Source organism: Saccopteryx leptura, chromosome 8 (genome assembly GCF_036850995.1).
Source record: "Saccopteryx leptura isolate mSacLep1 chromosome 8, mSacLep1_pri_phased_curated, whole genome shotgun sequence".
NCBI lineage: Eukaryota > Metazoa > Chordata > Mammalia > Chiroptera > Emballonuridae > Saccopteryx > Saccopteryx leptura.
The window spans coordinates 21356192-21428280 of record NC_089510.1 but is presented as its reverse complement, the minus strand read 5'-3'; the positions used below and the strand labels follow the sequence as shown (position 1 = coordinate 21428280).

The window sequence follows — 72089 nt, the reverse complement described above, 5'->3', positions numbered from 1 at the left end:
CAGCTTGAGCGCGGGCTCATTTGGACTGAGCAAAAGCTAACCAGCTTGGACCCAAAGTTGCTGGCTCAAGCAAGGGGTTACTTGGTCTGCTGAAGGCCCACGGTCAAGGCACATATGAGAAAGCAATCGATGAACAATTAAGGTCTCGCAACGAAAAACTGATGATTGATGCCTCTCATCTCTCTTCGTTCCTGTCTGTCCCTGTCTATCCCTCTCTCTGACTCTCTCTGTCTCTGTAAAACAAACAAACAAACAAACAAAAACAACAAAAAAAACATACAGTATCTTACAATGTCTCTGTCAAAAAGCTAAGATGCTGCAAGATTTGATTTTAATCTTCTTAGCCCCAACTTGTCCGTTGTATAACATGGGTAAAATTACTCTTCCTGATTAGTAAGAAAATATATGGTGATACTTATATTATAGAGGAGATATGTGCATTAAATACTATTTATGTACAAAAGCCTGCTAAATGCTGGACTTCTTAGGAAGTTGAGGATTTTAATGTATCAATTACTTTTGGCCCCAGCTTTTTAGACACCCATGAGAAAAAGCTTTATAAAAGTCTTTTCATTGAATCTTCAATACAAGTTTCCAAGGTGGATTTTTTTTATCTTCCTTTACAATTAAATTTGAATTTACTGATAATATTATATCGATCAACATTTTGAAAAATAGAGAATAAGGTACTTTTTCTTTTTTTGCTTAATCTCTTACGTTTTTCACCCATCCCCCATAACTCCCTCCAAACTGACAGCTGTCAGTCTGTTCCCTGTATCTATAAGGCTGTTCCTATTTTGTTTGTTAGCTTATTTTGTTCATGTTAGATGCCACATACGACTGAAATCATATGGTACTTGTCTTTCTCTGACTGGCTTACCAAGGTGGGTTTTCTTATTCCCACATTACAGATGAGGTAACTGAGTTGCAGAGACTTTAAATAACTTGTCCAAATCCTAATTAGGTGTGAATGCTCAGTTGGTATAATTTCAAAGCTCGTATTTTCTTTCCACTGTGCCAAGTTGCCTCTCAATTTACTAAACAATGAATATTATCTGCTGTTGCTCAAATTCCCATATAAAATATAAGTAAGCAAGAGTCTAAGGACCCTACTCTAGGTGATTAGACACCTGACATCAAAATTTCATATATCACATATCACAAATGAGCTGTGCTTCCTGAACTAAATTAATGGTCAGCTAATTTCATGACTGAGATATCATGATAAGTAATTGGATAATCTAGTCCAACTTCAGCATTAAAAAATAAGATTATTATAGGCCCTGCCATTAGCTCAGTGGCAGAGCATTCTTCCCAGTGTATGGAAGTCCTGGGTTTGATTCCCAGTCAGGGCACACAGGGGAAGCACCCATCTGCTTCTCCATCCTTCCCCCTGTCCTTTCTCTCTATCTCTCTTCTCCTCCCACAGCCAAGGCTCCATTGGAGCAAAGTTGGCCTGGGCACTGAGGATGGCTCCGTGGCCTCCACCTCAGGTGCTAGAATAACTCCGGTTGCAACAGAGCAATGCCCTAGAGGGGCAGAGCATCGCTCCCTGGTGGGCATGCTGGGTGGATCCCAGTAGGGCAATGAGGGAGTCTGTCTGACTGCCTCCCCACCTATAACTTTGGAAAAATATGGGGAAAAAATCAGATTACTATAAATTTGTAGGAGAGAGAAACCCCATTTTTTTTTCTTTCTTTAAGTTCCATGAATAGAAAGCAGGAGAAATCTCCCTGCTCTTAGAAACCCAGGACTGTGTGTGTGTGTGTGTGTGTGTGTGTGTGTGTGTGTGTGTAACAGTTTTTACTATCGTTTTTGTTAGGGTCAACTACATATCCTGATTGTACTAATATAAATAAAATAATGTAGTGATTTCAATCCCTAAAAGTTGTGCTCTTGAAGTCGTATGGATATTAAATCTTTTCCCTTAATAATTGACCGTGGTTATAGTGTCAGTACGAATGAATTGAAATAAGCTAAACTACCCTCCTGTTAAACAGTGTATATATCATATAATAACAAGTCTTAGAAATGTCAGCTCTTTTCACAGAAATATTCTGTGAGGCTTCTACACTTGCCTTCTCTCTGGCCCCATGATGATTCCTTTAGACTTGTCCACAGAATCCAAATTCTCTGATGTTGATGCTTTTATCGCACTTCCCAGAAGAGGTTTTTACCTGTTTTGACTTCTTTGGTTGCTCGTAACAGGCCTTTTCTGTCCCCGTCCTGCTGTGCTCTGGTCCTGAAAGCTGGAAGGATTAACTTTGAAAAGTTAATCACTCAGGAGATGGTCGATCTAGGGTTTGTTTGGGCCTAAACCTTATAAAAGTTGGGAGGAGGAGACCTTTTAAGAAAAAATAATAATAATACAAAATTGAATCCTAAATTAAGTATGATACTGCATCTTTATTTAGAATGAGAAATCAGAGCTAACAATTTGAAAAAGCTGATGGATACCATGAACATGAAATTCAAAAAACCATGTAAATTTGTATTGAGTACCTGCTTCAGACACATGTATAATATAATATAGTACTCTTCCAACAACTAGCTTTTTATCTTCGCAGTTCAAATGTGTTTCTTTTTCACTCTCCTCTTCTGTTTGGTGGTAGAACACTCAGAGGACCTATTCAGAGAGTAACTAATATGCTGTAGGCCCCTTTTGAATCAGTACAGTGAGGGGTCAGAATACTACCAGATGCTTGTCAGGCACTAGGATGTGATGACTATTTAACTCTATCTGATAGCGTTTGAGAATGTTACGAGTCAGTCTAGATGTATCTACCAACTCAGTTTTCCTTTAGCTTGATCCCCACCACTGCACACGGGTTAAGTGTGATGGAGAGGACATCTGAGTGAAAGAGAATGTTCTCACGTGATTAGAGTTAAAATGGGTTATTTTTGAATAATTTGCTGAAACATATGAATACAGGGCTTCATCTCAAGGCTTTGGGGGGGGGGACTGTGGAAATGAGGGGCCCTGAAGCTTTAATCGCATTAGCTCAGTGCAGAACTGCTAATGTACATGCCACTTACACATGGCCCCCATGGCAGAAAAGGAAGCCCTCCCTACAAGAGCATTGGTGTGTAGCCTCACATTCTTAATTTTCTGGTTCCTATCTGTTGCAGTTCAGTCCCTCAGACTATACGTTTGAAGAGGACAAGAGAGTTCCATTCTGAATAGCCAAGAATTGAAAAAAAAGGCTTGGCCTGACCTGTGGTGGCACAGTGGATAAAGCGTCAACCTGGAAATGCTGAGGTTGCCGGTTCGAAACCCTGGGCTTGCCTGGTCAAGGCACATAGGGGAGTTGATGCTTCCAGCTCCTCCCCCCTGTCTCTCTCTCTCCTCTCTCTCTGTTTCTCTCTCTCTCTCTCTCCTCTCTAAAATGAATAAATTTAAAAAAATTAAAAAAAAAAAAAAAAAAAAAAAAAGGCTTTAGGTTGACAGAGGGAGGCAATAGGAAAAGCTAAGATAATTTAGAAGGAATTCAATACAGACCAATAAGGAAAAAGGTTTGTAAGATGACTCTGAACTGAAGAATTTATGGACAAATAACCTGAAGCTGAGAACAGTGAGGGATGAGTTACAAAGCTGAGAGAAACGAAGTGGTGGTGTTTCTTTTAAATATATATATAAAGGACTAACGATGTTTGCAACTATTTATCATTACAAACAGGACTAAATCATGTGAATGAAGTCTTGCGATGTGACTGAAGCATTTCTGAAAGAATGCTTTCTTCATTATCTGAAAAAAAAAACACCTAGATTCTTAACCTAATTCATTCATTAACAACCTATGTGCTACTGGAAAAAAATTACTAAATTTGTTTGGTGTGTTTTCTCATCTAAAAACTTGGGACAGTAAAACTAGACAATGTCTAAGGCTTCTCCTAGTTCTAAATGTTCAGTGATTCTACATGTGCTTTTTTTTAATATCATACTCTAAACTATTTAAACATCAGAATTAATATTTTCCTGGAGCTACAGCACTTTGGAAAGACTAACATAGTTGGAAAAGACTATTGACAACTTCAGATGGGAATGGAAGTCCAAGCTCTAAAAATTAAATAATGATAATGTTGTACACAATGGAACAAAGAAAAATTCCAAAGAATTTCTTTGCAACAAATGTGATGGCATTTATGTAATCTGAAGAGAGAAAAAAAAGAGAGACACATGATTTCCTTAGGAATTTGAAACCCTGGAATTTGTATTTTTAACACAGTTTATCCCTCAAGGAGCCAATATTCAAACCTGTGTATAATTTAGACTTTTTGTTCATCCCATGTGTTCCACGTGCTGGTTTGAATTACTCAGTGGTGGAAAATAGAAATGTAGAATATAAAAACACACACACACACAGCATTCCTATTACTAATTGTGTCCAACACTGTAGACAGAGTAACAAGCATGTATCATTAAAGGCTTAACAGCCTTGCCCTCTACTCATTTAACTCTACATGGTTTTAAAAACAAAATCCTTAGAATCTGTCTTCTTTTTTTTTTTTTTTTAAGTTTTATTTAGTGATTTTTAGAGAGAGGAGAAAGAGAGAGAGAAATGGGAGGTGGAAGAGCAGGAAGCATTAACTCATTGTAGTTGCTTCTCCTGTGTACCTTGACCCAGCAATCCCAGGCTTTCAAATCAGCATCCTCAGCATTCCAGGTTGACATTTTATCCACTGCGCCACCACAGGTCAGGCAGGATTTGTCCTTCTTTCTTTTTTTTTTTTTTTCTTTTTTTTTTTTTTTGTATTTTTCTGAAGCTGGAAACGGGGATAGACAGTCAGACAGACTCCCGCATGCGCCCGACTGGGATCCACCCAGCACGCCCACCAGGGGGCGATGCTCTGCCCCTCCTGGACGTCGCTCTGTCGCGACCAGAGCCACTCTAGCACCTGGGGCAGAGGCCAAGGAGCCATCCCCAGCGCCTGGGCCATCTTTGCTCCAATGGAGCCTTGCTGCGGGAGGGGAAGAGAGAGACAGAGAGGAAGGAGAGAGGGAGGGGTGGAGAAGCAGATGGGCGCTTCTCTTGTGTGCCCTGGCCGGTAATCGAACCCGGGACTTCTGCACACCAGGCCGACACTCTACCACTGAGCCAACCGGCCAGGGCCAGGATTTGTCTTTCTTAATTTTAACAATTCATGTTTGCTTCTATGACATCCACTGGAAAACTAATAATTAAATAAAATTTAATAACAGTGAATATTTATTACTACATAATTTCTGTGTGTCTAAATTTTATGTAATCATTTACTGTCATTTGCATTTTCATCAGGTATCAGGAAGAACAATTGTCACAATAACCAAAAAACGTTTGCCTGCCTCCTTATGATGCCATCTCACATGTTGCATAAAGCAAGTTAACAGACACAGTTCTTGTGCTTGAAAAGCATCCTCAGTCTCCTTGGTCTGCATGTACCATATGTTTGGACCTCTATTAGGTTGTCTTCTGTCAATAGTTTTGCCAAATTAGTCTGACTTCCTTCATTTCTCACAAACAAATGTCTGTGTTGCCTCTATTTCTTCCTCTTACTATATGTCCTAATGCGTTCTTTGTTCTTACCCTTCCAACAGCTTCAGTATAGGTCTATTGGCACCTGGAAGCCGACGTCCCCCTCGCTGGGCAGTGATAGTTGCCTGACGCAGCCAAAGCAGTCGACCTCAAGGTGGAGGGGGTAGACCTATCTGCTCTGGAAAAGGCAACTACATTTGTTTATCTACAACTCCGGGGACTGTTGGCTATCAGAACTCTTCCAGTGTTATACTCAGTATAATAGAAAGATTAACCCCCGGCACTGGAAGGAGAATGACATGTGAGACCACGAGGTAGGGAGGAGCCAAGGTATTTCTCCTACCCTAACTCTGCTTTGAACATTTCTCATAGCAGCTGTGTCTCCAGCAGTGACCACAGTTCCTCTCTGGCCTCAGCTCCTGCTGCGTGCCGCACCCCCAGATCCTGCCAGGTACTCTTCTTGGCCTCTCGCTCCTTTAACATACCTCCTCATTTTTTGCTTCTATGCTTGGAATTGGCTCCCGGATGAGGCTAATCTCTGGCTCATTTCACCATCCCCTCCACTCTTCCATCATGGTTGATCCAGTCTCCTGCACTGAGCTTGCCATTTTAGGTACTGAGCATGCTTTCCGTTCACCTGGTTGGAATGTGGCACATACACTTCTATCTATAAGGAATGTTCTCAAGAAACAAATCCTCAACAATGGATTGTGGCATAGATTTATTCACATGTTAGAGCCTGAGTATAGGAATGACCTCCTTGCAGGCAAAAAGGGGAATTTTAGTAATCTGTGGTATGCAGTGGCTTCACAGACACCTGAAGTATTAGGGCTCTGAGAAACTAAGTAATTTGTCAAACTTGGCCACTATGGCGGTGACAATAGTCACAGGTATTGTAGAGGCTAGAATGTGTTTGAGGGAGAACTGAAGGGTTTACGAAAAAAACAAAACATCAACTCAAGGTTTGGAATTTTTAGCTCAAAATACAGGTAGAAAAACATAGAACTTTATGAAACATTCAAATTTAAAAAATGTAATTCATTATAGAGACAAGGTAGACATGGTTTAAGATCAGGACTAAAATCTTGTAATACATTTTGAAGAATTATAAAGCAGATTGGTCAGACAACTTTGCCAAGTTTCTTTGTGAAGAAGGAATGATTTGTTTAGATATGGGAAGAGACATTTGGGTGTTCTTAGATTAAGCTGGAGATCCTGGATTCCCATAATTAATTACATTCCATAATAGAATTCCAAAATTAGTTTTCCTGTTGAAACAATTCCTTTTTTTTCTGAGAAAACTAGCTTTCTTCTTTAATGGTCTACCTATTTCACAATTCATTGCCTCTAGACACAAAACTAGTGTCAGATTCCACTAAGACCCAGGGTAGAATCACTAGTTATTTTGGAAGAATATATCCTACACATTACAGGAACTGCATAAACTTGCTCATGTGTATCACTTGGAACTTGAGAAGCATACACATGTTAGAATAAAAAGATGAAATAGAAAATTAGGTTGGCTGTATGTTGAAAACAGGACTTAATATACTAAGTTGATCAGCTAGAAATGGTTCTAGCCATTGACGGACTAAAGCACGGATTCTACAAAGGGCCAAGTTTAATAAGGTCGAGATGTCAAAACTTCCCTGTAATTGTTTAGAGGAAAGAATCAACAGACTTACAAATTTGGTAATGTTAGACTAAAATGATATGTGCAACTTGCTCTCTCTTCCTATGACAATGTTGCCTGAAAGTTACGAAAGACACTCCCAACCCCTGGGGCATTGAGAAATGCGTTATGAGGGAAATAGAGGAACATTTGAAAACTGGTGTTGGCTGTACTTGTAGAATAGGGATTATGGTGGGAGTTGCCATGCTTGAGTAGTATACATGATTTTAATGGAAATTGTTGGATTCCAGAGAGACAAAGGCCAGATGTCAGCACTGAACCATCAGTAATAAAGAGAGCTCCTAAGTTATGATAACCATAATTGGCCGTAAGGGTGAACGGCCATTTGGAGTGTTTTAGCCTTTAGGATTCTGGAGCAAGGATAATTGGTTACAAGGCCCTAGAACAAAATAACAATAAAATATTACTTGGTTTGTAGTACAGAAAATAAATTTGAGTCATTGCCATGCCTAAGAAGTCATGGCCTCTCACCACATTCCTTCATCCAAGCTTGTCCATAAATGTGAGCCCCTTAACTGAAGGGGCAACGAGGCCCCTTTAAGGGAAACTCTACAACACTGTCATGTGCGCAAGACTGAAAATCTTCCTCCAAGCATCCCTTGAAAAGGGATGTACCCTGACTGCACTGGAGAAGGAGAATAATCCCAGACACAGTTGACACTGATCACTGTGGATATAAAATGCCATTTTGTCCGATTAAAGCTTATAAAAGGTCTCTGGTGAATGAAACTTTGGCCCAAGCCTATCACAAATTGGGTCTATTGGATCCATGGATCCATCCTTCAGTTATTTTTTCGATCCCTGATTACATAGTTAAGTTATGAAACTGATGGAACTCCTGCATTGACCATTATGATAAAGAAGGTCCTAAATTACTGTATTACCCCGTGTATAAGACGCACCCTCTTTCAAAAAAATTTGGCGTCTATAAACTGGGTGTGTCCTATACAGGGGTTGTGGCATTTCAAATGCCATAGATGGAACTGAGGATGAGGCAATATAAGAAGACAGTGATTTGTCATCAGACACAGCTGAGGACAAGCTAATAGATGGGAGTTTTGACAGTGATGAGGAGTTGTATGAATTTTATGATGAATAAAACTTGAGTTCAATAACTTTATGTAATACATTCTTTTTTTTTAAATTTCAGGCCCCAAAATTAAGGTGCGTCTTATACATGGGGAAATACAGTAGCTCTTGATTTAACTAAACAGTAAACCAAAAGAAAACCTCAGCTCTGGGAAAACTGCATGCTGATTCGCCTTTCCCTGAGAAGGTTTAAGGATGAAGGAATAGCACTTCCTACTTCCTCCACATTTAACTTCCCTGCGAAAAGCAAGATGATCTTAGAGATTGACTACAGACTATTCTAAACTTAATTAGGTAATGACTGCAATTGTAACTCCTGTTCCAACTGCATCCTGAGTCCAAGAAATCAAAGCAACCTTTGAAACTTAGCACTCGGTTAATGATGTAGCTGTTAAAGTGTTGTTGTTTTTTTTCTTTTTCTTCTCCCTAACAAATTTGAGAGAATGAAACGAAATAACTCATTTTCACTGGTTAGGGACATTTGTATTTTTTATGCATATTGTATAAGTATGAGCACTGCCATATCTTAGGGCTATTTCAGCTTTCCTGTTTTCTGTCATAATGAGGTCCATAGGACCTTGATCAGGAGAACATCCCACTGGTCCATGACACTGATGCTGACTGAATCTGGTGAGGAGGGAGTAGCAGGAATAACCCAGGTGCTTAGGAAGTCATTTGTGTGTAGGGAGTAGGAGATAAATTGATTAAATATCCTGCCTTCTGCCCTGTCAGTGAGGTTTTTAAGATTATGTTGGCATATTCTCTCTAATATAAAAGCTAAGTTGCTGCAACTTATCCCTCAGAAGGAGTAACAACTCTAAGGAAACAAAATTTAGAAAAACAAGTTTTTAGAAATGGATGTATGTTTCAGAAGTGGATCTGCCTTAACTGTTACCCTTGTTTCTTCTTCAAGCACCACCACCCAGGCAATCACAGAGTGCCTCCCTCATTGTCATGGTATCCCACACCCCACTGCTCATTTCACAGCCGGAGAAGATGGCAAAGAGTCCACAGCCATCGATCTACTTTCCTCGTGGACCGGCTGATCTGGTGCCACGGTGGAATGGGTGAAAATTCAGTTTTGAAGGCAGCTGGGAGAAAGCATCCTCCAATGGTGGTTTGTTGGTCTTACAAGTTTTGCTCAGCTTGTTTGAAAACAGTGACAAATGTGTGGTACTCTTTTCCATAGTGAGAATGCATGGGTCCAGGAATGAAGTCAGAGCAGTGGGAGGGACCCTTCTTTTTACTATACTGACAAACTTAATACCCACAAGTCTAGATGGCCCTAGAGGCTCATTTTCCCCCCCTCCCCCCTTTTGGTGTCTTAGCAGAAAGATGACCTGGTTGCACTGAGATCCTACAGAGAGATATGAAGACCTTTAACGACGCCTGCATTCCTGGCATGCAGACTTCTCAAGGACATTCAGCATACAGGCCAGGGTGTTTTTTTATTAATGCTTTCTCTGTAATGGTAGTTGGGCCCAAGAAAACTTTTATATGTTTGTGAATTTTTATTGAGAGTAGATGTTTACTCTCCCTTCTGAGGCTAAATGACAAACCTATAATGCAGTGTGGGCTTGTCTTTATTCAATGTCTTGGAGTGCTCTCTGTCACTCTTCCATTTCTCTAGTCCTCGCATGACCCCTTTGGTGGCCCGGGTGCATCCAGACCGTCTCTACTCAGCCCAAGCTGTGGAATAATGAAAGTCCAGGAGAATGTGTGTGTTATACTCTACTTCTCTATCATGAGTTATTCACCAGTAAATGCAACATGTCTATGTTTCTTTGATCGAGCCCTCTGTATACATCATAAACAGATATTGCTCATGATGTGTGTTTGAGACTCCCTTGCAACAAACAACCTACTTTACAAGTTTTTATGTTTAGATACCTGCAAATCTGATCACTGCTGTTTTTAGAGATCTTAGTTTCTAATGGAGGAATGGTTTAACCAGAGGATATAATTGTTTCATTAAATAGGGAGTAAGGACTAATATCTGGCTATTTTGAGCTCATCCTGCCCTTAACCATCAGGGATGGAGGCAGGTTACAAAATCAGGAGGAAATTAGATTGCTAGTAATTTATGGCAAAAAGAAATATGTGTGGAATTGAAGAGAATCTTAGTGTATCCCTAATTACTTCCATATTTCATGGTAAAGATCAATGGACAATAATATAAAACCTATAAAGTCATAGCTTTGGCATTTAGACTCTTTGGAAATATAAATTTGATCACCCCAGTAGGTAATCAATATGACCTTCTGAGCTACAGGCTGAGGGCAAGAGTAACATTGTGTAAGGGATAATAAACATAGCTCTTGAGTGCCTACAACTTTGTACCATTAATGCATGTTCTATGTTGCATGTGGGGGTTCAAGCTACTCCTGCTGCTTCTTGGGCCTCAAGGACAGTTATCAGAAAGGAAAATAATTTATATGTGGGTTTATTTCACAGGAGCTCCATAAAGTAGGAGAGTATATCTAGTTTTCTGTTATAAGTGGTCATATCAGTGCAATCCCTAAACAAATTGCTTTGACTCCGTGCTGTGGAAGAGGTCTCAAGACCTTAGTACTTTCATGAAGACCATCCTAAATAAATTGACCCTTCATAGAAAATACACTTCTGCTCCTGAGTTTTTAGACATCAAAGAACTCTTCATGTAGACTTCTATTCTCACTCCATGGTATGATTTTGATTTAGCTCACATAATTTTTCCACAACAATAAGTGGATCTTATTTTTTTACACTAGGATTTGTCCTTTCATTTAAGCTAAACATCTATTTCTCTCTGGACCATATTTCCCTGTCAACCCTTGTTCTCAAGGGAAGAACTTGAACATAAATGAAATTCTCATTTTATTCCCTGAAATAATTTTACATTTCTTATAATGCAGCATCCGTTTTGAATCAAGGTTATAAGATCATAACTCTTTACTATATAAGTACACAATTTAAAAAAGACATTATTATTTCATATTTTTATTTAAATACTGTATTGTTAGCTTTTTAAAGGAAAATATTTTATTTAAAAAAATTTTAAACATTTTTATGCATCGAATTGCATGGCTTTGTGACTTACTGATTGTGCATGCTTAATACATTTCTCTGAATTAATAAATAATTTATGTCCCACATTTTGGAGCTTTTAAATTGCTATGTATATGTAAATTGTTATTCTTTTTTTCAGGTAGAATTTTCACCTAATTAATGAGTGCACCTTGCCTAGAAATAACCACATCTGTTGCCTACCCAAATCATTCTGGATTTTGCTTTTTGTCTTTAAAATTTGACTTTTTGTTAGTCCTTCTTAAACTTCAGGGATCTAACTTAAAGTCACAGAAATTTTATTCATAAAATCTCCTTTACAGGTATTATTTAAAAATACTTTTGACATTGTGTGTCTCGGAGAAATATCTTTCACATTCGTCTTTGTTATTTAGCTTTGCAAACTCTATTATTTTTGCAGAGTTGAGATTATATTTCTATGAAACATTTTATGAAAGGAACGTTTCACCTTTTAATTTAACATTTCTTGATTATAAATTATGTTTTAAATTCTTATTCCGTGTTATTATTAATATAGGTAATTTATCTTGGAAACAACCAGCTATGACTGGCTGTATTATTGCAAACCAAAGCTAATAATTACTTTGTATATACTTTTTCTACTAATATCTAGAATGACTATTAGAAATATGTGCCAGCATTATAACTCCTAGAAAGTATAAGGAATTAATATATTTCCCCTTTAGGTCTAATATACTCTCCTTTCAACTTTTAAAAATTCAGTCCTTGGAGTTTAAAAATGACATACTTTTGATGAAAAAATATGTGGCTTACACAGTTTGTTACAAAACATTATAAAGCTTATTAATTGTCTAAAATTTTATTGTGTTCTATTCATAGTTCTATATATCACTACTGTTAGAGTTATGTAAATTGTTTTACTGATACTAGGAAAACTAAGTATTATCAGATGATTAAAAGTAAACTCAATTGTAAAGCTATTCTGATAATTAAGATACTGATGTTCACATTCTGACAGAATTTCAGTATGTTTGAGTGACAGTAGAAATGATATTTAACTTTCAGAACCTAAATTTATTAATTTGAACTATAAAAGGCTTTATATTGTAACAAAATATCAAGCCTATTTCATACATGGTAGTCTTCTTAAAATTAAACCTACAGTAAAGAGTTTCAGAATGAATTTTATCTGAAGTAAAAGGTATATAAATTTCCTGAGTGTTAAATTTATAAACCAATGTATAAATAAACAGTGTTAAAAAGAAAAAAAATACTTTTTGGTGCAAATTGCTTTATTTTTTTCTCATCACAGATTAACTAGATAATTTAATATAGTTTACTTACTCTAATGGTTATTTGAAATCTCTAGTTATTTGGGAATGACACTGATTATTGTTATTAAACTAGTCACATGGTACTACCCAGCTGCAAGGACATAAAGAAAAGTAAACAAGAAGGGCCCTGGCCAGTTGGCTCAATGGTAGAGTGTCAACCCAGTGTGTAGATGTCTTGAGTTCAATCCCAGTCAGGGCAAACAGGTTTCTCCACCACTCCCCTTCTCATTTCTCTCTCTGTCTCTCTGTTTTCTGTCTCTGTCTCTCTCTCTCTTCCCCTCCTGTAGCCATGGCTTGAGCTAGTTGGCCCCAGGTGCCAAAAATGGCTCCATGGCCTCCACCTCCGGCACTAAGAAGAGCTCTGTTGCTAAGGAACAGAGCAACACCCCAGATGAGTAGAGCATCACCCCCTAGTGGTCTTGCCAGGTAGATCCTCATCAAGGTGCATGCGAGAGTCTGTCTCTGCCTCCCCTCTTCTCACTGAATAAAAAAAAGAAAAGTAGGCAAGATAAAGAAAACTTTGCCTCAGCAATCAACAATAATGTATATTATCAAGTACCTTTACAAAATAAGTCACTGAGCAAAAAGCTAAACAGAGGGTAGATATTAATTCTTCTTTGTCTTCTGGAAGCATATAAGCTAACCACAAATGTATTTCTTAAGTAAAAGAGTCATCCAGTTGAAATGAGACAATGACTTCTCCAAAGGATTCCAAAAACCAAATATCCATTCACATTTGAAAGAAAGAAAATATCCAGTAAATATAACTAAATTACTGTAGAATACTTTTCTTATAGATATTTACATATTATTCAATATTATCATAATATGTATATATATAATTTATAATTTAAAAATTACTTAAAATTTGAAAAAGATGAGCCTGTGAGCTTACTCCAAACAAATAGCCAATAATTGTGGAGAAAAGATGCAATTTATCTCTAAGTCTAGAGCACAGACTACCTGCTTCTTATGGTAGTATTCAGCAGTTCTCTATTGGCAAGAGAATATTCCGACCACCACAGTCCCAGGCAGTAGTCAAATTTTCATAGTCACAAATGTCTATTGATCTCATGCCTCTCTTTGTGCTTTTGTCAAAGCATTGAGATGGACCTGTTTTTGAGCAGCCCATATTTATGGTACTTTGTTAGATTTATAGGTTGATGGTGTATTAATGTCCACCAGGTAAACTGAGGCAGTAGTGTGTGTGTGTGTGTGTGTGTGTGTGTGTTTCATATGTGTATGTATGTATATATTCATTCATTCATTGGACAGGTCTAAAAACAGTCGAGTAGGCTGGCAGGAAGGAGGTGCAGGAAAGAGAGCTAATGTTACAGCACAGTTTTGAAGGCAGGCAGAACTTTCTCTTCTTTGAAGAATGTCAGCCGCTTTTCTCTTGAGCCCTGCTTAAGATAAAATAGAAGAGTTAGGCCAAGATTACAATCACCAAACCTCAGATGGTTACTGCAAGGAATAATTATTTCAACTGATCACAGGAGACCCATCTACATTATGGAGATAATCTGCTTTGCTTACAGTCTACTGATCTGAATGTTAATCTCATCTAAAAAAATACTTTTCACAATAACATCTAGACTAGTGTTTGACCACATTCTGGGTACTGTAGCCAAGCTAAATTGACCTGTAAAATTCACCATCACAAATTAGAGAGCTCTGGTAAAAATACTTAGAAAATTTTTAAAGAAAAAGTTTTCTTTTACATATTAATATAATCTGTATTTCTAATGTAAAGTTTATTAGAACAAATGCATTAACACCAAATGTTTTTACATTTAAATGTGGGGGTTTTTCTTCCAAAAAAATTTAATTGACTTTATTGGAGTGACATTGGTTAATAACATGACAAAGGTGCCAGGTGTCCTGTTCCATACTTCACCATCTGTACATGGCACCGTGCATTGACCACCCGAGGGCACATCTCCTTCCATCACCATTTATCCCCTCCCTTACCCTCTTAAAGCTCCCCACCCCCTTTTTGTCTCCCATCATCACCTCACTGTTGTCACTGAGAGCTGGAGTGCTTTAAAAGATACACCTTGCTGGCGACATCCTAGTTACACAACACTGTCAATCTAAACGGTACAGCCCAACAGAGCATGGGGTCTGTAGGAGTTAGGTCTCTCCAGGGAAAAGGAACCAACAGTAGTAAACATAGAGACAGAGACACTATATATATAATACATATAAGATTTGCTCATGTGATCATGAAGGCCACAAAACTAGACAACCAGGAAAGCCAGGGGTATAATTTAGTCGAATTTCAAAGGACTAGGAACCAGGAGCTCAAGAAGAGGAATGACCCAGCTAAGAGAGAGAGCAAACTGGCCCTTCCTCCACCTTTCTCTTCCACTCCGCCCCTGAAAGGATCGGATGATACTCACTCACACGGCAGAGGCCCTTCTTCCTTACTCAGCCTAATAATATAAATGCTAATTTCTTGCAGAAACACCATTACAGACACAGAGAAATAGTGTTCAACTAGCTTTATGGGCATCTCTTAGCCCAGTCAAGTTGACATATACATTGATCTATCACAGAATTTAATCAGTTATGATAGTAACAATCACAGGATGAAATGCATCAATTATTCCAAGTACTGCTAGACTTAAAGCAAGAAATGTAATATTCCTCAAGTGACGTGGTTTTCAGATCTCTATATACCACATTAATACTAGAAATAAAAAGCCGGCGACATGAACATTTTGCTCCACATCTTGTAAGATACTTTATAAATACTCTGCATTTTATTTCTAAAATTTTTTTACTGAATTTATTGGGGTGACATTGGTTAATAAAATTATATAGGTTTCAGCCCTGGCCGGTTGGCTCAGTGGTAGAGTGTCGGCCTAGCATGCGGAAGTCCCGGGTTCGATTCCCGGCCAGGGCTCACAGGAGAAGCGCCCATCTGCTTCTCCACCCTTCCCCTTCTCCTTCCTCCCTGTCTCTCTCTTCCCCTCCCGCAGCCGAGGCTCCATTGAAGCAAAAAATGGCCCGGGCGCTGGGGATGGCTCCTTGGCCTCTGCCCCAGGCGCTAGAGTGGCTCTGGTCGCGACAGAGCGACGCCCCGGAGGGGCAGAGCATCGCACCCTGGTGGGCATGCTGGGTGGATCCCGGTCGGACGCATGCGGGAGTCTGTCTGACTGCCTCCCCGTTTCCAGCTTTAGAAAAATACAAAAAATAAAAAAAAATTATATAGGTTTCAGATGCACAATTCTACAAGACACTCGGTATATTGCATAGTGTAGTGTGTTCATCACCCCAAGTCGAGTCTCCACAAGGAAACCCAAGTCCACAGAACTCTTAAATGAAAACGAGCAGGTGACTTTGTTGATTAGCATCCCTCCTCTTCCCAACGAGGAGCTGCTCTTCTAGTGAATACAGCTCAATGCAACTCAACAAGTATCCCAGAGACCTGCAGAAAGACAGCAAAAGGCTCTATATTCTTCTCTACCATGGCATTCAGGTCCATCATATATATATATATATGGCCTTATAGGCTTGATTCTATTTTCACATGCATAGGCCTCTATTTCCCAAAATAATTTCTCTAGAGAATGATATGCTTCATGACATAATGGGCCGTGTCTTTATCTGTCAGGATCTATTAACACTGTGCAGAAAGCAAGTGCTCTAAAATATTGCTTTGTTATGTTAAAAACAAAATTTCTTATATGGCAGAGATGTTTATTTAGAGAGAAATGAAGTCATTACAAAAAATTGACTTAAGAAGAATGGCTTATGTGTGATCTAGGTGGCAAAGTGACATCGTAGGAACAGTGTGGTAGAAAGGGTACTGAGTTCAGGGTCCGAAGAACTGGCATCACCTTCTGGCTCAGTGGCAAAGGAAAGGAATGACTTAGGACATGTCAACCCTCTTGGCACCACCTAGCAAGGACAATACTTTAAGGCTGTAAAGATGCTAAGATTCTGTAACTTTCTAAAATATTCTAAGACTCTATTCACATTTTTATTTCTCCTAAATTATCTTGGTCATATTATTTTTACTGAGATAATCTTAAAGTATAATGAATACTGAATTCCATTTAATGCTCTATTAAGCTGCAACAGATTTCTGACATTCAGAGACTGGGATATAATGAATGGAGCTGTTTAAACCATTAAAATAATATAATGAATATTGAAATAATACCTTTAAATTTTTGCAATTCTCAGAAGAAAATCTTGTAGAAATAATAATTATATAATTAATAAAGAGAATCCAGATGGCACATAATAAACAGAAACATTCTGGTGTTGTATTATCCTGTTGTAGTTGAAAGATATTTTGAAAAGTAAAAATAAAAGCAGTGCTAATAGTTTTGAAGGAACCGAGTTTTCTCAGCATTATGGCTGACATTTCTGACTATTTTCTATTTCATTATGATTGACAGCTTGAATAAATCTAAATGAAATATTAGCAATCTAGCCCAAAATAATGTCAAAACTTCCATGTCCAGAAGGAATGTCAAACTCCCAACCTAATCCACAATTACAAGACTCATGCAAATCACAATCCTGTCATTTCTTTTAATGGGAAATCTACAAGCATAATAATTGCTTCTTGGTAGGATACTTTTTGTTGTTGTTGAGGAGTCAAATTTAAACCATCTGCAGACAGATGGAAGGGAAAGTGGAATTAAGGCTGTTACCAAAATCTTCTGCAGCTGTCAGGGTATGTTTGAGGAGGTCCTAATGGTTCATTAGCAAAAGGCAGTACTACATCCTGGGACAAAGAAACAGGACCTGGGGAGAGAGGGGTGCCCTTCGCATGGCTGGTTGTTTTGGCAAACGTGAGTAAGCGGTGACTGGTGTTGCGGAATACTGCTCCCATGAGCCCGGAATGCAAATACTATTAAAAGTGTCTGAAGTCCTTTCTGGTTATCAGGCCACATTATGGCTTCCAGTCATTCAAAGGAGCACCAACTAGAGCCACACCACTCATGTTATTTCTTTGCTGATCATCACCCAATTGCTCCAGCTTGTTTTAACCATTGAAGAGAAAGAGAAAATTAAGTCCAGCATACCACAGGACATTTCTTTTTCTTTCTTTCTTTCTTTCTTTCTTTCTTTCTTTCTTTCTTTCTTTCTTTCTTTCTTTCTTTCTTTCTTTCTTTCTTTCTTTCTTCCTTCCTTCCTTCCTTCCTTCCTTCCTTCCTTCCTTCCTTCCTTCCCTCCATCCTCCTTCCCTCCCTCCCTTTCTCCCTTACTTCTTCCTTCCTTTCTTTTCTTTTTGAGAGTGACACAGAGAGAGAGATAGGAACATCAAGCTGTTCCTGTCCCTGTATGTGTCCTGACCAGGGAATCGAACCAGCCAACTCTGGGACAATGCTCTAGAGCTCTCCGGCCAAGGCTTAATTTTTTATTGATTTTTAAAGAGACAGAGAGAGGAAGAGAGAAAAAGGGAAGGGGGAAGGAAAGCATTTTGTTGTTTCATTCAGTCGTGCATTTTCTGGTTGCTTACTGTGTGTGCCCCAACCAGGGATCGAACCTGCAACTTGATTGTTTCAGGACAAGCTCTTAACAGAAGGAGGTAACTGGCCAGAGTAGCCAGTTCATGAATACAACAAAGCCAGCTGTACAGTAGAAGCAGGCGTCTTCTGGAGACACTGGCACCCATTTCACAGTGTGTGCACCATCCAGCCTCTTTTCAGTTTTGGGGTTCTTTAAGTGACAATCATCTAGATTTTTGTTTTCTATGTCTTTGTTTTATGTAAGCTAATTAGAGATATTCTCGATGGTATCTCATATAGCTTGCCAAAGTAAAATAGAGTCTTAGAACTTTAGGTCTCCATTAAAAAGTAAGGGAGAAGGAGAGAAGACATACAAAGAAAAATAATTGTTTACAGCAAGAAGACTGTTTGCCTAACAGCTATTATGCATATTGTGTTTTTGTTGATATTTGTTTTTTTTATAGTTATAAATTTTTGTAGCTTATACTAGATAGAAAAAAATAATTCCCTATTAAAATTGCTCATAATGGCAAAGCAGTCCTATTATTTCTCAGACAAGTAACATGTCTTCCAGACTTCACAGTGTTTGTTCACTACAAACCTGTTGAGAATGCTCTGTTATACTCACTTTTCTTGCTTCCATCTTATTCATCTTATAAGATGCTTTAAAGCTATTTTCTACTCTGTAGATAGTATTTATTACCTGCTGCAATTATAAGACATATGGTTAATCTTGCCTGGGAACATAATCTTCCTGTACTTGTACCTTTTCCCCAAACATAATCTTAACCTCTGTGGACAAGATTCTGTGATACAGTTCTCAGTACTCAACATCTTTAAAGCACTTCACACAGAGTAGGAGATTTTTAGGGTGATGATGATGGTGACAACTTGAGGTCCCATTTGAAATGATACATTTGGATGGAAAAAAACAATTTTAAAAAATACTTGTGGAAATAATTGCATCATATAATATTTTCAAGATGTTAGGGTAAAAATATGTTCAAAGATAAAAATCCTGTGGGCTTAAGTTTCAACATTTATCATGACTCAGTAGTATTCAAGTTCACCTCTCTTGTAAGGGCACAGCCCTTTCCAACAAGAGCATGGAATGCAGTTCAGTTTAACCCTTACAACTCTGAAAAGCAAAGCAAAGGTCATTACTGGAAATGGAAGCAGAAAAGAGGGAAACCCAAACATAAAAGAAATAGCTTCTGAGTAGAAAACATCTAGTTGTTTTCATCTATGCTTTTGGGCATGGGGTCCAGCTCTAGTTGTATATTGAAGCAGATACAGTAAAAAGGGCAAATAGGGTCTGCTGTTCTTCACTGGGTCATTTGAATTGGTAATGAGTTGGCAATATGGTTAAATAAAGCACATAATTATTTCAAGTGTCAGTCAACTAATGACTATTAAAACAAAAAGCCAAGTAATTAGTAATGTGATAGCTATTTGTATCAGTAAGTTGATACATTATTTGTTAACTCTTCATTTATTCCTGGAAGGAAGGAGACAAGAAACTGCAGGTAAAAACACTTACATTCTTTCAGTGTTAGCTTATCTCACCAGTCTTCTGAGAAGTTGACATATATTGACCCTCATAACCTTAAGAGATATGTGCTGTTATTATCCTGGGTGTTCAGAAGGAGAACTTAGGTACGAAAAGGTTAAGTAACATATAGATGCTCACACAAGGCTTAACGGAGGAAACAGAATTCAGGTGTAGACTGTCTGGATCCAAGGGGCAAGCCTATAACCACCATGTTAAACCACTTCACATCATTGAATATTCCAAATAGTTGTGTAGAAAGGGTTTGGCAAGGATGAGGTAGACTCTAAGTTTAAAGTTGGTAACCTGAATACAATGGCTGGACTTTGAGAGCAGTTGATAAAGACAGATAATCAGTATACAGTGTGTCCGTAAAGTCATGGTGCACTTTTGACCGGTCACAGGAAAGCAACAAAAGATGATAGAAATATGAAATCTGCACCAAATAGAAGGAAAACCCTCCCAGTTTCTGTAGGATTATGTGGCAGCATGTGTGCATGCACAGATGATGACGTAACACCGTGTATACAGCGGAGCAGCCCACTCCATGCCAGTAGAGATGTGGAAGGTACAGAGGAAAGTTCAGCGTGTTCTGTGGCTCGCTAAATTCAAATCCGTGACCAATATCGGTGCATTTATAACGAAGCACCACCACATAGGAATAACATTACTTGGTGGGATAAGCAGTTGAAGGAAACTGGCAGTTTGGTGGAGAAACCCCATTCTGGTAGGCCATCAGTCAGTGACGAATCTGTAGAGGCTATACGGGATAGCTACCTAAGGAGCCCTAAAAAATCCGTGTGTGAGCCCACATCAAACTGCACTGAATAGGTATGAAACTGGGAGAGTTTTCCTTTTATTTGGTGCAGATTTCACATTTCTGTCGTCTTTTGTTGCTTTCCTGTGACTGGTCAAAAGTGCACCATGACTTTACGGACACACTGTATTTGTTACTCAATGGTTGTTGTCTGGTCCTGAATGAGGGCACCTATTTGTAGATAAATTTTGATACATCCCTAGAGGCCTTGCTAATACGTTACATTCTTGGCCATCAGTGTGCTGAGTGTTGGCAGTTATGCTTGTCTAAAGTTAATCCAGGTTTTTAGCCCGGTTGTGATTCTGATGCTGACCTAAGGCCTGTTCTGTAGTGATTCCCTCTTCAAGCTGGAGCTGCTACATGTTGTTAGTCAACATGCCCTGGAGTTGATGTGCAGTGACTGACTCTTAGAGTGGAACAGAACAATGAGCAACGAGTGAAAGCTGAGTCACAACCCCAGTTTAACAAAGTTCATATCTGCAATGTAGAAACACCACTCTACTTGTACATATTAGATGACAAAAGTACCCATTATATTCATTCATCCCATCTTGGTACTTTGTTGAATGCTTAACACAACCTAAACTAATACACAAATTACATTTAAAAAATAATTTATTTGGATTAAAACTTATATCCTTAAATATTTTTCAACACTTCAAAATTGTCTTCAACACTTCTAATATTGACCATCGTCATTTCCATATACACTCATGCTCTAAATTTATTTCCTCACTTGGAAGTTAGATTAAGAGGGTCTCCATTTCTTAATGTGCTAACTTGTATTTATTTCTCTTTTACCATCCTCATTGGAAAAAGTCAGTTTAGTTTCATGTCAAATGTAATCTTTCTTTCAAATATTCCAGATTTTTTACGGACACAATATATATACAAAATATTACTTTGAAATTAAATATAATGGGGTGACATTGATCAATAAGAGCACATACATTTCTTTTTTTTATTATTATTCATTTTAGGAAGGAGAGAGAGAGGGAGAGAGAGATGAGAGAGACAGAGAGAGAAGGGGGGAGGAGCAGGAAGCATCAACTCCCATATGTGCCTTGACCAGGCAAGCCCAGGGTTTCAAACCGGCGACCTCAGCATTTCCAGGTCGACGCTTTATCCACTGCACCACCACAGGTCAGGCCGAGCACATACATTTCAGGTAAACATTTCTCTAGTGTTGGAACTGTTGATTGTGCTGAGTGCCCATCACCCAAGGTCAAATCATTTTCCGTCACCATATATTTGTCTGTCTTTACTCCTTTCCCCCCACCCCCTTTGCCCAGAAAACCATTTCACTTTTATCAATGTCCATGAGTCTCAGTTTTATATCCCATTTATGTGTAAAAATCATATAGTTCTTAGTTTTTTCTGATTTACTTATTTCACTCAGTATAATGTTCTCAGGGTCCATCTATGTTGTCACAAATGGCAATATGCCACCATTTCTCATGGCTGTGTAGCATTACATTGTATATATGTATCACATCTTCTCTATCCAATCCTCTATCCAGGGACACTTTGGTTGTTTCTAGGTCTTGGCCACCATGAATAGTACTGAAATAAACATGAGGATGCATGTTACTTTACATACCAATGTTTTCAAGTTTTGGGGATAGATATTCAGTAAAGGGGTTGCTGGGTCATATGATAATTCTATTCTTGATTTTTTGAGGTACCACCATACTATCTTCCATAATAGCTGTACCAATGTACATTCCTACCAGCAGTGAATGAGGCTTCCGTTTTCTCCAACACTTGTTATCATCTATCTTATTGATAACAGCCAATGTAACAGGTGTGAGGGGCTATCTTGTAGTTCTGATTTGCATTTCTCTAACAGCTAGCAAAAATGAGCACCTTTTCAAATATCTGCTGGCCATTTGAATATCTACTTGGGAGAAGTGTGTTTTCAGGTCCCCTCTCCATTTTTTAATTGGATATTTGCTTGTTTGTTGTTGAGCTTTGTGAGTTCTCTATATATTTTAGATATTAACCCATTACACTGAGGAACAAAAATTTTGTTGCATCCACAAAAATATGTGTTCTAACCTAACTCAAGTGTGCTGATCTCAAATCTGACATTAGTTTTTCTCTGTAAGCTGCAATTTTTTTGCAATTCAATATTTTAGGTTTTCAACTCATTGTAAAATTTTCAACATTAGTTTAACATAATGAAGTAGAATGTCTTCTTGGGCATCATCTTTGTGAAAATATAATAATTTATATAATGCAGCAAATACACTAATACACTGAAAGATATGAGTGCATCAGAATTTGTCTACAATTTCAAAATAGAACATATTAAAACACTTATTTTAATCATAAAATTGCGCAAAACATTTAAATTCTATTCAGACAAAAATTTGCATTTGTAGCTCTTGCGTTTGTGTACTTGTTGAGGTCAATCTCATTTGATGTTCCAGCCGTAGTCTGTTCATCACTAATAGCTCCAAGATTTTTGGGAAACTTATCAAGATGACTGACTGTTCAGGAAGTGAATCTTAACACTCATGTTACATCCAGTGTCGGGGAAAATAAACAGCATCCTCTGAACCAGAAGTTCATAGTTTTCTGCTTTTCTGTTGCCAAAGAAGTTCTTTGCAACTGCCACAAAAAACTGCCATGCTGCTTTATCTTCCTGGCAAATTCTTCATCACGTATGAGGGTTTGAATTTGAAGTCCATCAAATACACCTGCTTTTATCTTCTCGAAGGACAAGACAGGTAAAGCAGAAATAATATGTTGAAAGCATTCACTTTCTCTATTCAAAGCCTGAACAAACTGCTTCATTAAGCCACATTTGATGTGAAGTAGGGGGGAAATGCTCCTGTATCGATTAACTACAAGTTCATTCACAATATTTTGTATCCCTACTTCCAGAGCTTCATGTTTCAACCACTCCTTCTGGGTCCAGTGTTTCTCCTGAGCTCTGCTGTCCCACAAACACAGAAAGCAAAGATACCTAGTGAAACCTCTCTGTTGTCCTAGCAGGAAATTTACCATTTTAAAATATGCATAAATGATTCAGTTATGCTCCTCATACTTCAGAAAGTCAAGGACAATTTTTATGTCATTATAATCTTCTCACAGATAAGTTGAATAACCAATTGGAACTGCTGCATTAACATTACCATTGTGTAGAAGAACACATTTCAGACTTCATTTAGAGCTGTCAAGAAGTAGCCACTATTCTGTTGGACTGTAAGTGGTAACACCTAGCTGGCTGAGAAGACTACTGATATCATGACAGTAAACAAAGTGTTTGTCTTCGGAAAAAAAGTCCACAAAAATTTGTTTATGCTTTCTGAAATGGGATACGTTAGCTGACCAGTAAAGTACATTCTTTTCTTGAAGCCTGGAAGCTAATAACCCAGCAGCTTTCTTTGATAGGACCAAATCTCTTACTAAGTCATTCAATTCGGGTTGGCTGAACTGCTGAGGGGTTAATGACTGCTTGGCATCCAAAGAAGACCCTTCAGATTCTCCAATCATTTCCTCCTGCATCTTATCAAAATACACTTGATCACCATGTTCACTTTCTTCATCCTTACTTTAAAAGGGCAAATGTTATGGCATACGAATTATATCTCATTTAAAAAATCTGTATTTCACCCGGCTTGCTCAGTCAGTAGAGCATGAGACTCTTAAAAAGTCATACATTTCAAGAAATTCATAAGGGATCAGAATTCGAGTAGCCAAAGATGACTTATACTAAATGGAAGTCAGAAGGGCAGACCGGCAGGTGCCATGAAAAAGTAAGAACTTAAGTAATGTGACATTGCAGTGGGTGGGAAGAACAGAAAGACAGGTAGGAATGTAGGTGGGAACATTGGGAATTCTTTAAGGAAAAAGGTGAGTTATATTAATGGGTTGTCTTCACATTCTTTGTGGGGAAAGGATACTATGCTAGAGGATACATGGTGATTTTTTAGAAGCACTTTTCAAGTTCTAAATAATTCCAGAATAGGGCTGAACAGTAAGCCAGCAGTTACTTTTATTTAGAAACTCAACAAAAGATTCTATCTGAAAACTATAAGTGAGAAAACAAATTCTGGCTCCGGATACTTGCACAGCCAGGGACTGGATGGGCGCTCCAATGCAAAAATCTTCGCAGAGTTTCATGAATCATGGCAAAGAATTGCAGGAGATAGTCCAGGTGCATGCTGAGTTTAGAGCTACATCACAGGAATTGAAGGAAGGCAAATTGGGGCTTTTCTAGAGACAATGGCTAAGTTCAACTAGGAAGAGGTTGTGAAGGACTGACTCTCCACGGCAGGATTCATGGAATTACACAAACCAGAGATAACATTTCTGGACACGTCTTGTGTGTCGATCCTGACTCTGTTCTCTCTTCTTCCAGCATTGTGTGAGACACCAGTCCTTCTCTGTTCTAGGTTCACGGGGTTCGAACTGACTCCAGGCTTGGCCGGTGATCTTATTCCTCACACCTTGGCCACAGCTCAGCCCTGTGCACATGCCCCAAGTCAGCAGGCTGTTCTGAAACTTCTGATAAGACAGTTTAGTAGCGAAATGTTCTTCTGCTCCAGGGTTATTAACTCTACAAGTGATGCTCGCCTGAATCTTCTGGGAACCATCCACAGAGAGCACCTCCTGGGCAAGGAAGCCAATCCTCAGTCAAGAGACAGAGAAGTAGATTGTTTCTGGTGGCTTAATCTGAGCTCCTCGATCCAGGCGTCTCTGAAGCTACCGCCCTTGGACCGTTCAGATAATTGAGCAAATATATTTGTTTCTGCTTAAGTCATTTTGGACGGGGTCTCTATCACTTTCAACACAGAGTCATGATAAATGCGGCATGTCATCCAAAAGTATACTCTTCTAGGGGTGAAACTGGGGTGCAGAGCAGAATTAGAACATGAGCAAGGTTACATAGTTATTAGGAGCAGAATCCAGACACAAACGCAGAAAGAAAAAAAAAGAAAATTGGAACCGGGAGTGTCTCAGAGTGTGGGATAGGTTGTATTGCTGAAGGAATAATTAAGATATGCGATCATATGCTGTTTTTTCTTGCCGATGCCCTTTGTATGGCTCAGACAGAAATAACAATCACTGCTGTGGTCCTTAGGTTCACGCCAAACCGTGGGAATACCAAAAGGCATTTCTTTGTGTTTTCCTTCTTTCCAGTCATGAAGCATTTCCTCACAATTATGACACACAATACGAGGAGCCCAATTCTTGTCTTGATTGCCAAGGGGAACTTGAAAATAGGCAATATATGCACGTGTCACAAATGATGAAATATTGCGTCTTTGACATTGAAGTGTGTAACAGCCACATATATAACAGAAGGTGTCAGGACTATTCTTACATTCACACCTACTTGAAGAAGCCATGATTCAATCTTAAAACAAAATAAGAGGGTGTTTTTATCAGATAATAATTTTTTTACATTTAAAAACAACTACAGTTATGTAAAAGTGATGTTGGTAAAACATTAATTGACTTGTGGTTATATTTAATCCAAGAGTCATTGGCCTTTAACTCCAATTTAAAAACCAACATATGCCATTAACTGTCACAAAAAGAAATTAAAATTGCATACAAACTAGAGCATGCACCAAAAAACGGATTTCAGATTTGGAATCGGCGATGCAGAAATATATAGAAACAGTTCTAAAACCTCATACAACAGAAAATGAAAAAAAAAAATTGTTCCACAGTGTTACCAAAGCTGTTGTTTGTGAATATCAACTGGAATTGGGTTGGTTGCCTTTTTGTTTTGTTGTTGGTTTCTTTTGCTGTGCAGAAGCTTTTTAGTTTGATATAGTTCCATTCACTTACTATTGTTGCCTTTACTTCCATATTCTTTGGTGTCAAATTTATAAAATGTTCTCAATGACTAAGGTCCATAAGTATAGTACTTACGTTTTCTTCTATGTAATTTATTATTTCAGATCTTATATTTATGTCTTAGATCCAGAATTTTACACTCATGTCTACAATACTGTCTGACAGTTTTTATTTTGTTGCCCATTATTGCAACTCATCTGCCTTTCTAATTGTCCCTATTTCTCTAACTAGAGATAATTTTCCTTAGGTTTTTTTTTATTATTATTTCCTCCCACTATCACAGAAGATTTTTACTATTTCTAAAGCAATGTTAAACTAAAATTCAGGCTTTTAGAACTTTCTATTCAAGTTATGACAAAGAGCACATACATATTTCACTTCCTGAAAATCCAATGAGAAGTCAATGCAGAAGTACAAAGGGGAAAAAGAAAATCAGTGCTGAGTAGAGTCTTCATAAGGATAAACATTGAGTTAATTTCTAAATAATGAAACTTAGGTGAAATTATTTGAAAGATTAATCTGATGAATTATACCAAGGTTTAAAACCAACATAGAAAAAACTTTATAAAATAAAAATGAGCAGTTATGTATTTCAAAATCTAATGATCAATATAAAATGTTAAAAATGGACTTAAAAAAAGTCTAAAAAATTTCTAGAACATGTTTGATGAGATGGTGACACAGTAAATACAGCATTGGCCTGGGACACCAAGGACCCAGGTTTAAAACACTAAGGTCACTGGCGTGAGTGCGAGCTCACCAGCTTGAGCGCGGGGTCTCACTAGCTGGAGCCCAAGGTTGCTGGCTTGAGCAAGGGGTTACTGGCTCAGCTGGAGCCCCCTAGCCACATTTGAGAGAGCAGTCAATGAACAACTAAGGTGCTGCAACTATGAGTTGATGATTCTCATCTCTCTCCCTTCCTGTCTGTCTGTCCCTCTCTCTCTCTCTCTCTCTCTCTCTCTTTCTCTCTTTCTCACTCTTTATATCTGTTGCAAAAAAAATTACTAGAACATATACATAAAGAGAAAGAGATAGAAGTACAAGAAAACCATATTAGAAATATGGATGATCATTCTGGGAAGGTCAATATCAGTGAAACAGGGATTCTAGAAAGGCATTATAAAAAAAATGGAGAGTATGGTAACAGAACAGAGGCTCCCAAAGATGTCTATGCTTTAATTCTTGGAAATTATGAATATATAATTTTATATGGTGAAAGGGAATTTGCAGATGTGGTTAAATTAAGGGTTTTATTTTAAATGTTTTATTGAATTTATTTGGGTAACATTGGTTAATAAAACTATACAGGTTTTACATGTCCAGTACTATAGGACATTGTGTGTTCACCACCCCATGTCAAGTCTCCCTCCATCCACATCTATCCCCATTCTACCCTCCTTCAACTACCCACCCTCCTCTTCTCCTTCAGTCTCCACACTGTGGTCTGTGTCTGTAAGGTTTATATTGCTTAATTCCTATACTTTCTCAACCATCCCCAACTCCCAGTCTCTCTGACAGCTGTCAGTCTGTTCTCTGTTATCTATGCATTTGTTTTTATTTTGCTTGTTAGTTTATTTTGTTCATTAGATTCCACATGTAAGTGAAATTGTATGGTATGTGTCTTTCTCGGACTGGCTAATTTCACTTAGCATAATATTCTCTAGGTCCATCCATGCTGTCACAGAAGGTTAACATTTTCTTCTTTTTATGGCTGAGTAGTACTCCACTGTGTAAATGTACTACAGCTTTTAAATTGACTTATCTACTGATGAGCCCTTAGGTCGCTTCCAAATTTTGGCTATCATAGATAACACTGCAGTGAATATAGGGGTGCATATATTTTTTGAATTAGTGCTTTGGTTTTTTGGGGGGGAAATATATTTACAGAAGTGGAATTACTGGGTCATAAGGCAGTGTCACTTTTAACTCCATACTGCTTTCAACATGGCTGCACCAATCTGCATTCCTGTGAAAAGTGCACGAGGGTTCCCTTTTCTCCACATCTCACCAACACCTGTTGCTTGTTGATTTATTGATGATAGTCATTGTGACAAGTGTGAATGATATCTCGTGGTTTTAATTTGAATTTCTCTGATCATTAGTGACATTGAGCATATTTTCATATGTCTATTGGCCATCTGCATACACTCTTTAGAGAAGTGTCTATTCAGGTCCTTTGCCTATTTGTTAATTAGATTGTTTGGTTTCTTTGGTATTAAGTTTTGTAAGTCATTGTAAATTTTGGACATTAAACCCTTATCAGGTGTATTGGCAAATATGTTCTCCCATTCAGTGGGTTGTCTTTTTATTTTGTTGATTTTCTTCTTTTGTAGTGCAAAAACTTTTTGGAAAGGAAGAAGTAACAATGTCATAATTTTAAGATGACATAATACTATATAGAGAGAATCTTATAAACAACAACAAAAAAACTACTAGAAGATAAATGAATTCAGCAAAGTAGCAGGATGCAAAACAAATATCTAGAAGTCAGTTTTTAAACAGCAATAATAGAGTATTAGAAAATAAAACTAAGAGGATAATCCCATTCACTGTTGCTCCAGAAAGAATGAAATACCTAGGGATAAATATAACCAAAGAGGTAAAAGACCTGTACTTGGAAAATTATAGGACACTGACGAAACCAATTGTAGAAGATACAAATAAGTGATAGCATATACCATGTTTGTGGATAGGAAGAATTAACATCATTAAAATTCCTTACTACCTAAAACAATCTATAGAGTCAATGCAATTTCTATCAAGGTACCAATGCGGTATTTTACAGAACAAGAACAAATATTCCAAAACATATAAAAACACTAAAGACCCTGTATAGCCACAACAATCTTGAGAAAGAAGAACAAAGTTGGAGGAATCACATTATCTGATATCAAAATATACTACAAGGCCATAGTAATCAAAGCAGCATGGTACTGGCATAAAAACAGATCTATATAGATCATTGAAACAGAATAGAGAGACCTGAAATAAACCTAAGCCTTTATAGTTAATTAAAATTTGACAAAGTAAGCAAGAACATACAATGGGGTAAAGACAGTGCACCCCATGAATTGGTGTTGGGAAAATTGGACAGATAAGTGAAAAAAAAATAAAAAATGAAACTGGACACCTCTTACACCATACACAAGAATAAACTCAAAAGGGATTAAAGACAAATGTTAGACTTTAAACTATAAAACTCCTAGAAGAAAACATAACCAGAAAAACTTTGGACATGTTTCATAGCAAAGTTTTTTTCTGATATATCACCTTGGGCAAGGGAAATAAAAGAAAAAAAATAAACAAACGGGACTAAATTATAAACTTTAACGATATGGAGTTTACCCTAAATCATTCAGGTGGGTCTAATGTAACCACAAGTGTCTTTAGAAAAGAAAGGCAAGAAGGTCAGAGCGTGAGAATGTGATGATAGATGCAGAAGTCTGATTCAAAAAAGAAGCCATGAGCCAAAGAAGGCAGGCCATTTCTAGAAGCTGAAAAAGACACAGAAATGGATTCTCCTCTATAGCGTCCAGAAAAAATACAACATTGTGGACATCTTGATGTTAGGACTTCTAATTTTCCAAAGTGTAAGATAATAACTGTGTTGGTATAAGACACTAAATGTGTGTTAACCAAAGTTAAACTGAAATAAACAGCTGCCTACAAAGCACCAATTTTAACATGTGTATCATAGCTCTCACAGGCATCATCGGATGGTAGAAAGTGATACAACATGCCCTTCTAGGACGAATGGTTTTAAAAATTGGTATCTATTCTCAAACTAATAATAAAAGAGGAATAAAGGCATTTTGGCAATGTAAAAAGTTCAGGTAATTTATTCCTTGTAAATCTCTCCTGGAAGAAATATAAAAAAGTGTACTCTGGCAAATAATAAATCATGAAGCTGAGAGAAGAGGAAGTACGGAATTCATGTGCCAGACTCGGGGAGCTCAAGAAGAGAAATTTCTACATAACAGATAAATAGCAGTGTACAAACCAAACAAGTCAAATTAAAATAATGAGTCAAGGAGTTTTGAGAAAAACTTGTTCAAGAAGAAAAGGGATACCCTAAAACCAATGTGAACACTGAATGGTCTTGGCTATAAGACAAATGCATAAACAGAAAATCGTAAAAAGTATGCTACACCCTCACAATTATACTGCTCTTTAATATTTCTTTGTTATTTGACACTTCCTCCTCTTGTATATTTGAAAAATTCATTAAAAATAAATACGTGTTTTGTTACTTCAGGAAGCACGCATTAGTTGGAAAGTGGATTTTTATTTTTATTTTTCTTCTGCAAGACAGAAGTGGGTTTGAATTCAAGCTATGACTTTTGGTGGATATTGAATCTGATACTGCTGCTACTGAATTTTTTTTATGATCTCTAAGTTAGATCATAAATTTCAATTCATACACAGGTTAAAGAATAATTTTAAATGAGGTGTCATGTAAAAGCCCCCATTGTAATGTACACATATTTATATGATTTTTTTATTTTGCCTTCCTACTGTACCCTTGGAAGCATAAATTTGAGCCTTTTTACTATTCATTATTCTCAATAAGTTTTGGGGGTCTCACAGTTCTTAAGGTCATACTCACTTCAGTTCTGGGTTAAGAAGAGTCTCTGCAGATCTCTCTAGAAGTAGCTCCTTTTCTTAGAATCTATTCAGAGGGAAAGTCTAAATTTTAAAAGCCAGCACTGATGAGAAGATTCATCACATTTTCAAGTAAGATTTTTTTCTTCTTTCAGCAGTTAACTGAATACTCACTTAGGAAACAGGAAGGAAAATCTGAAATTTGTCCACAGCTTGCTCCTCTTTACACCTACTGCTACCACTCAGTGCCTGGGAGCCTGAAGGGACGTCCCAGGATGCCTGGCAGCATACTTGCAAAATCTGTAGAGATTGAAATGCTCCAACCATTACTATAAACGTTTGGCATTCAGTTTAGTCTTTTGGAAGTTTCAGCATTATTTGCAGTTCTTGGAAATTTTTTTCTTTTTTTTAGAATAAAAGAGAGGAATCTGAATTTCCATTAACCACAGCCCACTCTGATTTAGTTATCTGTAGCCTCCCCCTAGTGATCCCCTAAGACATAAACACATTCTTCTGGCACATTCTCCATCTTCCGTGCTCCATATAGATTTTTACAAGATGGTTTCTCCATTGAAAAGATATCTAACATGAGGTTTAAAGTCATAACCATATCAAAGAAATTTTTATGTTCATATTTGTAGCAGATTTTATGAATAGTATATTTCCTTCAAATAGACATTTCTCTCCAGATAAAATCTGGGACATTTTTTTTTTTCCTTCCCATCAGCACTTCGATCTAGCAGAGTCTGTGAGGACCGTATCAACTCTACCGCTCTTGTCTGGGGGTAATGCCTGGGCTTTCTTTCCCTTCACACTCACAGATAGCCAGAGACCCACTGCAGCAGCTGTAGGCTGTCCTGTCCTGCTCGCCCCTGTCAATTCTCAGCCAGAAGGCTCTCACGAATGCTATCATATTTTCAAATTATTTTCTAATTTTTAAGAGCCCGAAAAATGCTGTGCCATTGTAATATTGTTCTTTCTCTTATCCACCAGCAGGCATGCACAAAAATAGTGACCCTTCTGTGAGTGCTGATCACACACTGAAAGTGAGCGTGGATGGATATAATGCAGGAGGTGGAAGCCAGGGAGGCTCACGTTGGATTTGGGCAGACCACAGAAGAACTGTGGAGCTGAAAGGCATGGGGCCCTTTCCATTTATTGGATTCGCACAGAGATTGGTGGGCGAGAGAACAAGCGGGGGAGAAAACCATGTCTCCCAGTGGCAGGCCAGCGAACATGGGAAAACCGCCTCCAGAGAAAGTACCTGTGCCTTGCACAGGCTGCGCACACAAAAGAGGCATTCTGCCATGAGTTTGCATCACTACTTATGCAAAGTGACTGCAGCCAGGAAAGAAGAAAGTGAGCCAAACTGCAGCCTTTCCCCTACAATGTATTTCTGGTTCTACATGTCTGGAAATTGGAAATTGCCACTCTGTCCTTTCTTTTTCTTTTACTTTTTTTCTTTTTTTGTGTGACAGAGACAGAGACAGACAGAGATAGGGACAGACAGACAGGAAGGGAGAGAGAAGAGAAGCATCTATTCTTCTTTGCTGCACCTTAGTTGTTCATTGATTGCTTTCTCATATGTGCCTTGACCGTGGGGCTGCAGCAGACTGAGTGACCCCTTGCTCGAGCCAGCAACCTTGGGCTCAAGCTGGTGAGCCTTGCTCAAACCAGATGAGCCTGCATTAAACTGGCAACTTCAGGGTTTCAAACCTGAGTCCTCTGCATCCCAGTCCGATGCTCTATCCATTGTGCAACCGCCCGGTCAGGCATCATTCTGTCCTTTTGTGGTTCTACATGTAAGGAGGTTGGAAATTGCAGCTTCATCCTAACAACAAGTACAAAGCAAAACAGACTGAAAAATCAACCACTCTTCTTGCATCTGTAAAAGAGGGAGGGACATGGGGCAAGCCACTCCGTCTTAAGACTGGAGAAACAGGCAGACACAGGGAGTCTTGGTTTACAGGAACAGAAACTCACAAATGGAGACCGCTGGTGGACCCATGCCTGGATAGAAAAACCTGATTGTAGTTGAAAAGTTTCTGGAGGCTCAGTGTGGGCAAACCTGAGAGTTAAAACTCTGCGGGGACTCTGTCATGGGGAAGGGGTCCAAATATGGTGAGATTTACCTCCAGGAGCGGCAGATTCCCAGAGTAAATATGTGAGAAAACTTTCCTCAGTATATTCAGAGCAGGATGAGAAATGGAACTATTTTGGAAAACCCCAGAGCAGTGGTGTTTTTTTTAACCCCCCATCTGGACTTGGCCAGAAATTTTGTGCTGGTTCATGAAAGAGTCAACCACCCTGATGTTGTAAGAAGATTGTAGACCCACCGATCTTAGTCAAATGCATTTATGCTAAAGGTGATTTCTGTCTTAGCGGTCCTTGAAATAATTCTCTTAATTTCACTGGTCCCCAAAGGTAAAAAGGTTGAATACCATTGCCCCAGAATGCTCTGTTATTTGTTGTTGTTGTTGTTGTTGTTGTTGTTGTTGTATTTTTCTGAAGGTAGAAACGGGGAGAGACAGTCAGACAGACTCCCACATGTGCCCCACCGGGATCCACCCAGCACGCCCACCAGGGGGCGACACTCTGCCCACCAGGGGGCGATGCTCTGCCCCTCAGGGGCATCGCTCTGTTGCGACCAGAGCCACTCTAGCGCCTGGGGCAGTGGCCAAGGAGCCATCCCCAGCGCCCGGGCCATCTTTGCTCCAATGGAGCCTCGGCTGCGGGAGGGGAAGAGAGAGACAGAGAGGAAGGAGAGGGGGAGGGGTGGAGAAGCAGATGGGTGCTTCTCCTGTGTGCCCTGGCCGGGAATCGAACCCGGGACTTCTGCACTCCAGGCCAACACTCTACCACTGAGCCAACCGGCCAGGGCCTGCTCTGTTATTTTTAACAAGGCCTACCCTCAAGGGTAACTACTTAACCAGATCCTAACTTGTGAAGTTTTTTTTTTTAATGGTAAAAATACATTTATTTTTTTATTATTAATTTTTATTAATTTTAATTGGGTGACATCAATAAATCAGGGGACATATATTCAAAGAAAACATGTCCAGGTTATCTTGTCATTCAATTCTGTTGCATACCCATCACCCAAAGTCAGATTGTCCTCCGTCACCTTCTATCTAGTTTTCTTTGATACAGAACCTAACTGGTAGGAGGAAAGGAAATACCCAACTCCAGCCCCTCTTGTCCATTTATGTAGAGAGGAAAATGATGAGAAACACTTGTGACATTTACAGTCTAGAGGTAGAGGCTCACTAAAACACTGAGATGTCATCATAGGATTTAGAAGGTTTCCCTTACCTCTGTCACCACCACAAAACTAAAAGCTTATTTACATCAATTCCTTTTACTCACTGGGCCATGTCCAGCTCTCACGATAAATTATAAGGTATACCAAAGGCAAAACACACAAACAAACAAAACACAATTTGAAGAGACAGAGCTAGAGAGATGATGAGGATGTTGAAATGATCAGATCAGAACCTAAACCACCTATGCTTACTAGTTAGCTAAGCATTCTAATGGATAAAGTAGATATCATGTAAGAACAGATAGACTTACATTAGCAGAGATAACAATACTAAGATAAAAACAAGAACAAAAATGCTAGAGAACAAAAATACTGTAATAGAAATGAAAAAATAAAAAAGCCTTTGATGAGTTGTTAGTCAACTATATATGGCCAAAGAAAGAATCTCTGACCTAAAGGATATGTCTATAGAATTCCTAAAAACCCAAAAAGAAAAAGAAAATAAAGACCATGAAAAACAAAATAAAATATCCAAGGACAGTAAAAAAAAACTAGAAAAAAAGAAGCTGAGTATAATACACATATACTGGGAATACTAGGAGAAGAAAAAGAGAAAGAGACTGAAGAAATATTTGATGCAATGAGAATTTCCCCAAATTAATGGCAGACACTAAAGTACAGAACTAGGAAGCAGAAAACACCATGCAGAATAAATGCCAAAACACACCCCGCTACACCTTAGCATCATACTTTAAAATTACAGAAAATCAAAGATAAGTTCCTGAAAGTAGCCAGAAGGATAAAAACACTTTACCTACGAGAGGAACAAAGACAAGAATTACATTCAATTTCTCCACAGATACAATGTAGTAGAATGAAATATTTAAAGTGTTGAGAGAGGAACACACACACACACACACACACACACATACACACACACACACACTAAACTAAATTTAACACACCTTGTAAAATTATCCTTCAAAAGTGAAAGGGAAATAAAAACTTTCTCAATCAAAAACTGAGGAAATTTGTTGCCAGTAGACCTGATTCAAGAAATATTAAACAACAGCAACAACAAACACTTCCATTGAGAAAAGGAAAATAATATAGGCCAGAAACTCCGATCTACGTAAGGAAAGAAAGGACACTGAAAAAGTGAAGATAAAATAAAAACTTGTATTTTTCTTATTGTTCATTGGCCTAACAGATGCAGTTTTCCCAATGAATAGCAACAATGCTTCAATTGTGTGCTTATATGTGCAGCATATATACATAGATTTGCTATGCATGTGTGTATATACATGAAATGAAAGACAGTAATAAGGCAAGGGACAGGAGGAAGGGGTCAGGATGATCTTGTTATTTTCTGGTACTCACGTGTTGGCCAGGAACTGGTATAGTGCTGTGTGAAATTACTTGTAAACATGTACTGCAAAAACAACAACAACAAAAACAAAACAAAACAAAAAAAAAACCAACCATGTACTGCAAACTCTAGGGTAACTTCCTAGAAAAGGTTTTTAAAAATGTATAATTTATATGCTAAGGAAGGAGAGAAAGAGAAAATGGAATCATAAAATGCTCAGTTAAAACCACAAGGCAAAAAGGGAGTGGAAGACAAAAATCTGAGCAAAGAATGAGGACAGCAAACTGAAACCAGGCCAGCTATGCTCCTCCTATGTTTCCTTGGTTAGGAAGTTGCATTTTTGGAATAAAGGAAGAAGATGAAGTTCATGTATTTTAATGGTGGCTCTTAGCTTCATTTTAACTTAGGTCATGCTCCTCTGGCCTCCCTCCGTTTCTTTCATTTGTATTAGTTGACATCTTCTGTTCGTCTTGCTTACTTTATAGTTGGGCCTCTGAAATTAAAGTTTTAGAGTTTGAACTTATGGTTATTACCATAAATTCAGCAGCGTAGCCATCTCCCCCCTGGTGAATTCAGCTTGCTTCCTGTTTCAGAAGGCTAGTATGTACAATTCTTGGCCATGTGTCTTCTTGGCCTTGACAGATGTTTACCTCATGACCGCAGTAAGGCTGTTTACAACCTGTTGGCTTCCAACATGGTCTTCCCACAATAGAACCTAGCGTGTCAACCATGTTTCTCTCCCCGTGCTGCTCCACCTTCTTTACTACCTGAGCCACGTCATGTTAACACAGTTTGCAGGAGCAGAGTAGTTCTGCCCAAATGATCTCAATTGAAGGAGTGAGTCAAAGTTCCTGAAATTGGTACCCTTTTCAAATTATCTTATAGACTTTCCTTACACCCAGTCAATTCAGAGAGGGAATACTAAGACAGAAGTCAGTCTCCCCTCTCTCCCCCTTTCATTTTCTAACTCACCTTCAGGGTCAGAGTGAAGTGCTGTTTCACTTATCACGTTGACACCTTCCTTCTCATAGTAACCTCAGGGGATCGGGGCTGCTGTCTCTATTAGAATACACCTAGTTTAACCTTTCATATATGAAACAGAAACTAAACAAATCAAACCAATCTTTATTTTTCTCAACTATGTTGGAAACTGAGATTTCTTTCTTGTTGTAAAATATTACCAATATACTAGTTTTGTATTTTTTACATTTATTCTGAAATACACTGTAATATTCTTGGTCCCGTTGATGCCTATGTGCTGGACCTCAGGTGAATGAGTGCAATTGGGAATATATGCAGAAAAGAAAAAAAAGCAAGGTGCATTAACACCTTCAAGTCATAACCTGCTCTGCCATTCTTATCAGCCTTCTCTTTGGAAGCCTGGTGCATATTTCAACTTCTGATCTGAAACTTCTACTAGGAAGTCTAATAAACAGCACAAAGTTTTTATGCAAAACCAGAATTTCTTACGTTCTCTTGTACCCCTGAAACTCACCCATACATCTCATTTATTGCTGTCACTTCTTACTTGCTGACCTATTTATTCCAGAAACCACAGTCACTCTTGACATTAATATTACCCCCCTTTTCGGTAAAGATATGTCTCAAGAGCACCAACTACCAAATAATCTCCCAAAATTCATAGCAAAGATGATTGACCTCTCTAAATGTAAACTTTTTTTTTTTTTTTTTTTTGTACAAAAAAAATACTGTTATGGAGGTCACCGGTTGTTGGGAGAGTTGAGACAATGGATAGATATAAATTTCTTGTTAACAGTAGCAATTACTCTTGTTTCTCCCCTTATGAAAGGCTTCTCCTTTCCTACGGGGTTCTTCTGTATTAGTCTCAAGCTTTTAGCAACATACTCAAGGTTCTTCCTCATCTGCCGTCATCTTTAACACTTCAAGCATTCAGTGCTTAATTTTATTGATTTTTCTCGTTCAGCATCATGCCTTGTTTTTCAGAGTTAGGTGTGCTCACCACTGGTCGTCCGACTGCTTAAAGTACACTGTGCTGACTTTGCAACTTGGCCATTTACTTTCCTCGTAAACTTGGGGAAATGTCATAATCTCTCTTGGCCTCAGTTTCCTAAGTCCAAGGCTAGAGATAAAATGAAACTGAATTTATAGGAGCTTTCTGAGGATTAAAAAAATAATATATTGCCATTTTAAATTGGCCTATTGTAAGGACCCAGTATCTGGTAGCCACTATGTAAAGATTGTATTATTAATTACTAACTGTCATCAGTATCAGCAGCAACAACACCAGTAGAAACAACTTTTCAGAGCTCTTACTTAACCTTCAAGGGATGGTTCAAATATCATCTCCTCTGTAAAGACTGCTCCATGGCAACCTGTTCATTCACACTACTGTGGTGTCTTGTGCAATCTTGTGTTCTTTGCTTATTTTTTTCTAGTGTCTCAGTATATTGAAGGCAGAGGCTATGACAGTCATCTTTACATTTTAGTATCTGGTCAATGATAGTATATATAGTAGATACTCAATAAACAGTTGTTGAAGGAAGGAGAAAAAAAAATAATAAAACTTACTTTGTTTCTGGTGTGTAACAAATTGTTTTAAGATCTTCTATGTATTAAGATACACAATTCTCTAACAACCCCTGTAATTAGCCATTCCTATTATCATTCCCATTGCACAGCTGAGAAACTGAGAGTTAGAGAAGTTAGATAATTGGCCATAGCCAAGAACCAAGGTTATCTGGCTCCAGAGTTTATGTTTAATCTTAATGCTATATAACTTTCCCTGGACAAGAAGGAAGATGGAAAGACAAGGATAGAACCTGGTGTTCTAAGGTCCTTCCTGTCTAACATTCTGTGATTCCAGAATTTCCCCTAGTGTCTTTGAATCTAATATACGCAGAAATAATATATAAAGAAATTATTTCTTCAGAAGTTTTATAAAAGGTTCTAACTATTCATATTTATTCGCTAGGCATAGCTAGTCTGACAAAATGACTATTTCATATTAATTAACCATAGCATGCCTACTCATACTCTTACCTACTTATCCTTTTATTCAGGTTCATTTTCTTGAGATAAATGGTTATGTTTTAAATGTGATCTATTAGGAGTCACCTTGAGACTGGAATTTTATAATTTTCAAAGTTTAAGCTCTAACTGCCTTTATCTCACACAAAAGTTTTATCCCATGTCTGATTCGGCTAGATGTATACATTTAAAACCACACTGCGTTCAGGTAGGAGCTCCAGGAAAGATTGTGTTGTATAACAAGGGCCAGGCATTTCTCTTAGGGTTTTAACCAGCTTCCTGTATCCCCCCCCAAAAAGAGGAGACCTAGGGACACTTCATGTTTGTTAATACAACTAGTGTAATCATCACGAGAGTATACAGACTATATGATAGAGTGAAGGGAGTTAGATGGTGTTTCCTGGGAGGAAGAGATGCCAGTGAAGGGTGGATTACCACCGTGGGCAACGGAGGCTCAGTCCTGCTGGGGATCCTCAGAATTGTTTCTCTGAAGCTGGGGCGTGTACTGTAATTCCTGTCCACTGTTGTTCAGGGTTGTATCCCAAGGGTGTTAATTATCCTATACTTTTAAGCTGCCCTCTGTGTGTGCAGAGTGAGCAAGCTTCTTTAAACTTCCACAAAATCTGTAAAGCCAGCAAAGAAAGCAGCAAGCACCGGAGGTGGGATGCCGCCAGAGTGCACGGGAACTCTGCAGAAATGCCGCTGAAACGGAAGCGGTAGCTAAGGACCGGAACCCGGAACCCAGAACCCCACCTGTCTACGGCAGCGTCCCTTCTCAGGCTCGGAAATGTAACTGCCCCACATTAACTTCGACTTTTTATATTTCTTCAAACTTGTGGTTAGCCATAACCTCTTTTTTTTTTTTTAAATTAAATTGAGTGGGGTGACATTAATGAATAAGACTGCATAGATTTCAGGTGAACATTTCTATAGCATTTGAACTGCTGATTGTGTTGCATAGCCACAGATCTTGTAAAAACAAGAATTTAAAGCCTGACCTGTGGTGGCGCAATGGATAAAGCTTTGACCTGGAAATACTGAGGTCGCTGGTTCTAAACCCTGGGCTTGCTTGGTCAGGGCCCATATGGGAGTTGATGCTTCCAGCTCCTCCCCCCTGTCTCTCTCTCCTTTCTTTCTCTCTCTCTCTCTCTTTCTCTCTCTCGCTATCTATCTCTCTCCCTCCCTCTCTCTCTCCTCTCTAAAATGAATAAATTAAAAAAAAATAAAAATAAAAATCCTTAAAAAAAAAAGAATTTAAAATAGGTTTGGTAAACCAACCTACAGTTGCTGCCGCTGTAGTGGGTCCTGAGTCTGTGATACTCATTTCCCTTCTCTACCACTCATGCTAGAGTCCCCTCGCCCTTGGCTGGCTCTCTAGTTGGTATAGAAGCTGCCAACTGTGTTTCGAAAGAGACACATAGACCTTGGTCCCCTAGGTCTGAATCTTTGACTGCCTTGGTCCTTATCAGTTAAATGTTGCTGCAAATGACTTTCTCTGTTATTGCTGAGCATAGAATTACCAGGAGATGCCTCAGTGATCTCCTTCAGTGGCCAAGACACCCTTCCGTGTGGAAGAGGCCACAGAAACTCAGGACAATCATAATAAAAAATACTGTTAATTTACTAATTTGAAGAGTTTAAAATGACTGGGCAAATGCTGAGACTCTATGTTTGGAGGGACACTTAATAGGTCCCTTAGAAGAGACATTTTTCCTGCTGGGCTTTAAGACCTTGCCTGCAAGATCTAAAGGTGCAGAAGTGCACAGCACAAACTCCCCAATGTGACATTTTAGAGATAGTGAGAGTGGTCAATTCATCTTTCTACATGTGATTCACACACCTGTGTATTCCAGAACTGAGCACAAAGCATCACATAATAGTTGTTGGTTAAATATAAATACTGTATTATAGAAGGTAATGTCCTAACCACACACAATGTCTTTCCCATGCTGGCCACTTGGCTGAGCATTAAAGAGGCCTTTTTTACACACTTTAATATCTATGAGCTTGTGATCTGCACACACCCACCTTGGAGGTAGCATTATTTTTTATTTATTGCTACGAATTGGTATGGTGGAGTAACCTCAAATTTCCTCTTGGCATTTCACTTAACACTCTTATTCTGCAGGTCAGAAATCTAATGGGAGGGTTCTACCAGATTCTAAATATTTAAGATCTGATTAAAAACTAAGGTCTTGGGAAATGGCCAGAGTGAGTCTATGAAGCAACTGGAACCATTGCAAGGTAGTTTTAGGTCAGAAATCCATTTACTGCTATGCAATAATATATGAGGGATAAGGGTCAATTCTTTTTATATGATCAAGTAAGATTCAGTTTCCAACCTCTCTTAAACTTAAAAGATCTTGAAAGTTCCTGATCCTCAATATGCAGTTACTCTGGTCCTTTCTTCAAAGAGAGGTTGGTGTAACATTTCTTATATATGCTTTTGGTGGCCTGGCAGGTCTTTATTCAAGAGAACTAGCACCCTTTAGTCTCTAGATCCTGTGGCTGAAGCTAGCCCATATCTGAAAACTGTGTGAGGAATAGTAATTTTCATTGCAGAGGCTGATGGAAGCTTTAGCCTACTAGCTCTGGAGGGTGGTTTTTTCTTTTTTTTTTCTGGTTATATATATCAAGCAACATTCATGGTGATTTTACTGCTAGATAAACCATAGTCACCTTGCCATTGTCATAGAACCCTGAAAGACCTCTTTTGTGCCATACAAGCATTGCTGTACTTTCTAGTTCCCCCTGATTTGTGCTATTCTGGAACCAGGTCATCTCCTCGAACTCTAGGAACCTCTCTCTCTTAGCGTCATCTCCTCCTATTGATTCTGTCCTCCTGAGGAAAGCCACACTGAGCTTCTCAAAGATGCCAGTTTTTCCTCACGAACACATGTTGTCTCGATGTTCCAAGTATCGCCTTCTCAGATCGAGGCTCCTACTTATTCTGTATTTTTGCCATATTTTAGCATAGAAGACCCGCTAAAGCCATACATCCTGTCTCCTTTGCCATTTTATTACATTTTCTTTTAAATCCCAAGCTTGAATTTCACCAAAGTCTACCCTCAGCTGCATAAAACCAAGTTCCTGAAACATTTCCCCGGAGGCCTCTGACTTTCCCAGTGTTCCCTGAGTTAATGAGAGGCTGCTTCAAGCCATCACTCTCTTTCTCTAAGGTTTCCAATGAAAATACAAAAGTCTGGTAATTCCATGATCTTTATGATCACCACTGTCCGCACCCATTTCAAGGAATAGAGCTACTTTACAAGCTACTGTTTTCTCTCTTGCCCATTTCTTATTTCATTCTAAAACAGGTGAGACTGTAACTGGTCCTGAGGCCAAAAGTGGAGCTTCAAACAAGGACGTAAGAAAAGGTAGTCTCTTCAGACAGTTACCCTTGGAAACAGAAATGAAGTGAAGGGTAAACTGACAAGAGGAAAGGAGGGAAATGCTTATTCTCACTGAGAACAACTGGAACTCAATCTCACTGTGGGCTTCACTCTCTCTAAAGAACTGTGTTGAGCCTGACCGGGTGGTGGCTCAGTGGATAGAGCGTCGGACTGGGATGCGGAAGACCCAGGTTTGAGACCCCGAGGTTGCCAGCTTGAGCGAGGGCTCATCTGGTTTGAGCAAAAGCTCACCAGCTTGAACCCAAGGTCACTGGCTCGAGCAAGGGGTTGCTCGGTCTACTGGAGGCCCGTGGTCAAGGCATGTATGAGAAGGCAATCAATGAACAATTAAGATGTTGCAATGTGCAACGAAAAACTAATGATTGATGCTTCTCATCTTTCCATTCCTGTCTGTCTGTCCCTGTCTATCCCTCTCTCTGACTCTCTCTCTGTCTCTGTAAAAAAAAAAAAGAGAGAGAGAGAGAGAGAGAGAGAGAGAGATAACTGTGTTGAATGCACCTTTGAATGAAAATCCACTGTCTGGGACCTTCATTGCCAACTTCTGAGCTCCTAGATCGGAGAACTGGTCCATGAGCATGAACTCAGTATTGATGGGCTGCTTTTCTGGGGCTGCCCGAGTTGCTATAACAGAAAAGCAGAGAAATATAGTTGGTGTTTCACGTAGGATGTGATGAGTGTGATAAGCTGTTTGTAATAAATGAAGCTTGGATCAGAGTGGGCCAAGAGGATGTGGCATAGAGCACAAAAGGAAGCATTTTCCTCACACCAATGGTCTCATTTATATTCACAGTATCCATTTTATAGATGAGAAAACATAGGTGTAGACGTTGAAATGATTTATCCAAAGTCACCCAGCAAGTAAATGGCAGAATGCAATAAAAGCTCATTAAAAATGTAGACTCTCCAGTTCCACCCCAGACCTACTGAATCAGAATCTATATTTTAACATAGACTCCAGGTGCTATACATGCATACTTAGGTTTGTTAAGCACTAGTTTAAAATGTTTTCTTTTTTAGAATTACATGCCTGTAGTCATAAATCAAACAAGACTATCTTATACATAGTAGCAAGTGATCTGAAAGGTATATTGTTCTTTTCAGTTAAACCAAAGAGACCCATTGTAACTTTTGAAAAGATGTTTCTATGGATTACAGTTGAGTTGAGAAGCAACATAGAAGATGTGTTATTGTTCTAGGTACATAGATGCCAGTAAGAGGTAAGGAGGGATGGCACCCATGGGTATAACTCGAGGTCGACATATTTGAGTTTTCTATTGCTGCTGTAGTGAATTAACAAATACTTGGCTTGAAGCACACAAATATATTGTTGACTTGGCGGTTTTCTCTGCCCTGGGTTTCACCCTTTTCCTTGGCCTTAAGGAAAGATGTTGGCTCCCTGGGCTCTCACCAGGACACCTGGGGAGAATTTACTTCCAAACATGTCCATGTACTCTCCCTTTTTGAAAGTCCATAACCTTAATTTACATCTCAAAGTCTTTTGCCGTGTAGCATAATATATTCATTAATCCCAATGAGTAGAGGATGAGCATCTTTAGAGAGCCATCTTATCTACCACAGAGAGTTTGAGGGCTTCAAAAAGTAGTGGAGGTAGTTTGGATGTAGGTTTTAAAGGGCTATAATTGAGAGAAATAAATCCATTTTTTAAACAAATGTTTATTGAGTAAATACTCTTTTTTATTATTCTGATTTCAGATTTTGAGCAACAAGTTGTCATTGAAGTATATAAATAAAACAGTGACAGAATAAAATATCTGCTTTAGAAATGTTAAGCTACTATAACCAGGCTATGGGAAAGATTCAAAATATCATAGAAGACAGACTGATGATTTCTTCCTTTTTAAAACACAGTTTAGGGGTTGAGAGAAAAAGGCCTGTATTTGAAAGCTGGCAATAAGAACAGAAATGAGAGGATGGCTTTGAGAAAAGGTGCAAAAAGTAATTGACAGGACTTCATAATCGGTATAAAAGAAAAGAAGGAGATGATGGCAATGCGTGATACCCAGGAGCATTTGAGGAATAGCAAAATCATCTCTGGTTCAAGAACAAAGCAGTGACCCAGGTCACTGAACTGGTATGCTTGAACAGAGGCACTGGTTAGCCAGAAATAAGCAACAAGAATAAACACATCAGTTGTTGCATTCTCCCTTCATTATTCTTTTTAATTGTTGTTGAAGGCTATCAAGATGGACATCTCCTGGCATAGCGCATGTTCTACCAGCTTGACTTAACCACCAGGGAATCTCAAGTAATCCAGATATTCAAGTTTCATAACAATTCAAGTGTTTGCAGTAACAAAATGTTATCTTAGAAAGTACCTTTCCAAAAAATATATCAGCAGAGATTATACTAAAATATGGTCCAAAGTGTTAAAAAATGACTCGAGTTAAGAACACTTCTTTATTTTTATTTTTTTTTTGTGACAGAGACAGAGAGAGAGAGAAGGAAAGATAGAGAAAGACAGACAGGAAGAGAGAGAGATGAGAAGCATCAATTCTTTGTTGCGGCACCTTAGTTGTTCACTGATTACTTTCTCATATGTGCCTTGACATGGGGGCTACAGCAGAGCGAGTCACCGCTCGCTCAAGCCAGCAACCTTTGGGTTCAAGCTAGTGAGCCTGTGCTCAAACCAGTGACCTCAAGGTTTAGAACCTGGGTCATCTGCATCCCAGTCTAACATCCACTGTGCCACCGCCTGGTCAGGCTTGAGTTAAAAACAGTTTTGAACCAATTAAAAACTCTAAGGTGTGATTAAGTCAACCCTACCACTAATAAAGACCTGACATTATTTTTGCGCATACTCAAATGTCATCTTCTCCACCACATGAACCTAAAACATTATGAAGAAAGAATGGGATAGACACAGAATATGACACATATGGTAAGCATTTGTTTGAACATCACTGTGTATATATTAGTTAAAAAAGAGACACTTTATAAAACTCTTAGAAAATTATTCATTCAAATTCATACCTTGGTGTCAGCTTTAAAAGCAGTTTTTATTTTTAGATTAATCTAGTAGATGTAAACATAACAACATTGAAGGCCGTAATACAATCTGAAACTGTTTCTATTGCTTTTGGTTTGCCTTCCCAAAACATGCACTCTGTCAAACACATTTTCTCCTTAATTTTTCTTGGGTATTTTTAAAGAAAATTTAATCCACATGCGTCTTATGCATTTATACTTAACTCATCAAATTTGTCTTGTGTAAGAGTGACTTGGAGAACAAAAGACTTGGGAAATTGTTTATTTGCCTTTGAAGCTCTTTTTATTAGGAAACACATAGCATATCCACTGGTACAGTTAATGTTAGATATCTAGGTGTTCAGTTTTTTAAGTATATAAATAACATTATCTAGAACATCTATATTTGCCTTTATAACTTGCTTCTCCTACCTATTAACATAATGGTAATCTCCATCATCTTCATTATTATCATCAATTGTAGTGCTATTAATATGTTATTATTTAATATTATTATTGGTATAAACTTTATAGTAACATTACCGGAATTATAAAAGTACCTATATTTTTATAACATCTTTATTTACAAAATGATTTCACCTCACTAAATATTGTTACTTAAATACTTGTGTGGTGAAAGATTTTCAGGCTTTATAGTACATTCACCTATTTCCTTTTCTGATAGACTGTCAGGAAGAGAGGATTTTACAATTGCTTTATGTCCTTCAAAAGCTTATTTTTTTCACTCTATTTGTCCTATTTTCACTTTCATGACTTTGAGAGTGCTACTCATCTCCCTTATGTCTCTCTCTTCTAGCCTGTTGTAGATCTTTAGGTATTCTTAAACAATCTTGAGGATGTCTGCTCTGAAACCCAAGAGAGCTCCAAGCATCTTTTAAAGTAGTATCTATGTCTTTTTTTTTTCTTTCATGTTTTCTCAGTGTGTTTAATTCTGATTACTGTAACTTATGATCTCTGGAAATGTGGTTGCTTGCTTGTATATTTTCACTTCATTATGTGGCATGTGCTACTTGTTTTTTTACATGAAAACAACAAGGTAAAAATACCAGATAAAGGTGGATTTTGACTCAGTCTTTTTAAAATTAGATTATGTCTTTGTAATGTATTGTATTGTGGCTTGGCCTTTGAGATTTTTTTAATTTAATTATGACCCTGAAAACATAGTGTACTCAAGAAGAACAAGTGGTGAAAAAGACCTTAATCAAAACGGTCAGTTTTGAAATATAAAAACATCTATAAAACAGATAATGACAGACTGCAACTAGGAGAGCATTGTTTAAGCTTTGCGTTAGATACTGACCAAAAAAAAAAGAAAAGAAAAAAAAAAAGACAACCTCTCCTCTCAGGCACTGTCTGTTTTTTGAGTCACAAATGTAGACAGTTCAACACTGGCAGTGATAAGACAAAGAGGTAAAGGAGAAGAGGCAGGCATCTATCTCAGTGTAGTTCAGAAGAAACACTTTTGAAAAGATGTCAATGTCAGGTAGGTTGTACATGTTAAGCAATACAATAGGTAAAATGGAGGGCTTTATTTAATAGGCATTTACATAGTTGTTTCAAGCACCTCCCAAGTATTCTTTTTCAATCCTTACAACTACCCCATGAGTAAGCACTGTGACTATCCTACTTTTACAAGTGAAGCACAAAAAAGTTAAGATAGTTAGCCAAGGTCAAGAGCAGGCGTAGACAGAACTTAAGTCCAGGCAGTATGCCTCCAGGGCCCCCGTTCTTATGTCCTACAGGAGGCTTCCAACAAGGTTGTACATACTCAGGAAAGAACAACACACAGTGAAGAACTAGTGTTTTTGCATTGCCTACGGGCGAGTTAAAGCTAAAGAAGTAACTGAGAACAATGAATGTTGCACTAACCAGGATTTTATCGTAATTGAATTATTGTAATCATTGGTATGACAATATTTTATTTCAATATTAGAAACAATACCCAAGCATTATGAAATATGGGACATAAGATGGTTGAATTGGACATAGGAAGAACTGGTAGGAAGTGTTTGCAATAACATAAGTGAGAAAAATGATAGAAATATTGTTGGAAGAGAGATGAAGTCCATGAGAGTTATTCTGAAGGTAGACATTTGAGGGCTTGGTAATCTGTTGGTAATGAACAAAAGAAAGGAAGTCATGTCTGGAGTGAATCATCTGAGTTCCTAATTAGGGCAACAGAGTAGATGGTAATAGGGAGATAGGGAAGGGGGCAGGGAGACTGTGGAAGACCTCCCAGCCCTGGTTTCTATGGCCAAGATGGAGGCAGTGCTGTGAGGGCTGCGGACTGAGGCTCTGGCAGACCTCCCCCAATGGAGGGGCTTGCTAAGATTCCTAGCAACATTACCAGCTTCTCAGCCGTCACTGAGGAAACTGATAGAAATGCAGAATGATCTCCTTAATAAAGAAAAAAACAGGCATATATCACTAACTCCCCAAAGTGAGAATGCTGAAGTTAAACATGTTAGGCATACTGACCCTGGAACTGTTGGTGATTAGTAAAAACATTTCAACTCCTTATAGTTTTACCATGCGTTTAACTGTACAATACCTCAGGAAGACCATTCAGGATCTTATGGACAGATATCCAGGTAACATAAATAAGCCTTTGACCGAGTCCTGTAAAATTAAATTTCTTACTTTCAGAGATCGTGATCCAGGGGAAATTAATATGGCTTATTGGCACTTTTTTGCCATGGCGATGGATTGAGTGATAGAGAGGGCATTCAAAGGTGACTCCATGGCCATTCTGGTCTGAGCTCCAGAAGTCTCTGTAATCGCTAGGGTCTTCTGCTATGATGTAGTTTTGCATCAGAGAGACTTGAGAAGGAGTTGCCAACAAAAATGTTCTTGCTTTAATTTATAATTACCTTCCATTGAAATTCTGTAGGCTGATGCAAAAGTGGCGTTAGGAATATTTCAACACAACAAGTATAAAATACATTTCCTAAAAGAGAAGGCATCTCAGAGCCCTGAAAGAACAGTCAAGCTCTAAAGATTTGATGACTTCAGTGATTGAGTGCAGACCCTGTTATTCCAAAAGCAAATATTTGTTTCCAGTACAAAGTGTCAGCTGTTCACAATGTTCAGCCAGTTCGTCAAGTCTTACTCAAACAGTACAGGGTTTTTCTTTATCTGCTCACTTAAGAGCACATTTTACATATGGAATGAGCTATTCAAAAGGTCTCAGAATGGTAACTGAAGATCAAACTCAACCTACAGAGGAAAGTGCACCTACTTAATAACTTCCTAAAATTTAAACTGGTATAGTAAATTAAACGTTTTCTGTGTAAAAAATAGAGGGAAGAAAAAACCCCAAACTTTAGCAAATACTTATGGCACAGTGTGGGAAGAAATAGGTTTTAGAGTTCAAAACTGTATATTTTGAATTATCCTATGAAAACTATGTGTGTAAATATACACACAAAAGCTCCAGAAAAAAAGAGAACAACTATTCATTGTGAATGGTAAAATTTTCAGTATTCCCTATTTTCTCCACTATTTTCTAAATTGTCTGCAATAAACAAATTATATTTTCATTAAACTAAAAGTAAATGTTACTGGGTATATTTTAAACAGTAATTTTATTCAATTTAATGGGTACAATCTTTCTTGAAAGCAAAATAAAGTGTTTACCAAAGATCGATGCTTTGTTAACTCAGGAATTCCCGTTTTAGGACACTGCAAGTTAAACATAATTCTTATGTTTGTTTGTAAATATATTTATTGTCATGTCATTTATGATACTGAAAAATTAGTATCAACAGTAGGAGTTGTTGAAATAAATTATAGTACAGATGTGTGAGTGCATATTACATATTCATTAAAGCAGTTACTTACAGAAATATTTTATCACCAGGGAAAATACTTGTAATATTTGAAAATAGCAGGACCTTAGTTCTTTGTTGCTATTTGCACAGAATATCTGAGTGGAAGGGGATACTAATTTTTTTTAACTTACTGTATTTTTCAAAATCTGTACAATGTGCCTACATAGTTATAAAATATGATAATAAAAGTGTTTACTTTGCTGTTTGAGCAGTATTACTGCTCTTTAATAATTTCAAATGAGCTTACATTTGGGTTGTAAGTACACAGCCAACAAGGAGTGGAAAATTCACCTGGATTATAGAGCTGGTTATGTTCGGAAAGGCAGTGCTCAAAATCATAAGTGTAAATGAGAGCTAGTATGGAGAGCCAATAATTCCATCAACAAAGTACACTTTTCAGGAGTACCTGGATATGGTAAGAGGGATCACAGCTTTTAACTTAAAGAAACACTAAAATTTAGAATTTCGAGTATTGAGAAGATAAAAGGTTATTTGTTAGAACATTGTAATTTTTTAGGATTTCTGATAAACAATGCTTAGGTTCCACACACAGATGGCTGATTTTATCTGTGCTTTAGGTGGGTCCTGCTTGTGTTATTGTATTTACTTTCTTGGATAAATTGATCAACATTTAGATGTGGTAGTAATCTTGAAGTGGCCATTTTCTCCTTTGTCTCATAAAACGTTACAGAATCTGTAGAAAGTTAATTCTTATATTCACTTAACCTTTAATCTGTTCTTGAACAAAACATATATATTGATAAATTATATTATCAATAAATAGCAAAATACCTTTTTTTGTGTTAAAGTAATTGAAATGACGTTATACACATGTAAATGTCTTAACTGCATGTAACCTGAGCAATTTTATGCTAAACCTTTAATATTAACAGAAGTTAATGTTTATTGGATAACTTACTATGTGCAAGTACTTTAATTACATTGTCTCACTTAAGCCTCAGAAGAGACAATACTTAGAGATAGCTAAAATATTGAGTTGGGAACATTTAATTGATTTTGTGATGTGGTAACCCTGTTAGTAAGCAAGACTCATTAGAGAAGTAGATAGTATTATTCACATTTGATAGATGAGGATATTTAGACTGAGAGAGTATAAATAAATGGTCCAAAGTCACATAACTCTCATACAAGTGTTGAAATCAAGAGTCAAATAGGATTTATTTTGAGCCTCTATGCCCACAATTTTTCCAGTATTCCTAAAAATAAAGTATAACAATTTTCATTCTTTAAGGACACTTGAGAATTTTACATTTTAATGATTAACCTTTTCTTTATACAGATGCCTGTTAAATATTTCTTTTAATGCTTATGTTGTTATTTTTTGTGGTCATACTTTTAATATACAGTTGTTGACAGTTTAATTTTATAGTAACTTTCAATATGTTCTATATATTTGTGTACAGCTAAGATTTGATTTAGTCTTTTTAGATTAAAGGGTAAGAGTTCTTTACTAAAATTAAGGCATGCATCCTTTCCTCCTTTCTGCTCTTTCCATCTCTTCCTCTTTTCTCCTATCTTTTAAAAAGAATTTAGCTATGTATTTTAACCTTGTAGGAATAGGAGAGGGGAGATTTGATATGGGGGTGAATGTGAATTTTCATTCTATGACATTCTTCATCTTACCAAGGGCAGAAAAATAATGACAAACATTTTTTGCTTCAATGACTTAAAAAAATATTTATGTCAAAACTTAATTGTTCTTCAGTTTCACTTGGTCTTATGGTGTAAGAATTATTGTTTCTATTTTACAAATGAGTCACCTGAGACTCAGAAAGATTAAATGGTGCATTCAAAGCCATTCTGCAATGGAATATGCCAGATATGAATTCCAACTCAGATCTTCCCAGTGTTATTGGTCAGGATATTTTTCTATTCACAGACTCTCTTCCTTTATTCTAAAACATAGGATTATGAGACTTCAGAGATAAAAGAGTATCTCATATCACCTATTCCAACTATGTCAATTTATGTTTTAAGGAACTGTAGCCCAGAAAAATTAGACCACTTAAACCAACTATTATGACACCAGCACTGATTGCGCTTTCTTTCCGTGCTTCAGGACCTAACAAATTCTTTGGTATAATGGGTTTGAATAAAAAGATAAACTACTGAAGTAAGAATATGAATTAGAAATGGATGCACCGTCTGGGTAAAGGATTATTTTGTTCCAATGGAACTGTAACCCCACCCCAATGTCAGGTATCAAGGTATAAGGATTGGAGGTGTTTTTAACTCCCCCTGTCCACTTCCAGTGGACACCCTTGAGCTCTGTACCAATATATGACCATTTACAGTAGCTGTTCAAATAGAGACACTTCAGAGAGCCTTCTTTGGTCTTCTTACCTAGTAGTCCTTCAGCATATATCACATTGTGTTGCTTTGCTGCTCTATTCTCCATTTGGAGTGTGTTGTTGATATGTTACTACAACTAGGGAACTGACTTTCACTTTAATTGTTTCTCTTAGAAGTGGCTTTATCTCATGCCAATATCAACAGTGCTGTCATCCTTAGAGCTATAAGCAGGCACTGCATTATAAAACCACATAAACTGCAGACTCAATTTTGATAAATCCTTTCTCACTAGGACCTTCAGGTCTATATTCAGTTACCCTTTCACTTATAGGATTTTAACTTTGTATGTTAAAATTAGACATCTTGTTTTACTAATTATAAACTTTTTTACATTCTGCAATTATTGTCACTCAGAAGTAAAATTAGTAACTTCTTTGTCCCTAAACTAGAGGTTCTTAAAGTCAGAAGTGGATTAAGGTCAGTTGGGGCCCTGAGTGCAGAAGAAAATATTGGGACCCTTAAAAAGAGAGAGAGAGAGAGGAAAAATAAAAACACATGTTAACCATATTTTTAAATAAATAAATAAATATTATGTACTATTAATGTTAAAATTGCACATATGAAACCAAACTTGGTGTCATTAGAAAAAGTATAAAGTTGGGGTTTTGTGGGTCCTTCAGAAGTCAGGGCCAGGGTGTGCACTTGGTGTACCCGCCGTTAAATCCGCCTCTGCTTAAAGTGTGCATCTGCCTAAAGTGTGCATAATTCTTCTGAGTCAGAAGCATTAGCTCGACCTGGTCACTTGTTAGAAATAAAAATTTTTAGATGTAGTCCCATTTGTTTATTTTTTTCCCCTTGTCCAAGGTGATATGTCCGAAAAAAAAAATGTAGCTACAAGAAATGTTCTAGATCTTACTGTCTGTGTTTTCTTTTGGGTTTTTATGGTTTTAAGTCTTAACATTTAATAATTTAATCCATCTTGAGTTTATTCTTGTGTACAGTGTAAGAAACTGGTCTATTTTTGATTTTTTTTTCATGTATCTGTCCGGGATGATATTCCCAATACCATTTATTGAATAGAGTATCTTTACTCCATTGTATGTTATCTCCTTTGTCAAATTTTAATTAATTATAAAGGCATTGATTTATTTCTGGGACCTCCATTTTGTTACATTTAGCTAAATATCAGTTTTTATGCCAGTACAATGCTGTTTTGATTACTATGACCTTATAGTATATTTCATATCAGGTAGTGTGGTTCTTCCAACTCTGTTTTTCTTTCTCAAGATCGCTGTTGCTATTTGGGTATTTTAATGGTTCCACATAATTTTTTAGAATATTTGTTCTACTTCTGAGAAATACACCATTGGTATATTGAAAGGAATTGCATTGAATGTATTGATTGCTTTGGATAATATGAACATTTAATGATGTTAACTCTTTTTATCCATAAACATGGTGTATGCTTCTACTTGTTTGTAGCTTCAATTTCTTTCTTTAGTGTCTTATAATTGTCCAAGTACAGGACTTTTACCTCTGTGGTGAAGTTTGTTCCTACATTTTTTATTCATTTTGAAGCAATTTTGAATGATGTCTTCTTAATTTCCTTTTCTTATAGTTAATTGTTGGTGTATAAAAATGCAACTAATTTTTGGATATTTATTTTATATCCTGCTACTTTACTGAATTTATCACTTCTAGTAGTTTTCTTGGTGGAGAACTTTAGGGTTCTCCATACACAGTATCATGCCATCCTCAAATAATGACAGTTTTACTTCTTCCTTTCCAGTTTGGATGCCTTTCATTTCTTCTTTGTATCTGATTGCTGTGGCGTAGGCCTTCCAGTACTATGTGTGGGGAGGCAGAAGAGGGTATAAAAAGGATACATGATGATAGAAAGAGACTTGGGGTGGTAACCACACAATATAATATACAAATGATGTATTATAAAATAAAAAAAGAAACTAAAATTCTTGGGCCTATTTCTAAATGATTATGGTATGTGCTCAAGTTTAAGACCAAATCGCAAATACTCTATACTTAAACTATGCATGATGACTCACTCATTTCCAATTATGCCTTACACTTTCATAACTTGGTGCCTTTCTTCTGCCTCAATTGTCTCCTGCCTTATTTTAAGATGTTCGCTTTTTCTTTCAAGTTTCATCAAAGGCCAGTTACTCCTCACTTTCTCCAATCAGTATTACAAGCTCCTCACTCTGAGCATTTAAAGTATTTTGATTACGCAGGGGGCTTATAGAGCTAGCTTATGGCATGTCTTGTGTTAAGCTATTTGTATTCATGTTTGTCTCCCATCATAGCAGACTGCAAGGTTTATTGAGTGCAAACACTATGTTTTTTTTGTAGTACGTATACTTCTCTTTGGTCTTCGTTTCTCTCTGTTTTCAATGGAGCTAATATCTACCTTAAGAGATTCTGTTTAAAATCAAAATGTATAACAAATGTGAAACAGATAATGGAAGATAGCTAATAATATCATTCATAAGAACTATGTAAGTATTTGTTCAGCCAAATGAAATTTTAGGGCCCTTAGATCTGTATATAAAGTTTCCTTATTATTAGCAATAAAAAAATGGAAAAGAAGTTAAAAGAAAAAAAGAAAGCAATTATAGGAACGCTGGGGAGAAACTTTTTCTCTTATGAAAGAAAACATGAGTCTTTGTGTACTGCATTTATAATGTAGACTTAATATTAAATTGCTTTAAAATAGGATCACCAGACATGATGAATCATATATATATATATAATTTTGAAGCAATTTTGAGTGATACTGTCTTCTTAATTTCCTTTTCTTATACTTAATTGTTACCTCACATTCAAGATTGTGCAGACTATTTAAATAAAGAGTTGGAAATCTTTATTAGATATGTTCAAGATTGTGAAGACTATTTAAATAAAGAGTTTGGAATCTCTGAAAACTGGCCTTCGCTTCTCAGAAATGGCTGATAAAGTGTTTCTTGTGCTGGATGTCAGTTTTTTGAAAACATATGTATTTAAGCACAATTAATTACTGAAGTTATCAGTTCTCTCAGTGTAGAGAAAGGGGATCCAAAGGCTAAAATCAAGATGTAGGCTGAACCAAAATGTTTATCAGATATTATATTAAAACCAAATAGATACCATCATGAATACATCTCTGGGCTTAGTGAATGGATACTCGGTGGTGGATTTCAGTGAAAATGAAAGTATTAATTTAAAGAAATATCTCAAGAAATTACTTTCTAATAATTTCCAGACTACCATTACACATACCTTAAAATTCTACTGTTAGAAGCCAGGGAAAAAGCATATTTTCTTAACTTAATGTATAGGTTTAATATTCTCTTGTGTTGCTACAATAGAGTTGACATTCTTTAAAATGTTGTAGTATAGCATAAATATTTATTCACTCTTCAATATATATTTAAGGATTGCTTATTAAAAATTATTGGCTTGTTTAAAATATATATATATCGTGCCAAAGGAAGATGATAATAATGATAGCAACAATAATATTAATAATAATGCCATTCATTATCACTTTTATATTTTCCAAAAAATGGGATTGATCTTTGCTTAATTTTATATACAATAATAAAAAGATATTATTATTCTTTATTATTTAGAGAGATAGAAACTGAGGATCAATCAGAAATTATAAGTGATTAATTCCAAATGACATATTCAGTAAGTTATTTGTGGTCAGAATTCAAACTCACATACAACATTTTGAAGTCTGTCAAATTTTTTAACCACTTTGAAATGAGAGACAATTAATCACAACTTTACCAAAAACTTTTGCTTGAAGGAAGATTTAGAGATATAACTCAACTTTTTTCTTCTTTATAAAAATTTGGAGCTTTAATGAGCAGTGAAAGCCAGTTTGGTATAGAGTTTCAGCATGTAGACTCTAAGGCTTTCTTGTTTTTGATTTGGAATCTGGCCTGTACAACTTGTTTGCTGTTTGATCTTGGAAAAGCTAATTAGACTCTTGGTACCAGTATCTTATTTGTGAACTTGAAGTAATAATAATATTTACCTCACATTGAATTGTAGTAATGACATTCTCACTCTCAATCCCTGTTTCTCTCTGTGTGTGGTCCTCTCCCTCTCTCCCTCTCCCTCTCTCCATATATATCTTTGTTTGCCCCCTAATTCCTTTCTGGTTTCCATACTGAGGACTCTAACCTAACTAGTCTCAGCCAGCACCAAAGCCTCATAGTTAATAATTAGCTGTGTCCTGTAAGCTTACACAATGTAATCAGAAAGATTTCTGTCAATAAACAGCCTGAATAACATAACGGCAAATATCAAACTAGGTGTTGGCGTGAAGTCTAAGCAATTATCCATCTTAAGACCACCAGGAGTTATAGTTTCTGGCTGGTATGCATTCTTTGTTTCTTTGTCTTGTTAATTATTAATAGTTCAGCTATACTATAAAATATATACTGTAACCACTATCTAGTAATGGAATTAATCTTCACAGAATACTGGGTCATCTTTTCTTTCTGACACAATCTTATAAATAAATTATCTTGAAATAATAATCTATTATAGTCAATGAACTTGCCTGCTTCATTTTTCCCTCTTAAGGCACCTTTATTTTTTGGGGTTCACTATAGTTCTGCTCTGCCTTCAGACAACACATGTTTTATAGCCATGTGCATAAATACCTACATGTATCATATGTATCTACCTGTCTATCTATCTACCTACCTACTGTCCATCCATCCATGCACTCATCCATGTGTCTTGGAGTAATTCTTGGCATATGCTAAATGCTATGTACAAGCTAGGTATAGCATCATCATGATGATTATCATCATATTTAAGTTTTTTCTGCCTCTGTGGCTTATACCAATAAAGTCCTTGTGTATTTTAGTTCAACATTATATAAACTACAACAGTGGGACAAAAATAAAATTGATTGATCCTTATAAGATTAAAAAAATCAATGAATAAATACTTCTAAATATTTTAGCACTGGGTAATTTTTCCCCCTTTTTATCTTTAAAAGCCCTCTGAGATTTTATTTTATTTTAAATAACAAAAAGATTTTTGTATCACTTAGGGTAGAAAATAAAGATCCAATAGCAGATGCACATGACCCGAATTTTGGTGAACACACGCCCTAATCCAGCTTTCCACCCACTTTTTAAGACAAGCAATTTCTTCCCTGGCCCCACCCAAGGACACGGGAGCAACTGCTAAAGAAAAGCACTTGGTCTATAGCGTTTTCAACTCCACTCCAAGAGGATACCAATTACATTACAGACTAAGTTCTCTTAAGTTTCTCCTAACAAAAGTTCTGGAGTCCAGTATTTGCAATATCACAGCACTAGGAGATCAGTGTCTACATCTCATCTTTGTCTGCTGGTATCTTATCACCAGTGAAAACCTTTGAAATCTTAAATTTCCAGGCAACTAAGTCCTTAATAATGTATGGCTCAATGCAAAGTGGTCACTGAATAATAACTATATATTTACTTTTCTGACACCCCCAAAATAACTACTTCCTATAATGCTAACCTAAAAGCAGTTGCCCCTGAACCCTAACTCCCATTCCTGCCATCCTGACATCAACTAGTTCAAAGGCACAAGCAGGCTCTCTTGGAAATAGTATTGGCTATTTGTCACTAAGACTAAGTATCTTTTCACCAAATAACATGTGTAGGTTAGAGAAACTTGAAGACATAATGAAAATAAAAATGATGTGATGAGGATCATATAAAATGCTTTGATTGCAAATATCATTTTTTTGCCAAGTTTATGAAATAAAACGCTGCTACATAATTTTTGGTATATTTTTATGTGTTGTATTTTATTCTTCTTAGCAACAAAAATAATATGTATCAGAGCTTTTAGAATATAGGTTCTGTGCTCAGTTATCATATTTATTCGTTTCACGTGGCTTATTTTAAATCTAGATACTATAATCTTTTGTGTTAAATATGCTGATTGAAGAAAGGATCATCAACAACTTTTAGTCAAAACTCTTCAACAGGAAAGTAAGTAGGTATGTTTGACACTGAACAATAGATTAATACTAAAATCAGAGTATAAAATTTTTTTTCTAAGAAATTTTTAATTAAGTTGTCTTTATTTTCAAAGCTCTTAAATGTGCTAATTTTGGGTATATCCACCAATGAGCTTTTAAACAGGCACAAAAAATAATTTATACTATTCCAACATAGATAGTTAATTATAGTAACATTAACACATTACAGTCACTGAAATGCAGAATTACTTAAACGTTGTCATTCCTCAGTTCCTTAATAGGAAAAAAGAAGACCTATTTAAGTGAAAGTTATAATTTGTTTCTTATCATCTGTATGACTAAATTTTATATTTTTGCTTAAAGACTGACTCAACAGTTGCAACAGAAAAAGTAGTATATATTCTTTTATTTAGCTAGTGGAAAACAAAGTTATTTTTTTATTATCCCATTTTCTTTCTTGATCGTCACAACATTTGGTAATGTGATTTACATTATTTTTATACTTGAGTATGAAAAGAGGTTTAAGGTTTCTGCAACTGAAATATCAACTAAGGCCAAAGTCACAGTGTGTGAAATTCCCCTACTCTCTCTTGTGTAATCCTCATATTACTTGCAGTACTTGGTAACTGGAGATGTATTTTGTCTATTAAGTACTGCTATCCCATTTTGTCTAATTAGTCCCAATATTGTAGCTATCAGATATGCTTCCTCGTATGGCCTTCTGGTCCTATTTATAAGGAGTGTCATTTATCATTTCTACCTGGTAACATTACATGTGTTTTTTAAAGACTTGTCAATTTGGACAAACTGGTTATTTCTTCTGAATACGGTGGTCCTCGGGTTACGTATGACACAGTTCCGTTCCTATGACAGTGATATAACCTAAACATTGTTGTAAGTCGTAACAATGTTAGGGCTAGCCTAACACAAACTCAACACATGGACTTTTAACAGTCCAAAATGGTGTAGGTAAACATACTGGGGGATGCCAACTCCTTCACTCATTTGTCACATTACCACATATTTTTCTGCCACATGCAGCCAAACTTGTTCACCCACGTAGTCCATAAGCACAATGCTAACAGCGTAAGCTGAAACACTCATGTCTCAAAGTTTCTAAGTTTTTATGTGAGTGAATGTTGTAAACTCAAATGTCATACATCGAGACTGTTGTAACCCAAGGACCCCCTGTAATGTCTTTCTGCTCTGCTGTCCTGTGGGGAACAAATATATTTTCTTTGCATGAGGGGTGTCCTCTAAGACATAGACTTAGATTAGTTCTTCCATGAAAAGGATTATCTAGGAGTTAAATATTTGCATATTTTGTGAAATGAATAATAAATATTATTACAAATATACACACCAACATATACCAGTGTATGTGCACACACACCAATATATATATACATACATATTTGACTATTGATGATGGTTTGGATACATGAGACCACAAGGCAATCTGGGATGATGACTTTGATGTGTCATCTGATCTAATGACAGATTCATACTTTTCTTGTTCATCTCCATGAATGATAAACTTAGTGCGAAAATATTCCATTTGCTACTCTTGGAGTCGACATGGAAAGGTTCAAAAAACAAACCTGTGGGGAACAGAGATTCCATGATTCCATATAAATAAGATCAACTCTAGATAATTTAAAACTTTTTATTAATAAGAAAAAATTATTAGTAAGGCTCTTTACAGTTTACAAAGAATTTTTCTTTTATTTGTTTCCTGCACAGTATCTTATATCTCTTGAGAGTCACCACAAAGTTGTAAGTCAAGGGGTGTTATGATAATCTCCACAAGGAAATGATGATCTCACATGGCTAAATGAATGGTAACAGGTCATACCACATTTCATGGCAGCACCAATAAGCATTCAAGCCTCTGACTCTTAAAGCAGCCATCTTCAAATTATACTATTAACAAGCAGAATTAATTAAAATAAGGAAAAGATTACCTTTCTTTTTGTACCCATATGTTCAAATAGGCATCCCTGATCTCCCCATATAGCCTTACTGGTTTGGTTTTTCTCATGAACAGCTAAGACAGGCTTAGTTCACTCATTGATTCTCTGATTTACTCAACAAATATGCAAACAGACTGAGTTATAAACTGATTATCTCTATACACAATTAAGGAATCTTTTAATCTAAATTTGTGGATTTTATTGACTTACAAAGTTACATATAAGATTACATAAAAGTTACATATAAATTACATAAAATTACATATAAGAAGACTATATGACTTTGGGTGATGGGTATGCAACATAATCAAATGTCAAAATAAGCTGGAGATGTTTTCTCTGAACCTATGTACCCTGATTGATTAATGTCACCCCATTAAAATTAATAAAAATAAATAAATACAATTACATAAAAGTTACATATTGCTTAAAGTGAACAATTTATTTGTGCATGTCAACAGTCTAATGCAAAAATATAAATACTGAGTATAATAAGAGAACAAGGGCTTTGTATTGACCCCCAAAGTCAGTTGTTCTATTTCCACAATTAAAACAATAACTTTTGAATAATATAGTTATTTCTATGGCTTTTATTGTCATAATCATTCTGATGAATGTTCAACATTTTAACAGAATCAACTCATAAAAATGATGAAAATGCAAAAAAAAATGAATATGGCAATTCTTTGTCTCTCTTTTTATGGAGAACTATTCTTGCTTGCTTTCAGGAAGAATCAGTCTGTTTTCTGACCATGATGTGGCTCACCGATACACACAGCTAAAAGCATCCAAATGGCATAATAGGAATACTATTATGGCTCTGAGAGAGCCTGTTCCATCAGTATCTGAATTATACTGTTTGAAGAAGTCATAGGAGTATTTTTTTATATATAATTTAAATACATGTGTTTTCTACTATTTCTGGACAAAAACGGTTTCAGATTTATTCTTTAATTCAGTCTTTTCTATAGAATTATTAGTGGCATAATTACATTAACAACAACAACAAAAAAAAGTATAAAAAATAAAAGATACTTGTCGCTGAATAACACTAGAATAAATAGCATAAACAAGCCAGACCAGTATCTAGGCATGACTGTGTAAACAGGAAGTAGAAAAAAAACAAATCAAAGGATTTACCATATAAAAAATAAACCTAGTCCTTAAAAATAAATTAATTTGTCCTTATTCTTCAGGCTTTTATGCCTCTGGGCAGATGTTCTTAAGAATGTTGAAAAGTAAACAACAACAACAACAACAACAAACCCCAACAAAAAACTATATGTTTAAAACACTAAAATAAACTACATTGTTTGCATAAAAATACTTTGAAAAAGTTGACAGTTTAGCCATTTACTTTTTCTTCTGCACTTAATAAATTTGCTAAAGAAAGAACTCTAAATCTATAATATATAACTTAGTCATTGATTAATGAAATACATATATTAAAGCAAGGATATGGTACATATACTACAATGCCAATTATAAATAACTTTGCTAAGACTTTAGCTTAATGGCAACAATTTTTTTTTTGTATTTGGTCGAATAAACTGGAGCAGATTCTTAGTATCTCTAGGCCTGGTTTAATAGGAAGAATATTATAAATAACATTGTTTATTATTTTAAGGTTGTTGTGAGCTTTATGTATAATTGTTAAATGGTATTAAATAGGGAGAATTCTTTTAGGAAATGCTGCTTCTAATTATAAGGCATCACATATTGAACCATCAATGATATTTAAAAACTGGAAAATTCAACATTTAAATCAACACTTCTACAAAAAGAACTGCTGGAAGTACAAACTTAAATTCTTTAAAATTTAATCAAAGACTTCTATGCCGCTTGCATTAAAAAGAAAACAGTGACTGAAGCTTTTGGCACACTGGGGAACTAACATACCTGTCGAAAATCCTTGGTGATTTGTGAAAGGAAAATATTTTTGCTGTTTTCAATGAGTATATTTGTCACTTTAACAGTTTTAAAAATAACCTCTGAATACTAAGCAAGAACAGTTAAGCGCATTCAGCTATTCATTCATTTTTCCGTTCAATAAATATTTTTTAACTGCCTACTATGTGTCAGAGATTGTGCTAGAATCAAGATTAAAAACATATGCTCCCAGCCTCAGAAAACTTTGAATGTTCTCACAAAGCAAGCTCTGCCAAGATAATGTTTCTAAAATTCTTGCTTTTTTTTACATACACATCTAGCATCCAATCTTTTGGGATATTAGTTATAGCATTTTTCAAACCGAATCTTCTTGATTAGTGAAAGCAGAAAAATCACACTATGTAATAGCAATTTAGGTAAAATATGCTAGTTATTTAACACACACCAACAGTTAATAAGCACATTTTGCTGATGTGTTAAGTTTTCAATCTAACAAAAAGTCTCTGTTTAGTGAATTATAATAGCCATTTTGAAAAAAATTTATCTTGACATTTTTATCTTGACATTTAAGAAATATTTTCATGGTCAATGACTGCTAATGTAAAATATTTCTCACACCTTTAAGTACTTTTTAAATTTATCTTGGAAATTTTCCAAAGTGAATAAAGCTGTATCTCTAAGATTATACGTTTGATACATTTGTAAGGTCAAAATTCACTTAAATACTATGACCAGTTTAAATATATAAGAAAAGTTGCCTGACCAGGTGGTGGCGCAGTGGATAGAGCATTGGACTGGGATGCAGACGACCCAGGTTCAAAACCCCAAGGTCGCCAGCTTGGACCCAAGGTCACTGGCTTAAGCGAGGGGTTACTCGGTCTGCTGTAGCCCCGCGCGGTCAAGGCACATATGAGAAAGCAATCAATGAACAACTAAAGTGCCACAACGTAAAATTGATGATTGATGCTTCTCATCTCTCTGTGTTCCTGTCTGTCTGTCCCTATCTATTCCTTTCTCTAACTCTCTCTCTGTCTCAGTTAAAAAATATATATATATAATAATAAAATAAAATATAAAAAAGCACTTATTGTTTTGATATCAGAATTTTACTTTTGTTGATAATGTTTCAGTCACTAATAGCCTATGTTGTTGGACATCAAAATGCACAAAGTACTTCTACTTTTTAAGGACGCTCCTTTCCACTTTCTGGAATATTTTCATGAGGTAACTGAGGGTAGAGTGTTAATTTAGAAAAAAGAAATTCCAAATCTAACTTTAAAACTTTTTTCTTCTAGAAACTTCTCAGACAAGGTAACTTAAAAGAAAAATTAGATTTTAAAGTATATATAATAACAGTAACAACATTTTCCCTAATAAGAATTCATTATACATATATTTATATATATTCTATATATACAGTTACATATGTATTCTTTCTATGTATTTCTATATACATTTTTGTACAAATTATCATATAATCAGATATTGAAAATTGGGAAGTAATGAGTGGAGAAGAGTTTTCATCAGCAAAAAAGGTTATCAATAGGTATTCCTACATGGTCTAAGCTAAGGTATTGAGTTCAGCTTAAAGAAAACTCATAGACATGAAAACCTGAAACTTACATGATTCATGTCAAGAATGTGTCGGTTCTGTTGTGACTGATTTTAAGGCTATTAAATCTTTACAAATAATTCCTTCCTACATCTGATTTAGAGAGGAAAACATCATAGTGGTTAAGCACCAGACAAGCTAAACAACAACCTGACTCCAAATCCTGATTCTACCATTGACTGGCTTTGTGAACTTCTCTGGATCAGAATCCCGGTTTATAATTGGGGAAGACTCCCTCTCATCCAAAACAAAAGTGTTATCCTTATTGGGGTATAATGAAGATTAAGTGAGTTAATACACAATGAAACTTAGAGTAGCCTCAGTAGAGTTAGCTCTGTTTTTCAATGCACCTGGATCCATAGCTGTGAAAAGTCACTTTGGCTTCTAGAAAATAACATTGGTACATCTAAAGGAACACTCATGCTGTGAATGTTTCCTATAAATTGTTCAGTGTTATGAGTTCTTCCCACAAAAATTATTTGTTATCAAGTCATCTCTAGTTAGGCTTACCTAATGCTAAAAGCTCAGGGGAAAAAAAGAGAGAGAGAAATAAATTGGGGGAAAAAAAAGTTTAGTCAGGCTTTCAAATATACCCAAATATCTAGACCTTGATATTCCCATAACAGTGAAATCAAGCCAAGCAGATATTCTCATTGCCAAGTAATTGTATGGAATTTAAATTATGTGACATTTAAATGTTGGGGTATTATTTTTTATCATTTTCAAGAAAGGAATTTAAATGGTTATTAATTAATGGCACAACTACTTTGAGATTGTGAATGCCAAAAGGGGAGTTGGCCAGCAGACACACCCCATTCAAAAAGGATGGATTGCATTTATGTAACTTAACTTCCTGGCCAGAGTAAAAGTTTAGGGATCTATTTTTAAACATGAGTGAGCCTATCCATGAGACTCGCACAAGGAGCAAACGGGAAGTAGTTTCCTTTTTAATTTACTTCAACTGGCAGTGTCTTCGGCCAGCGTAAGAAGCAAAAATGCAAGAGGAATTTTTATTTTTAAATTCATGCTTTAAAAATTACCTTAAAAATAAATTAGGAGAAATAAGGTCTTGAAAGGTTCTGTCTCATTAAGCTCTTGTCATACCTGGTGTCAGAAGGATTTCCAATGGATAAAGTAAAAGGACTCTCTGAAGCAAATAGGTTGCATCCAGGTTAACTGTGCACATAGCTACCCTCAGACTTGACTGAATATACAGAAACAAGAATCCCTGTTAAACTCAAATGGATTCAGGAAAAGTATACATCTTGCTGTCCCCCCAAACCGGAATCTGGATAATTCAGAGAACTGCTATAATGGAGTCAATACTGTGTGTAGCTAAACTCCTTGGTATTGCTGATTCTACATCCCTTTTGTTTGGCCAAGGGGCCTGTGTGTGTGTGTGTGTGTGTGTGTGTGAGGGGGCTTAAACTGACACTAGGCCCTCAGACAAGTGTATTCCCTGGATCACAGCCTGCAGAGTCACAAGCCTACGTAAGTTTCTGGTGTGACTTCCCCAACAGCCATTGTGAATAACTATCTCCCCTGCATCCCAGTGCCTTTCATTTATACTCCCCTTAAATAAGACCCTGGAGGTTGACACAACCACAATCTTTTGATTTAAATTGAACAATCTGGCCTTACCTCAGGCAACCCAAAGCACTCAAATAGAGGCTGCCCCAGTTCCTGCCTTCCTCCCTGTGTACAACCTACCTTGACCTTCCCAAGGACCCTTTGATGGATGCTGTGTACTTCCCTTAGGATCTGTGAGTAAGAAGCTTCTTTATTTTATTTTATTTTTTTTGTGTGTGGTCTGTCATTGAACCATGGCTTACCACCTGGCACCCTGTGCTCCACTTAACAAATGTCATTCTAACAAATCATAACAAAATTTGGCAATTTAAATTTTACAAAGTGCTTTTATATAGAAAATAAAATTAACTTGATAATGTTCATTCATAAATATCATGAGATTCTAATTACTAGAGGTCCTTAATATTTCCCCAAGTTAAGAATTCTCATGGTTATAGCAGATATTCTAGGTCAGCATTTTCCAACCGCCAGTATGTTGATATGTGAAGATTATTGAGTCTAATCATTGGGTCTATATCTTTTATACAACATCAGGGTGGTTAACTCTTCCACGGACCGGCACAACATTTCTGGTGGACAACTGGTTGAAAAACACAGCTCTAGGTGATATTTTCTGTCTTATTAAAGTAATTTAGTGAAAGGAAATGAATTTAAAAATCTACCACAGTTATGGAAAAGAGTAGGATGATGCTATTGCTACTGTAGGTAAAACTGGTTCAGTGAATGAGGTGCTTGGAATTTAGAGTTACCTGTCAAAGGAGACATCTGAAATAGAGACCATATTGACTGGGTTGAGAGCTCAGAGCTGCCCAAACATAGCTTGCAAATTTATTCTCAAGCAAACAATCTTTAAGACAAATGGGGACATCATCATTTTGATTTTGATATAATAGAGATAATATTTTTCAGTGGTGGTTTAAAAATAAAGGTGATCCTTATGTCACAATGAGTGGTCATTTTATCTTTTATGTAAGAACTAAAGGATGCTAAACCCAATATTGAAATAAAAATAAACCATCTATAAAACCCTTTCTATAAAAGCAATACCAATAGTGCATTAACTTTTTGTTGTATTTCAGATTTTTTCTCAATATATAATAAAAATAATATTACTCTGAATATTAATTTATGAGTTGTAGAGCCCACAAGTATGTGAAAGTGATACACTCTCATGACATGTATATCATTTTAAGTTTGGTTCAACTACTATAACTACACAGACACACAAACACACACTAATGCCACAGATCCTATAGAACTATATAAACACTTTAGGTGGATTTGCTAATGTTCATGGTATGAAAGTAAATTTTGTTTTCATGAGTAGTGTGGCATATGAAAAATAATTGCATTGGCAGCAATGAGAATGAAAACGGCACCAGGTGATAGACTGGTGGGGTCAGACCCGTCCTGCGTGCAGCAACCATGGTGCTTGAATTCTGGCTAGGAAAGAATTCAGAGCAATGACTCAGGCTACAAGATAGTTTATTTAAGAAGTCACAGAAATAGAAGAAATGAGCTTTAGGAAACAAGTTATAGAGGGAGAAGAAGGGGAGCTTAGGAGAAAGAGAGAAAAGCACCTAGGAGAGGAAAAGGCATTGAAGTGCTCCCGGGAAGGAGAGCGAGCTTGATCCTCTGACCTAAGGGCTTTTAAGGGTGGAGATTTCAGAGAAGGTCGCAGGGAATGATCCCCGTGAAATATTCCTCAGCTCTCTAGCTGTGCCCTTTCAGGGCGTGGTCCCTACTGATTTACTGGTGCAATGGCACAGGGTCATTAGTCAATGCAACTGGCCCTAAATAATAGTATTTTTTGTCTGGTTTTGCTGCTTTTTCTGGGCCTGGAGCTGGCCTATTGACCTTGCTCTAGGTACCTTCTGTACCTGGCCAGTCGTCCTTGCTCTGATTTTGTCTAACTGCTTACCACATTTTTTAATTTTCAAGAAATGAGTAATACATGCATTTATTAATGTTTTTATTTTTATAGATGATTGCTACAAATATTTACTTGATATTCATTTTTTTTTTAACCGAAGCCATTTAGAAATTAACTGATTTCTAAATATCGCATGAAAATTTACGACGCTCTCTGGAGTTAATAACCAAATTTTTTCCTTCAATTTTTTTTCTTGATTTGTATTTATTTTACATGACAGTAAATTGTGTATGAAATATTCGCCCCACATTTCATGTGATTATCTGTATAATTTATGATCATGAGGGTGTCAAGAAATTTATTTCTGCACATGTGAGTTTACAATGCATGGAAAGGTTGTGTTGATAAAATTAATCGTCCTATTTGACAAAGGGTGGAAAATATCTAGGCTTTTCAGAAAAAAAAAAAGTGAAATTGACTTTGAAATGATAAAACATACAGTGGCTCCGCATTTGGTTTAAGTGAACAACAGGCTGTTATCAATCTATTCATAAAATCTCGGTGTGGTACCGGTTCACTGTTAATTCTCAATGCAGAGGGAGTGGGGCTATTTTGTAGGCTTATTTTTTGTTCTTCTACCACCTTGTCTTCCCAATGTTAGCATTTCAAGGGGGAAGTTAGGAAAATAAAAGAAGAAGCTGACTGAGAGAGGCACATAGATTTGAAGCTTCAGGAGAAGGACCAGGGAGCACCCATCCTCCAGGCATGTTGCTCACATGGCTAACAATACCTTTCACTTTAAAATTCAGTTAAACTGCATGGGAAGCTACACTATTCTTTTCCTGAATTAATTTTTCTTCCCCAATGCAACAATGACTGTCCTTCTTATCAACCACTCTCATAATGGGGAGTAAACAACCAACCTCCCAAGCAACATATATTATTAAGATTCTTCCTTTTTTTCGGGCCAGCTGTCCCTGCAATTATATTTTACAAATACAATTCTACACAGCTCCTCTCAGTAGAACACAATAATGTAATTTTACTGAATGACTCTGCAGAAGGCCTAATTATTTCTTGAAGCAGGACTCCTGATGTTATTTTGCATTTAATTCACGACCACATGCTGAAGGTTATTATCTGTGTGGCAACCAATTGAAATGCTTTCCAAAAAGTATTTCATGTACCTTTTAACCTGTGACTTTTAAAAACAATTGTACTTTGCTTCTCAAACCTATGTGAAGTTCTCAAATAAAACAGAGAATTAAATTATAACCCTTCTCTATGTTGAATTAAGTATATTTAAATTTAAATTTATGTGCTCATGCTAATATCATTGAAAGTATACCTGTGTCATAAATCAATTATTTATGTAGTTGATTTTAATTAAAAAAACAAAAACTTGTAAATCTCTGTCAGTGGCTGGGAAAGGTGTTATTCATTCATGAAGTCTTATGAAAATGTCAGTTACAAATAATCTCTTCTTGAAATATGTTGGGCAAATAAGATTGTAAAATGTGATTTTTACGTTTGCTCACTTCTACTGTTAAAAATGGCCCCTGCCCAGGTATGTGATCTGTGATTACCTTCCTGCTTGGGAAGGGCCATTGTTATGTTAATGTTGCTGGAGGAGGGGTTTTCACACCAAAGAGTTTGTGAGAAGAAGAAGGGGAAGAGAAGGAGGCCATTTTTTGGAGAGTAAGGGAGGGAAGGAAGCCATTTTGCAGGGAAGGCAGCCAAGATGGCAGGGTGCTGAAGGAGAAGTCAGTTTTGCAGAGTAAGAAGCCATCTTGGCAGATGGGAACAAGAGGGGTGACGGGCTTTGTGAGCTCTGCTGAGACTGGTGGGGCCTTTGGTTCTGGGGAAAACTTGGAGAAGATTCTCCTGGTTGTGGAACCGGAAAATGTGTGAATAGGTTTTGGAGCCCTGTGTGTTTGTGTTTACTTGCCCACCAGGTGCTAGGCTAAAATAAAGCAATGGCCCAGCAGTTTTTGGCTCTGCAGTTTCTTTGCCATCTCTCTGAATCTAATGGGAACCTGCATATGCCTGACTGTGACGGCTGCGAATGCTAGAAAATACCTAGAGCCTGTTTGGATTTTCTTGTGACTGCCTTAAATTGTATTTATTTCTTTTACAGAGAAATATATACATATTTTTTTGTGTGTGTTTTTCTGAAGTTGGAAATGGGGAGGCAGTCAGACAGACTCCCGCATGCGCCCCACTGGGATCCACCCAGCACACCCACCAGGGGGTGATGCCCCACCCAGCTGGGGAGTTGCTCTGTTGCAACCAGAGCCATTCTAGCACCCGAGGCAGAGGCCACAGAGCCATCCTCAGCACCCGGGCCAACTCTGCTGCAATGGAGCCTTGGCTGCGGGAGGGGAAGAGAGAGACAGAGAGGAAGGAGAGGGGGAGGGGTGGAGAAGCAGATGGGCGCTTCTCCTGTGTGCCTTGGCCGGGAATTGAACCCGGGACTCTTGCACGCCAGGCCAATGCTCTACCACTGAGCCAACCAGCCAGGGCCTACAGAGAAATATATACATATTTTATCTTTCATTTAAAATTCTATTGATATAAAAAATACCACAGTAAAAGTAGAGGTAACATAATAAGAAGTGCTTACTGTGTACCAGAAAAAACAGTTCCTTTTAGATACTTTATTTCCTTTAATCTTTACCGTGGTCCTGAGTAAAAATTTTATTTTACAGATATGAATTTCAATATTTAGATTTAATAGCTTGCAAAAAGATAAATAGGTAACAAATGGAGAACACAGGATTCTAGGCAAGAGATCTTCTGTCACAGATATAGATCATAACACAACATGCTGCCATATATTTAGATTAGGTTTTCAGTTACTGAGACATTGTGTATGTGTATGATCTTCTTCAAGATGTAGTTTTTTTTGAAAAGATTATAAGGGTAACATTAAAATATTCCATGTGGATATTACATCCTTAAAAACAGACAAAAACTATAGCAATATTATCAACAAAATGCAACTCTAGAATAGAGGATTAATAAAATTTTTCTTTCCTATATGATTTCTTTACCTGGGGAAATTAAGTGTAGTATATCATTTTCTTATAGATGACAATAAAAATGATTCACTCTCTGATAGAGTACTTAGTTATAGTTAAAGGGATAAAATGCTCTTCTTAAGATTGAAGAAGAAAATTATATTTAGAGTTAGAATATTTTTTTAAAATGGCATTGTAGCCCTGGCCGGTTGGCTCAGCGGTAGAGCGTCGGCCTAGCGTGCGGAGGACCCTGGTTCGATACCCGGCCAGGGCACACAGGAGAAGCGCCCATTTGCTTCTCCACCCCTCCGCCGCGCCTTCCTCTCTGTCTCTCTCTTCCCCTCCTGCAGCCAAGGCTCCATTGGAGCAAAGATGGCCCGGGCGCTGGGGATGGCTCTGTGGCCTCTGCCTCAGGCGCTAGAGTGGCTCTGGTCGCAACATGGCGATGCCCAGGATGGGCAGAGCATCGCCCCCTGGTGGGCAGAGCGTCGCCCCTGGTGGGCGTGCCGGGTGGATCCTGGTCGGGTGCATGCGGGAGTCTGTCTGACTGTCTCTCCCTGTTTCCAGCTTCAGAAAAATGCAAGAAAAAAAAATGGCATTGTAAATGTTATGGATCAGAAAGAACTCATACCCAGCTCTTGCAGAGCCAAACACCAGACATGGAGAATTGTATATGAGAAATATTGGCTATTTTGTGATGAATGGTACCACCCAAGGGAAAGAGCAGCAAATGCTCAATAGCCTGAACTCTCCAATGGCATGTAGGTTACAGATTATACCGAGCAATATCATAAAACACCATAGATTAGGGGTTCAGGGTCATGCTAAAAGCTTACTCTCTGAAGGTGAGATAAAGATAATGAATCATTTCTTCAGGTCTTGAGAACAACTCTGTTTCTGTGTCCCTCTGTCTGGTTTCATGGGAAAACACCCAGGGGGTGATTCCAATTTATGGCTCAGGAACTGAAATATAACTTGGTCAGGATGTTATCTTCAACCTGCCAGAGGTCCGGAACCTGTGACCATTAGTCATTTGGGGGCTAATGTCTTCTGCTGTCAAGGAAAAGCTATGTCTCTGAGTGGCATATAGAGAGAACAGATAACTTCTACAGTTAGGAATTAAATTTAATCAAAGTCAGTCATAAGGACCCTGTTTCACAAATAATAGTATAATTGTAAAGTTAAAATATGGACATGTTTCAGTGGAGAAAGTGAAGCATGTTTTGCTTTTCTGGTAGCTCTGGATCCTTAGCACACCATCTCCACAGTCTAGGCATAGTTTCTTGTTGTAGAACTATGTTTGTTGAAATGGAGTTAAAATATACCTACAACCCTTTAAATTCTGTCATGAACCAGCGCGACTAGTATTTTCAGGTCCCGGGCGAGAACGGTGCAGTGTTAAGAAAATAGACTTAAAGAATTAAAAGATGGGGTTGGAAGGGCAATTACTGCTAGCAGAAACATACCACCCTAGCAGAAATAGCCTGTGCCCCCAAACTGCATCTTCCTTTATTTATAGGGCAAAGTGGGACATAAGCAAATCAATATCTTTTCTGATTACAGTTACCAAGGCAACTCAAGAATTCCACCAAGTGCAGAAAACCCCCACCATACATAAACATTCTAACTTGACCCAGAGAAGAAACTTGCCTTTGCAGGGAACATGGAGGATAGGATGAGCAAATACCACATGGAGGTGTGGGGAAGGGCTCACCAAGCGAGGTGGGGGGTTGGGCAGACTGTCAGCTTAAGCCAGTTCCCCACAACTCTGTCCCCTAGAAGTCCAAACTCTAAACACCCCGTTGATTCTTCAGTCCCCGACAAAATTCTATCATAGAGTTTAGTTTATAAGAATAATTAGCTATTAGTTAGCCTTGCTTGCAAGAATATATTTATTTATATTACCTAGGAAGCATTTAATTCACATTGAATTTGCTTTTGTTGTGACAAATGTTAATTCCATATCAAGAAGATAGAAAAAAAAATCTATGTGAATGAAGCTTGCAGAAAAAATATTCTTCTGTTCTATATTCTCCATTATGAGTCATTTTCTTAGTTAGCAAAAGATAGAAATCAAATAATTGTGACATTTGTAATATTGCATACAGGTATGCTATTTAAATGTTTTAATTGATCAATAAGAAATTTGGAAAATATATGTAATTAGTAACTGAATTAAATAATAGTTTTCAATGAACATTACAATAATAGTGTAAAAATAAATCTTGAGGTCTGTTCTGCAAAATGAGAGTCAAAGGAGAGGATATATGTCTTTAGTAAACACCCTCAGACTGCAGTGCTGTTAAGAATCTGATTAATATAGTTCTTTCTATGCTTTATGTCCAGGTGGATGAAATGGTTAGTACAATTTATGAAGTCATACAAACATGAATATTTAAAATTTATTTTATCACAAAAGATGTATCACATCATTAAACACACTTCATATGTAAGAAGAGGCATCCTGTGAATATAATGTAACCCTCTTTTTGGGTCTTAAAATATTCTATAAGTCTTTTTAAGTATTAGTGAGAAATAAATCAAATTCAGATACTGTATATAAATATTAATGCAGAGAAACAATATATAATTTGGCATTAGAACACAGAATCATTCTAGGTATAAGAAGCTAATATCTTCTCTATGCCAGAATAATAATAAAATCACAGAATAGTTTTTCAAGTCATTTATATTGCTTTACAATGAATGAATCACCCAGGTTATATTTTTGCACATGCAATTAATTGTATAGTAACAGACCATTAATTTGAATGAAAATATTGCATTTCTACAAAAGAGGTGGTGCTATACATCAATTCTCATCCATGAATTTGGTGTGATAATTTTGTTACATACTGAAAACTTTCTCATCAATAACTGGTGTAATAGTCTTAAAATAAAATAAAATAAAATAATAAAATATTTGAGTAACTAATCTGTAGGTTAAATTAAAGGGGAAAATTAAACCTAGCACCCAAGCACTGAGAATACAACTATAGAGTTTTGAAAAATTCCTTCA

General features: G+C 37.0%; 1 pseudogene; it reads left to right on the top strand.

Moving 5' to 3' along the window:
- Nucleotides 1–31910: 31910 nt before the first annotated feature.
- LOC136379489 (large ribosomal subunit protein mL39-like) lies at nt 31911–48213 on the top strand (annotated as a pseudogene).
- The last annotated feature ends 23876 nt before the right edge of the window (nt 48214–72089 follow it).